The sequence below is a fragment of the Ranitomeya variabilis genome, chromosome 3 (assembly GCF_051348905.1).
Source record: "Ranitomeya variabilis isolate aRanVar5 chromosome 3, aRanVar5.hap1, whole genome shotgun sequence".
In the NCBI taxonomy this organism is placed as follows: Eukaryota; Metazoa; Chordata; class Amphibia; order Anura; family Dendrobatidae; genus Ranitomeya; species Ranitomeya variabilis.
This window is the reverse complement of record NC_135234.1, coordinates 8,247,060-8,319,148: the sequence shown is the minus strand read 5'-3', so window position 1 is coordinate 8,319,148 and position 72,089 is coordinate 8,247,060. Positions and strand designations below refer to the sequence as shown.

The 72,089-nt window shown below is 47.8% G+C and overlaps 1 protein-coding gene across 1 annotated transcript; it reads right to left on the bottom strand.

Moving 5' to 3' along the window:
* Window positions 1–26,639: 26,639 nt before the first annotated feature.
* On the bottom strand, window positions 26,640–54,712 carry MAN1A2 (mannosidase alpha class 1A member 2). The gene is made up of 13 exons (XM_077293603.1): window positions 54,260–54,712; window positions 45,708–45,963; window positions 45,283–45,379; window positions 44,444–44,562; window positions 44,222–44,302; window positions 43,489–43,583; window positions 43,280–43,403; window positions 41,937–42,030; window positions 41,729–41,844; window positions 40,335–40,554; window positions 40,088–40,260; window positions 39,775–39,890; window positions 26,640–27,407 (listed from the first exon to the last, which is right to left on the bottom strand). The coding sequence occupies exons 1-13, from the start codon at window positions 54,565–54,567 to the stop codon at window positions 27,275–27,277; spliced, it is 1,932 nt and encodes a 643-aa protein (XP_077149718.1). The 5' UTR covers window positions 54,568–54,712; the 3' UTR covers window positions 26,640–27,274.
* Between the last annotated feature and the right edge of the window lie 17,377 nt (window positions 54,713–72,089).

Sequence of the window (72,089 nt, the reverse complement as noted above, 5' to 3'; positions counted from 1 at the left end):
AAAAAGCCAAAGGATACAAGGAGATCCACTTTGATTTCATAGACTACAGCAAAGCCATGGCTATGTTGATCACCAGAATCTTTGGCTACCATGAAGAATATGGGTGTGCCGAACCATCTGATCAGTCTAATTAAGACTACGTTCACATTTGCGTTGCGTCGGGCGCAGGTTTGGCGACGCATGCGTCATGCACCCCTATATTTAACATGGGGGCGCATGGACATGTGTTTTGCATGCGTTGTGTGCTGCGTCGCCGACGCAACGCCCACCAACGCAAATGTCAACGTAGCCTGAGAACCTTTACATCAACCATGAAACAACAGTTCAAACCCAACACGGTATGGTTCAGAAGAGAGCGAAGCATCAGACAAGGCGATATTCTGGTACCATTGCTCTTCAATTTATATGTAGAAGCTATTTTCAGGAAGTCTGGACTTGCCGAAAAACAAGAAGGGATCAAAATTGCTGGACCATTCATTAACAATCTTAAATACGCAGATGATACAACATTGCTGGCAACAAGCATAGATAGAGTGAAGGACTCATTACAGAGTGTCAAGATGGAAAACATGAACATGGGACTGCTACGCAACACAAGGAAGACAAAGATATTTACTTCTGCCAGGTATGACTGGGACACATTTGAGATAGACAGCGACGAACTAGAAGTTGTTTAGGACTTCAACCTACTCAGACTAATGATCACTCAAGATGCAGTGACAATACTGGAAGTCAGTAGGAGAATAGCTATGGGCAAATCATAAGGTCTTCAAATTAAGAAACATTTCACTGGTGACGAAGACACGGCTCGTACATACTCTGGTCTTTTCTGTAGTATCTTATGGAAGCGAAGCCTGGATGCTAAAGAAACAAGACAGAAGAAGAATCAATGCCTTTGAAATGTGGTGCTGGAGAAGGATGTTATCAATACAATGGATGGCAAAAAAAGACAAATCAAGCCAAACATGTCCCTTGGAGCAAGGATAATTACGTCTTGTGAACACATCATACGAAGAAAACAATCACTGGTGAAGGACATCATGGTCGGAAGACTAGAAGGAAGAAGGCGAACAGGAAGACGGGCAACCCGATGGCTTGATACTATCAAGGCAAGAGCGAAGACCCTGGTTAGACCTATCTAGGCTTGCAAAAGATAAATCTTCCTACAGATCGTTCATCCGTCAATCCGCCATGGCTTGAGATTGAGACGAAGGCTCTTAAACAATAACATCGTAGCCTCCTCCGGAAGATCTGATGGGCAGCAATGCGAGAGTCTTGAGGGATATTCACAAGGGCAGTGGTCCGGACATTATGGCAATCAGTGGAGAAGGAGCAGAATGTTTCCCACCTGTTGATATATTCTGTGACTCCCTCACTTTAACCTTCTCCTAGGTATACGATGCAGGCAGCACACTCACAGCTCCCATTATCGCTGGTACCAGTTGGTGGTAAGCATGGACTCTTTCCTGGCTGCCAGCGATCCCTATAGGTTGTTCTGCTCGACTGTACTGATATCTACAGAATAGCGGTGGGTGAATGATGGGAAAAGTGTAAAGGGGCTGTGATGGTGTGATATGTTATGTGGGTATTATTTTGTGTATATTTATACCTTACTGATTTTCATAGTGTTCTCTTGTTGCCCTGTACTATTCCGTGTATTCCCCACATTGTCTAGTGTCAATTACCTTCCAAAAGGCTGATAATTGGATTAGCTCACTGTCTGCAGCCTGACTGTATCTATGCCTCTTGATGACCCCCTGTATTCCCTAATCACCGAGGCACCATTGTCAGGTCTGGGAGGCCTGAAAACCACCCCAACCTGTCTGACTACCCCTGGACATAAGGAGGGGGCAGGGGAGGACAGGGGCTGGGAAGTCAGTTCCTGTGTGGTGAGGATGTTGTGAACACAGCACGTTAGAGAGAAAGGGAAGCATATGGATCATTTTTATCCTCTGTCTGCTGGAGTATTGGACTCTCATCTCCTTGGACATTTTATCCTGTTACTAACTGCATTCGTGCTCTGGACTATTGTATCCTCAGTGTGGTGGATTGTTTATGGACCTTTTAGTTTTGCCTATAATAAAGGTCTTGGGATTGTTCACACTTCCCTCGCTCTGTTGATTGGTATCAGAGAAGGACCCAGTGACAGGGGCCCGGAATGGAGAGAGCATGTGCCGCGTCCGATGTAGCCCAACGTATAGGAATAACTCAGTACGGGGCACTGTACGCCCACATTAAACCCTTGTTACCTTTATGGTTTAGAGGTAAAACCAAAGCAATTCAGTAGGGGTCAAAAAGAGCCAAATGAGATATCAAGACGTGGACGTATAGAAATAAACTTTTATTAATATTGTGTGTGACGGTGGTTACAAAGTATATTAAAATTACATAAATCCACAAATATAAAACCGTATATAAACATTGATGATTAAAAACAAAAAATGCGCTGCACCAGGAAGATCAGGATGAAAGAGTGAAATATCACTCCTAACTACAGCCCCACTGTAATAACAGGATGTCTTAGATTATGCTGGCACCATGTAATTAAAAGTATCTCTGCCAAGTCCAACTCAAAGAGAACAACAATAATACAAAAAATATATAAAAATATAAAAGTGCCCCAATGCCAAGTCAAATTTTAAAGTGGCATTGCTAAGTTCAACTCAATAACATAATTAAAAGTGCATAAGTGCCAAATCAAACCACTCAGGATTATAAGTTGATACAAATCACTGCATAAAGTGACAGTGCAGAAAATGTGAATAGCACAAAAATATACCAACAAAAGTGCCTAATACGATGTTGGAGATAGCAAATTATAAAACAGTGGTGTCAGCAATTATATGTTAATTTATACCTGCGGGGGCTGAATCCTGGACCTGCGCTTCTCCCGACGCGCGTTTCGGATTCAATATATCCTTCTTCAGGGGGATAGTTAGGTGGTAATATGGGGGGCTTTTTATAGTGTCTTTATTCTGACCGCCGCGGCCCGATTATGTGCGGCGCATGCGCAGTCCGGAGGACCGGAAGTTCCGGCCCCTACGTCACATGATCGGTCGCATGGGGCCGGAGTACCCAGCGTTACCTAGATACATGGACGCAGGAAGCCGAAACCTCAGGACACAGACCGCGCAAGCGCACCAACAGGGGCGCGGTGTGAGAACAGCAATACAATGAAACAGAATCTCTACTCTATGGTAGTTGATGGCTAAATAACTAAAAAGTGTGTGAAAAATGTGGGAGGATTGTTCACTAAGTGCATATAGCAGTGAAACTTAAGTAGTAATTATAACAGGTACCAAATATATATAAATATACCCAAAAGTGATATAGTTATGTATCATGACTGTAACTAGAAAAGAAGACATAAGAAAAAAATAAAAAATAATAATAAATAGAAAAATAATACTTAATAAATAATAAGAGAAGAAATAATGTATAACATATCAAAAAATAAATAAATAAAAAAAATTATCAAAAAACAACAACACCTTAATTAATCATAACAGATATTTTATATCTACAGTAGCATTTAATATATAATAAATAATATAATACATTAATATTTTAAATTTTATATGTATCTATACGCGAACAATACTCTATAAGACTAATCATGACAATATCCATCTATCCATCTAAACTGAAACCGTAGTTATGGATAATTATAGATCATGTCCAATCGCATTAGATGATTTTGTCCTATATATACATATATATGGTTAGTTATAGATCTTTTCTTCTCATCTATAGGTATGAATTACTTCTTCCAGACTCTCCAATGCAGTATCCACATCAGGTAAGTTCATCATATAAGTGAATCATGGATCCATCCTCATAGTGTCATAGAGTAACGCTACTATACAAGAGAATATAATAAGAATTATTAATATTTAAAATTATTAATATAACAGCCAAAAACTAAAAGACCATACAAAGAGATATTAATTAAATTAAGGCCCCATAAAAATAGTATAAAATATTTAAAATTAATAAAATCAAATATTAAATACTTAAACTCCATTAAGAGCTAACTACAAGGAATTACTAATCACTAATATACTGATGGTTATTACAAGAATGGCACAAAGCTCAGATTTTCGTTAAGGCCCTTTGGTGATACAGTATCAAGAGTCCATATCCATTTAGTTTCTTTCTTAGCTAAAGCTGTGCTTATTTTACCCCCTCTCTCATTAGTCCTTATCATATCTATACCAGTTATCTTCAATAGAGACGCATCACATCCATGGTATAGTTTAAAGTGTTTTGGGATGGTTTTCAACACTGACAGGTCATCTATTTCTTTGGCAGCTATAATGCCCCGAACATGTTCCCTGGCACGCACCTTTAACTGTCTCGTTGTCATGCCCACATATACAAGGGAACAGGGACATGTAGCATGATAGATTACAGTTTTCGTTGTACATGTTATAACATGCTTAATTTTGTATTGGGTTGTCCCATTAAAATTACAAAATGAATCAGTCCTTATAATGTTGGGGCATGCAACGCATTGACCACACGGTTTGCAGCCCAGTGTCGCCTTAGCTGCCGTTAGAAAGGAGGGGATAACTAATAATAATAATAATCTTTATTTTTATATAGCGCTAACATATTCCGCAGCGCTTTACAATTTTAATAACTGAATTATAGCTATAATGGCTCTTAACTAATTCGTCCTTCAGGTTCCGTGACCTACGATAAGTGATATTGGGTCTCTCCCCAATGTATTGGGATAGAACCGGATCGGCCCTCAGAATGGCCCACGACTTCGTTAGATAGGTCCTCATTAATTCGGTATGCCCATGGTATTGTGTAATGTATCTAATTACTCGATCAGATTTTTCTGTTTTATTCCCATATAGGGCTTCATGTCTTGATATGTATCTCGCCCGATTATATCCTCTCTTGATCGAGCGTTTACTGTACCCGCGTTCCTCGAATCGTTTTTTCATATCCAGAGCTTGTTTTTCAAAATCTATTTCGTTTGTACAGATCCTACGCAGCCGCAAGAATTGGCCTATTGGTATGGATCTGATCATTGTTGGGGGGTGTGAGGAAGATGCATGGAGAAGAGCATTCACTGCCGTTGATTTGCGAAAGATGTCAGTGTATAGGCAACCACTGTCATCTTTATAAATACCCACATCCAAAAACTCCATGAATCTGGTGTCACACTTATATGTCAGATGAATATTTAGGGAATTTGAATTAAGCTGTTCCATAAATGTATGGAGAGATTCAACAGACCCCTGCCATATGAAAAATATGTCGTCAATGAACCGCACCCATAAAAGGATGCGGTCCACTGGCGACACTGACTCATTGTGAAAAAGGTCACTCTCCCACAGCCCCAGGAACAAATTAGCATAAGCGGGCGCGAATGATGCGCCCATTGCTGTGCCCTGGAGCTGCAGGTAGAGTGACCCCTTAAAAAGAAAAAAATTTTTGGTCAGAGAAAACTCAAGGAGTTGTAACACAAATTTCTTCATGGATGTGGGTATGGAAGATGCCCCTAAAAAATACTCTGCTGCTCGTAGGCCATCATGATGTCGGATCTTAGTATACAAGCTCTCAACATCGCAGGATACCAAAAGGGTCTCTCTATCCACATGTAGGCCATCGATTTTCTTTAAAAGATCATTCGTATCCTTTATGAAGGATGGCAAATTTTCGACCAGCGGTTGTAGCCTTGAATCAATGAATTTGTTGATGTTTTCAAGGTAATTACCACAACCGGATATGATAGGTCTACCCGGTGGGATCCTTTGGTTCTTGTGGACCTTTGGTAGTAAATAGAATGTTGACACTGTTGGCTCAGAAATTTGGAGGGCCAAAAATAAATCTTTATTAATGATATCAGCATCAAGGGCTTCCCTTAAAGTCACTAGGAGCTCGGTTCTAAATTTATCCAAGGGGTTAAATGTTAATTTTTTATAAGATGTACCATCCCTCAATTGACGAAATACCTCATGTTCGTACATTTGTTTCGGCCATATCACTATGTTTCCCCCCTTGTCAGCAGGTTTAATAACCACATCAGACATATTGCTCAGTTTCATAATGGCTATTCTTTCATCTTTGTTTAAGTTGTCATCAATAGGAAACCGTGGAATCTTATCGAATTCCTTGCTGACAGTTTTAACGAAAATGTCAATGATGGGACATGCTGACAAGGGGGGAAATTTGCGAGACTTAGGCCGAATGGAGACTGGGATCTTACCTCCCACCGGTTCGTTGTGTTCTTGTGCCAATTCGTCCAAGATCTCTAGTGCCTCCTGCTCCGCCTCTGTAGGGAACAATTGTGATACCTCTTCATTATGAAAATGTTTTTTAAACAGAAGCTTCCTAGCAAATAAATGTAGGTCTTTTATAGCACCAAATTTATCAAATTGAGCTGTAGGACAAAATGTCAGACCTTTCTTTAAAACATTAATCTCTACTTCAGATAGTGTATGGGTACTCAAATTAATCACCTTTAAGTTACTCCTGTGGTTTTCTGGTGAATATCTAAAATTACGTTTCATCGGTGCATAGCGTGGTTCCCGTTTTCTCTTTGGAGTAGAGTCAATGGAAGCCAAAGTAGATATAGAGGCGGAGGAGGAGGCACCAGAGACATCCACCAATGCTTGATTCGACGAGGCTGAGTTAGTGCGACCACGTGTAGTTTCATTAGAGTGTTGTTTACGCCACCTATAGATCCTGCCTTTAGCCAAATCTTCCTGATCCCTCGCCAATTTATTCTTCTGAGTATTCTGGATGTTCTTTATCCATTGATCCATATGTTTTTCCAATAAATTATCCATTGATGTGAGCTGTTCGGTGGTCAGACAGGACTTCGCCTTTATATATGCTTCATCCAGAGATCTATCAATGGTATCTATGTTATTCGAATTGTATTTTATCAATAGTTCCATAAGCTGTTTCGAAGCCATATTGCATGTCTCCTCCCAATTTTTTATGAAGATCTCATCATTAACGGGAAAGGTAGGGGTAACATTCATCCGCAGCCCCCTTGGAATTAATTGGAGCTGAATATAATTCTCTAGAAAAGCCTTGCTCCACCATGCTCTAGTCCTCTTGTACGTTAGATTTTTAATTAATTTTAATAATTCGTCATATTGACAACCATCACTAACCATATTCGTCACACTCCCATTTGAGAATACTGCATTTACTTGACCCTGCCAAGATATTTCCCTGGCCTTAAAGTCCATTCCTGAATGTAAGGAAATGACCTGTGCAGAACACAGTAATATATAGATGAATATAAGTCACACAGTAACATAGGATAAATTTCAAAAATAACTCACATTCCTATTCATATATCTATATATGTGAAGAGAGAAATTTCATATGCGTCACCCCCGTGCACTGTGTAACAATTCACTGTGGAAACCACAGCAGTAACCAAACTAAAACCAAAGCAATTCAGTAGGGGTCAAAAAGAGCCAAATGAGATATCAAGACGTGGACGTATAGAAATAAACTTTTATTAATATTGTGTGTGACGGTGGTTACAAAGTATATTAAAATTACATAAATCCACAAATATAAAACCGTATATAAACATTGATGATTAAAAACAAAAAATGCGCTGCACCAGGAAGATCAGGATGAAAGAGTGAAATATCACTCCTAACTACAGCCCCACTGTAATAACAGGATGTCTTAGATTATGCTGGCACCATGTAATTAAAAGTATCTCTGCCAAGTCCAACTCAAAGAGAACAACAATAATACAAAAAATATATAAAAATATAAAAGTGCCCCAATGCCAAGTCAAATTTTAAAGTGGCATTGCTAAGTTCAACTCAATAACATAATTAAAAGTGCATAAGTGCCAAATCAAACCACTCAGGATTATAAGTTGATACAAATCACTGCATAAAGTGACAGTGCAGAAAATGTGAATAGCACAAAAATATACCAACAAAAGTGCCTAATACGATGTTGGAGATAGCAAATTATAAAACAGTGGTGTCAGCAATTATATGTTAATTTATACCTGCGGGGGCTGAATCCTGGACCTGCGCTTCTCCCGACGCGCGTTTCGGATTCAATATATCCTTCTTCAGGGGGATAGTTAGGTGGTAATATGGGGGGCTTTTTATAGTGTCTTTATTCTGACCGCCGCGGCCCGATTATGTGCGGCGCATGCGCAGTCCGGAGGACCGGAAGTTCCGGCCCCTACGTCACATGATCGGTCGCATGGGGCCGGAGTACCCAGCGTTACCTAGATACATGGACGCAGGAAGCCGAAACCTCAGGACACAGACCGCGCAAGCGCACCAACAGGGGCGCGGTGTGAGAACAGCAATACAATGAAACAGAATCTCTACTCTATGGTAGTTGATGGCTAAATAACTAAAAAGTGTGTGAAAAATGTGGGAGGATTGTTCACTAAGTGCATATAGCAGTGAAACTTAAGTAGTAATTATAACAGGTACCAAATATATATAAATATACCCAAAAGTGATATAGTTATGTATCATGACTGTAACTAGAAAAGAAGACATAAGAAAAAAATAAAAAATAATAATAAATAGAAAAATAATACTTAATAAATAATAAGAGAAGAAATAATGTATAACATATCAAAAAATAAATAAATAAAAAAAATTATCAAAAAACAACAACACCTTAATTAATCATAACAGATATTTTATATCTACAGTAGCATTTAATATATAATAAATAATATAATACATTAATATTTTAAATTTTATATGTATCTATACGCGAACAATACTCTATAAGACTAATCATGACAATATCCATCTATCCATCTAAACTGAAACCGTAGTTATGGATAATTATAGATCATGTCCAATCGCATTAGATGATTTTGTCCTATATATACATATATATGGTTAGTTATAGATCTTTTCTTCTCATCTATAGGTATGAATTACTTCTTCCAGACTCTCCAATGCAGTATCCACATCAGGTAAGTTCATCATATAAGTGAATCATGGATCCATCCTCATAGTGTCATAGAGTAACGCTACTATACAAGAGAATATAATAAGAATTATTAATATTTAAAATTATTAATATAACAGCCAAAAACTAAAAGACCATACAAAGAGATATTAATTAAATTAAGGCCCCATAAAAATAGTATAAAATATTTAAAATTAATAAAATCAAATATTAAATACTTAAACTCCATTAAGAGCTAACTACAAGGAATTACTAATCACTAATATACTGATGGTTATTACAAGAATGGCACAAAGCTCAGATTTTCGTTAAGGCCCTTTGGTGATACAGTATCAAGAGTCCATATCCATTTAGTTTCTTTCTTAGCTAAAGCTGTGCTTATTTTACCCCCTCTCTCATTAGTCCTTATCATATCTATACCAGTTATCTTCAATAGAGACGCATCACATCCATGGTATAGTTTAAAGTGTTTTGGGATGGTTTTCAACACTGACAGGTCATCTATTTCTTTGGCAGCTATAATGCCCCGAACATGTTCCCTGGCACGCACCTTTAACTGTCTCGTTGTCATGCCCACATATACAAGGGAACAGGGACATGTAGCATGATAGATTACAGTTTTCGTTGTACATGTTATAACATGCTTAATTTTGTATTGGGTTGTCCCATTAAAATTACAAAATGAATCAGTCCTTATAATGTTGGGGCATGCAACGCATTGACCACACGGTTTGCAGCCCAGTGTCGCCTTAGCTGCCGTTAGAAAGGAGGGGATAACTGAATTATAGCTATAATGGCTCTTAACTAATTCGTCCTTCAGGTTCCGTGACCTACGATAAGTGATATTGGGTCTCTCCCCAATGTATTGGGATAGAACCGGATCGGCCCTCAGAATGGCCCATGACTTCGTTAGATAGGATCTCATTAGTTCGGTATGCCCATGGTATTGTGTAATGTATCTAATTACTCGATCAGATTTTTCTGTTTTATTCCCATATAGGGCTTCATGTCTTGATATGTATCTCGCCCGATTATATCCTCTCTTGATCGAGCGTTTTACTGTACCCGCGTTCCTCGAATCGTTTTTTCATATCCAGAGCTTGTTTTTCAAAATCTATTTCGTTTGTACAGATCCTACGCAGCCGCAAGAATTGGCCTATTGGTATGGATCTGATCATTGTTGGGGGGTGTGAGGAAGATGCATGGAGAAGAGCATTCACTGCCGTTGATTTGCGAAAGATGTCAGTGTATAGGCAACCACTGTCATCTTTATAAATACCCACATCCAAAAACTCCATGAATCTGGTGTCACACTTATATGTCAGATGAATATTTAGGGAATTTGAATTAAGCTGTTCCATAAATGTATGGAGAGATTCAACAGACCCCTGCCATATGAAAAATATGTCGTCAATGAACCGCACCCATAAAAGGATGCGGTCCACTGGCGACACTGACTCATTGTGAAAAAGGTCACTCTCCCACAGCCCCAGGAACAAATTAGCAAATTTTGTATTATTGTTGTTCTCTTTGAGTTGGACTTGGCAGAGATACTTTTAATTACATGGTGCCAGCATAATCTAAGACATCCTGTTATTACAGTGGGGCTGTAGTTAGGAGTGATATTTCACTCTTTCATCCTGATCTTCCTGGTGCAGCGCATTTTTTGTTTTTAATCATCAATGTTTATATACGGTTTTATATTTGTGGATTTATGTAATTTTAATATACTTTGTAACCACCGTCACACACAATATTAATAAAAGTTTATTTCTATACGTCCACGTCTTGATATCTCATTTGGCTCTTTTTGACCCCTACTGAATTGCTTTGGTTTTAGTTTGGTTACTGCTGTGGTTTCCACAGTGAATTGTTACACAGTGCACGGGGGTGACGCATATGAAATTTCTCTCTTCACATATATAGATATATGAATAGGAATGTGAGTTATTTTTGAAATTTATCCTATGTTACTGTGTGACTTATATTCATGGTTTAGAGGTGCAGATTGCCCAGGTACCGAAACACCAAACCCACGTGGGGACATCAACGATTTTGTCCTCCGCGCAATACAAACTCATGGGGAAAGAAATGCTTATTTTCCTTCTGCACCGGTGCGGCCATGTTTGCATGTCTTTGTGGGATGGGTTGATTGGTGCCATTCTGGGGTACACACAAGTCATACATTTTTTTCTTTAGGCAAAGAAGGCAGCATTTTGCACCATATCCTGGAAATATCTGTGTGCAGTGCGTTACTCCTCAGGCAAAACACGGACTCGGCCACACAAGTCCATGAGGATCTGTGGCTGTAGCTCAGTGATGACCTGGAATACAGATGTGACCTCCAGGGGTCTTCTGACGGGCTGGTTCCTAAACCAACCACTTCAGTGAAAAAAAACAGATGCATCACGAGTACACGAGAAAAAAAAATGTTTCTTAGTGATGGCAATATCTGTATGGATTTCTGGCCTTATGGAGATAGCATGTCGCAGCCTTTATGGCAGCCTCCAGAGCTCCTCACTTCTGTGCCCGGCGAACCACCAGAGATATTCATAGCTGAGATTGGACAATTTTGTGCCAAATATGGAATTTATATGGCAAGATAAAAACTAACTTTTTTTTCTGAAGTAATGTTGGACTGAGTCTTTTTTGGGTCCCCACCTATATTGGTCCCAATTACTTGCTGAAGGGGGGTTCTGCTGGACTTTCCCACTACTTGCCAGGGACATAACGTTACCCATTTCTCATGAGTGGACTGTGACGTACGGCTGAGCGGCGTCCTCTGGGGTGGCAGCTGAGGAGGTTCTCCGCTCTCATCGTGTCCTAGAATTGCAGCAAATGGCAGAAAAGCACAAAAAGGAATAACGCCGGGCACAGGTCATGTGACTACTGGGTTCACATACATGATGCGCCAACGTGTTATGCCACATGCGTGCACTTTCCCTCTGTCATTGTTTCCGGGATATAATGTTGTCAAGGTGAAAATGTATTTTCTTATATACCTTTGTACTTTTATATAAATCTTTATGCTCTCTTTGTACTGCTATACTTTTATACTGTGAAACAATAAGTTTTTCCTATCTGTTAGTTAATGCAAATGTAATTGTATTTAAAATGGCTGCCAGGCAGTTTCGTTTCTGGTTTGTGTCTGGAGGGATGAATCATTTCTTTGGAATCGAAACTAAAGGAATGAGAAGAAGAGGAGGAATTCACCAGGAGACGTTCGACGAATCAGAGAGAGAGAGACTGAGCACTAGATGTATGCTGCTTAAACCCCACCCATTGCATTCCCTTTTTAGTACTATGTATTGAAAAATAAAACACAGTTGCTGCTCGGCTACTCACTGAGCTGAACGCCAGAGCATCAGCAAAGATTGAATCAGCTACGTGTCTGAATCATTTCTTTTTCGGTACCAGAAGCTCTGCGCTCACATTACAATTTGGAATGACTGGTGAATGAGGATTAATTGTCGTATTACGACCCCGACAATTTTGGCGCGACCAACGGGGGGCGTGGCCAGCGATCCGAGACCCTCTGGACCCATGCCTGGATGTCTGTGGATGATACCCGTAGTGGCTGACCTCGAGGACTGATCACCCTCCGTACACGGTAAGTGGCGATCATGTACACTGTATATGTCACACTTGCTAGTGTCTCAGCCGTTATTGGTTTGTCTGTAGTCTCCTTGGGTCCGGGAGGTGAATGATCGAGTGGTGAGATCAAACGTGATCCTGTGCCACGCTCTGAACCAGCAACTGAGAGACGTTGCATCCTGTGCGACCTCTGTACACCACACCTCCTCCATCGGTCATTGTACTCCATTCAACCATCCTACCCGTGACTATTGTCTAGTAGTGAAGTGGACTGAAAAATTGAGCTAGTTGTAGATTGTGGGGCGGCTTAGAGGAAGGGATAGGAGACGCAGCCTCTGTGATATTGTACCAGCTAGGTAATTAAGACGTCCCGAGCAGGGACCACCTGTATTTCTGTGGAGGGCTCTCACTAGGAGACCGCCTCCCGACTGTTTGGGATATCGTGGCAGGATAGTCTGTTAATCACTGTGTTCAGGTTAGGGATGGAAATATTGAGCGCGAGGCTCTTCTTTTTCTAATACGTTGAGCGAGATTCCGTATTGTGGAACCCAGTGTTGAAGATCGCTGCCAGTGGCCTACTGCAGGAGGCCATAGTATCCTGGGAGCCAAGCTGCGTATCTTAAAGTAGAAGTCCGTGCCCCACAAGTTAGATGAGGATTCTGTGGAAGTCAAGACAATGGTCACGGGAGGGCAAGAGACAGTCAAGAAGCTTATCTGCGAGTTGCGCGAGGCTTAAAGAACAAAGGATGAGAATAGGTTGATGGAGGGGAGGATCAGATAATGTAGAGCCCGTGTTTGGTTATAAAATGCCTGTGAACTGTGATCTTACAGATTGTAAAATGGCCGCCGTGCCACTGATGATGAAAATGCAGTCCCAGCCACCGCCCTGTAATGGCGGCGGAAAGAGCTCTCCAAAAGCGTAGGTGTGTCCTGTTTGTGTTGTGCAGAATCCAACCTGGGCGGAGACCTGCCTTGTGTGTGCGTACGGACCGTCCTTGGGGCTCCGCCCAGACCACGGAGGATTATAGGAAAGTTTTGTAGAAATTAGGTCTGAAAACTGCTGTAATTTGTGACTGTAGAAGATACGGAGCTTTGTATCAGTGCTGTGTACTGTAGGGGAGGGGCTGAGCAAACCGCTGCAAGATTTCTTTGTCAGTTTTTTTCTTCTTTCTCCTTATCTACGCTATGTGCCGGAGAAGAAAGGGGGGCATACATCTGGGCTTTTGTATTCTCCCTTCAGGGCTGTGGAATGCAGTGATTTTTTATCTCCGCGTTACTAGATGGGAGGGGCTGAGTGAGCCCCTGCGCTATTTGCTTGCAATTTTTCCCCTCGGCGCTGTGGGCTACGGGGGAGGGGGGGGCCATGTATTGCATTCTAAGTTTTCTCTGTCCTTGGTACAATATACACTGAGAGATTTATGTTTACAGCAATAAGTACTGTATGAAATTGAAAGTGAAATAGACCTGCCTAGTCCTAGATGAAAACTTGTAAGTAATTGAAAGATTGGTAAAAGGCACCAATATATCCTGGATTGCCGAGAAGTTCTATGGGCGTCTTATGGTAGTGTTTGAAGATCTGGGATTCTCACTGTAACAAAAAGCCCATTCATACTTTTTTGTAGTAGACCCGATATTGGGATTTCCACTCCGGATGATGCATTGCAAATAGTAAAAGGTTTTCAAAAGAATTTAGTCCAGCAGGAAAGGAAGGGTTAAATCAGCAGCGCTTCTTACTGTCTATGTAACAGACTCTAGTTTCTGCCTCCTCCCTTCGTACACGTGAGTCCAGCTTCACATTCCAATACGCCTTTAACCCCGTATGGGAATTTCATTATCTCCCCAGCCCCGTCATGCAAATTCTCAGATCAAGAGCTTGTTTTAATTAGAGTAGATGACAGACCTAATGAATATACTCTTATAAAACCTATCCCTGTGGGACCTTTCCCTGAAGTTACTGCTCAGTTCGTAATCTTTTCTATATGTTCGGTAAATTTACTGGGGGCAGATTTATTATTACAGTTCTGCTCCAGGATATAATTCCAAGATGATGGTCAGATGGTCCTTGCGTTATATAACTCCTATGCAGATGAATATAAAGAGATGTGTATCCTACTTGCCCTTCCCACAGTTATGATGGTCCTGATAGACCCAGATTCTCCCCCAATAATGCCTGTAGAACCAGTAAAAGTGTTTCTCAAACCTGGTGCCCTTTTTCTAAAGTCCATCAATACCCTTTGAAACATGATCAGGAGCAGTGTCTCAAGGGGCAAATACAAATGTTATTCGATAATGGTGCCCTGATACCCTGTGTTTCCCCATGTAACACACCCGTGTTTCCCGTTAAGAAAAAAAGGGGGGCCCATCCATAGCCCAAGAGTGCCAGGCCTACCTTGCCACTTATGGCCCCTTGCATCCAGGAGATGCTATGACCACCCAGGGAGGGAATTTGCCCTGTGATATAGTGCTACACACTGCAGGCCCTAGATACTGATTACAAGACACCCGAGCACTGCCGTACAGTATTGCAGACTGCCTTGCAGACAGAGATCACCTATGCAGGACATGCTACAGGTGTGCTGACTCAGCTTCATGGAGACAAACAGAGACCTGTTGCTTATTACAGCGGCCGCCTGGGTACGGTGGCAAGAGGAAGTCCCTTCTGTGTTCGGGCCGTGTTGTCTGTCCAGCTGTTGCTACACAAGTCTTCAGAGATTGTTTTGGATCACCCACTGATGGTCCACACCCCACACAATGTATATAGTATCCCTAACCAAGTACAATCTAGCCACATATCCATGGCTGGACAGCTGCGACTTCGGTGTGCTATTCTCATGCCTACTAATGTGACTTTGAAAAGGTGCACTGTCCTAAACCCCGTTACTCTTCTTCTAGTTACCCTGGATCCAAAGGGGGGAGGAGTAGGTGATATGAGCAAGGACACTCTGAGCAAGGACACTCTTTTTCTTTCTAGAATGGATCCAGAGGAACAAGATTAGGTTTCCAAACCACATGATTGTCTAGAATTGATGTCTCAGGAAACGGCTGGTCTCTAGTGTGCCCATTCTAATGCTGATTTTGAGCTTTTTGTAGATGGATCCCGTCACCAAGATGACCGAGGATGCTACTGTACCAGATATGCTGTGGTCTCAGAACATGAGGTAATCAAGGCAGAGTCAATGCCAGCTCATATGTCTGCACAAGAAGCATGCAAACTAGCAGAAGGTAAGACTGTAAACATCTACACTGATTCCAGGTATGCTTTTGGCATTACACACGGTTATGGGCCTATCTGGAGAGCCAGGGCTTTCCTGACAACAAATGGCCACCCCTTTAAATATGCTGAGGCAGTCCAGCAACTTATGAATGCACTACAGCTTCCCACCCAAGCAGGCATCATAAAGGTAAAGGCACATACCAAAAGCACTGATGGACGGACAAAGGGTAAGCACTGGCAGACCAGGCTGCGAAGAAAGCAGCAAGCACTCCTGTGGCCTCTCGAGTACATCACCTAGACACCCCACCATCTCCACTTGTGTTGAAAGACATCTTAGCCCGGTTACAAGAACAGGCAAGTAAGGAGGAGAAAAATAGGTGGCAAAAGATACGGGCTTGCTCTGATACCGTTACCGGACTATGGGGGAGGGGTGAAAAGGTCTGCCTACCACAGGTACTGTACCCAATGATGGCACAGGTTCTGCACGGGAATGTGCACCACTCGAAGACGGCCATGTGTGACACCCTACAGAAACAATGGATTGCCCCCGGAGTTTTCCACCTGCGCAGAAAGGCAGGTACAGAGCTGCATGATATGTGTCACACATAATCAGGGTAGGACAGTGAAAACCCCATCCAAACACACTCCCCGGCCCCTTTAACCAATTCCAGAGACTGCAGATTGATTAAATTCAGTTACCCAGGGTAGGGACGTATGAGTATGTGTTGGTCTGCATTGATTTATTTTCAGGTTGGCCAGAAGCCTACCCAGTTGCCAAAGCTACGGCTAAGACAACGGTGAAGAAACTGATGGCTGAGATCATATGCAGGTATGGAGTTCCTGAAGTCATTGAAAGCGATCAGAGTTCCCATTTTACTGGAGAGATCATGTCAGAGGTAATGGCAGCACTGGGGGTAAGTCAAGCATTGCATACTCCATACCATCCGCAGAGTAGTGGAAGAGTGGAGAGACTAAATGGAACTCTTAAGCTTAAAATCCAGAAGGCAATGGCAGAGACTGGTAAACCATGGACAGAATGCCTTCCTCTGGCTTTGTTTTCAGTAAGATATACCCCAAACAGGAAGACAGGACAGTCACCGTATGAGATTCTGTTTGGCAGGAGCCCCAATCTTGAATGTTTCTTTCCACAACAGTTGCAGCTCAAGTACCAGGACTTGACTAGCTATGTGCAGGCCTTACATGGACACCTTGCCAAAGTGCATTTAACTGTCTTCAGTTCTCTTCCAGACCCAGACAAGGTTCCTGGACACCATCCCTTTGTGCCAGGAGACCTGGTGTATGTGAAAAAGTTTGTGCGCAGAGATTGTCTCCAGCTGAGATTTGAAGGACTTCACACGGTGATCCTGGTCACCCCCACTGCAGTAAAACTTGAAGGAAAGAGCACCTGGATCCACGCCTCATATTGTAAAAGAGACCGAACCAGTGTTTAGTCACAGTAGTGACTGAAGGGAAATGTTGTTGTTTTTGATCCTGGAAATGGGGGCCATCCTCGCCCCTACCTTCTCGGCTCCTAATGTAAATGAAAATACTAAGGTCCCACTATTCTCTGGGTAAACCTGACAGCCCCGGTGAATATCTGGCGATTTGATTTCTGTGATGTAGTCAAGTGCCTTGAGACTGAACGGGTGGTAGAGGGAACTATCCAGTTTTATATGTGTGTTACCAGACAATACAATGATAATTGTCATTATTGGACAGATGCTGCCTGGAGTACAGGGAAAGATTGGGGATATAAACCTAGCGAAGCCATGTTCCCTAAGGATAGGACGGGTAGGAGTCTTCGTGAGAGAATGCATCTAACAGCCCTTCTGCAACCACTTAGGGCTGTAAATGGGGTAAAAGTTGTCACCCCCTCCTCCTGAATCTTGAAAACGCCCAATCTGCTGATCTGCAGACATTTGTATTGGGAAGAAATTATAATTATGTATTTAGTGCCGGACCCCATGCGTATTTAGGCCATATACAGCTCCGGGATATTAGCTTCAGACCAACCATGGCCCCTGTTACCAGTACACCTAAAACAGGCCCAGGTGAGCGTTTGCAAAATGTAGTTAATGAAGTGATCCCCCTTCCAGGTCTCAGTTGGCGAGAGGTTTTCTCCATAGAAACACAAACAGCCCCAAGGAAAAATCTATGGTTAGAATGGGTGAGATACAATGTAAGAGTCCAGAATATCTCTGTAGGATGTATTGCTTGTGCTGCTGCGAATACACATCTCTACACATATGCATTGCTTTTTCCTGATGACAACACCACTGCCTGTGTCATGAATCGTTTGAAAGGTCTGAAGTCCACTGATTGCCCAGATTATGTCCCACTATTTCATAAGGAACCCAAACTAAAGGTTCCAGGAGGAGTAACCGTATTAGCTGACAATTACACCTGCTACAATTCCCACGACACTACAGGTACACCAGTAGGGATCTTCGAGACAAGTTTCTGCGAAGAGAACAGTTCTCTAGATACTGATTTGCTAATTAAACATACACAATATATGTACACCAAAGATACCTGATGAACCTACCAGAAAGAGGAGAAGTTTTGATCAGCTCCATATGAGTTATGAAGAAGATCCACTAGTATATATTGATGCCATTGGAGTGCCAAGGGGGGTGCCTGACCAGTTTAAAGCCCAGAACCAGATTTATGCCGGCATTGCTTCTATAATCCCAAAGGTGCAGATTAATAAAAATGTTGAATGGATCAAATATATATATGTATATATATTACAGTGAACAAAGATTTGTCAATTATAGCTGTGATGCCTTTCAGGATATAGTTGAGGGTTTGGGCGCTAACACTTGTATGACCCGTGCTGCAACCCGACCTAAGAGAATTACACTGAATCCTGTCCAGACAAGATCACATGTAGTGATATAAGAAGCTGACGCAGGATTGTGGTTGGTGGATACTGGAGACATTAACTTTTAGGAGTAGGCTGACAGTAATCCTTTTGGGAAGGAGCTGTAGATCAGCATGTCATGTCGCCCCCACCACCAGAGAACCAACCACATCAGGTAGGGTAAGACAGATACAGGAGTATTATCCCTGGAGGCCCTCTGACTAGCTAGCTACGCAAAAAACATTTGGCTGACCCTGAGAACCAACCTTTCTCATTTTACAGACAAATAATGACAATATGATGGACGTATTAAGTGCACCTAGGCAGGCCTAGGTAGTTAGTGAGCACAAAAACAGGTGACGTGCTAGGACACAAATTAAGATCTTTTTGCAGATGTGACAAAAGGAGAGAGTGTAGAGCTATACTTTGGACGGTTATAGCTGAAATGGGAAGACATGGAGTACAGTCCCATAAACCCACTTGATGTTAAAGTATTGGTAAATACATTCATTGACGGTATGACCAAAGACTTACGAGACGAAATATAGACAGCCAGACCTGAATGGCGAAATGTAGATCCGAAAGACCTGAAGGTTTCTAAAGAAGTTGAACAAATTAGGACAATAAGACGACGTGTCATGTATGCTGGAGCAGACACATCTTTCTTCTCCAGTTGGTTAGGTGGGATCAAGAGATTCCTTCAATAAGTTTGTTTGGTACTAATTGCCCTCCTTATAGTTGAATCGATAATTCTCTGTTGTGTTATTCCCTTGTATAAAAAGGTTATTGTCAAAGCAACTCCGACTGGTACCTTCCTCAATCAAAAAATAGACCCACCAGAGTACAATGGTACTGATCCAGGGGAGATCCCTAAGTATATTCCTCTCAAGAGAGTAGACAAGACCCCCCATTCTCAGATGATGCTAAGAGATTTAGTTTAGGGACAGTGGGAGAACTCCATGTGAGGTTAGTGAAGGGTTCAGCTGCCTGGAGGCCTCTCGCTAGGGGAGAGTTTCTGAGGTGTCTGGATGAAGAAATCCACCTCCCCTTTTCCCATCACATGGACAGTCTCGAAGGATCCTTCTTTAAGGGAAAAACTTAGTGTTTAGGGGGGATTGTCAAGGTGAAAATGTATTTTCTTATATACCTTTGTACTTTTATATAAATCTTTATGCTCTCTTTGTACTGCTATACTTTTATACTGTGAAACAATAAGTTTTTCCTATCTGTTAGTTAATGCAAATGTAATTGTATTTAAAATGGCCGCCAGGGTTCAGTTTCGTTTCTGGTTTGTGTCTGGAGGGATGAATCATTTCTTTGGAATCGAAACTAAAGGAATGAGAAGAAGAGGAGGAATTCACCAGGAGACGTTCGACGAATCAGAGAGAGAGAGACTGAGCACTAGATGTATGCTGCTTAAACCCCACCCATTGCATTCCCTTTTTAGTACTATGTATTGAAAAATAAAACACAGTTGCTGCTCAGCTACTCACTGAGCTGAACGCCAGAGCATCAGCAAAGATTGAATCAGCTACGTGTCTGAATCATTTCTTTTTCGGTACCAGAAGCTCTGCGCTCACATTACAATTTGGAATGACTGGTGAATGAGGATTAATTGTCGTATTACGACCCCGACAATGTAACATAAGTCTATATACAGTGGGGAAAACAAGTATTTGATACTCTGCAATGCAGTATTCCCACTGACAAAGAATGGAGGGTCTGTAATTGTTATCGTAGATACACTTCACCTGTGAGACAGAATCTAAAAACCAAACAAAAAAAAGACAGCAAATCACATTGTATGATTATTACATAATTAATTTGCATTTTATTGCATGAAATAAGTATCTGATCACCGACCAACCAGCGAGAATTCTGCCTCTCACAGACCTGTTAGATTTTCTGTTAGGCTATGTGTGCACGCTGCGGATCCACAGCAGTTTTCCATGAGGTGCACAGTACCATGTAAACTTATGGAAAACAAAATCCGCAGTGCACATGCTGCAGTAAAAAACCCCAGAAACGCAGCGGTTTATTTTCCACAGCATGTCAATTCTTTGTGCGGATTCCGCAGCGGTTTACACCTGCTCCATAAGAGGAATCTGCAGGCGTAAAACCACAGGTGGAATCCGCACAAAAACTGCGGAAAAAACGCTGTAAATCCGCAGTGCGGTTTACCTGGAGATTTACCAAAAACAGTGCAGAAATATGGGCACACCATTCCGCAGCGTGTGCACATAGCCTAAGAAGCCTCCTACTCTGCACTCATTAACTGTATTAATTGCATCTGTTTGACCTCGTTACCTGTAGACACCTGTTCACACACTCAATCACACTCCCTCTCCACCATGGCCAAAGAGCTGTCTAAAGGCCCAGTCTCACATAGCGAGATCGCTAGCGAGATCGCTGCTGAGTCACAAGTTTTGTGACGCAACAGCGACCTCAGTAGCGATCTCGCTATGTGTGACACGTACCAGCGATCAGGCCCCTGCTGTGAGATCGCTGGTCATGTCGGAATGGCCTGGACCTTTTTTTGGTCGTTGAGGTCCCGCTGACATCGCTGAATCGGTGTGTGTGACACCGATCCAGCGATGTCTTCACTGGTAACCAGGGTAAACATCGGGTTACTAAGCGCAGGGCCGCGCTTAGTAACCCGATGTTTACCCTGGTTACCAGCGTAAATGTAAAAAAAAACAGTACATACTCACCATCTGATGTCCGTCAGGTCCCTTGCCGTCTGCTTCCTGCTCTGACTGAGATCCGGCCGTACAGCGAGAGCACAGCAGTGACGTCACCGCTGCGCTCTGCTCTCACTGTACGGCGGCTCAGTCAGAGCAGGAAGCAGACAGCAAGGGACCTGACGGACACCGAAAGGCGAGTATGTACTGTTTGTTTTTTTTGGTAACCAGGGTAAACATCGGGTTACTAAGCGCGGCCCTGCGCTTAGTAACCCGATGTTTACCCTGGTTACCCGGGTGCTGCAGGGGGACTTCGGCATCGTTGAAGACAGTTTCAACGATGCCGAAGTCGTTCCCCTGATCGTTGGTCGCTGGAGAGAGCTGTCTGTGTGACAGCTCCCCAGCGACCACACAGCGACTTACTAACGATCACGGCCAGGTCGTATCGCTGGTCGTGATCGTTGGTAAATCGCTATGTGAGACGGGGCCTTTAGGACACTAGGGACAAAAGTGTTGACCTGCACAAGGCTGGGATGGGCTACAGAACAATAGGCAAGCAGCTTGGTGAAAAGGGAACTGTTGGCACAATTATTAGAGAATAGAAGAAACAAGATGGCTGTCAATCTTCCTCGCTCTGGGGCTCCATGGGAGGTCTCGCCTCATGGGGTAAGGATGATTCTGAGAAAGATCAAGAATCAGCCCAGAACTACACGCAGGACCTGGTTAATGACCTGAAGAGAGCTGGGACCAGTCTCAAATATTACCGTTAGTAACACACCACGCCATCATGGATTACAATCCTGCAGGACATACAAGGTCCCCCTGCTCACACCAGCACATGTCCAGGCCCATCTGAAGTTGACCAATGGCCATCTGGATGATCCAGAGGAGGCACGGGAGAAGGTCATGTGGTCAGATGAGAAAAAAATAGAACTTTTTGGTATCATCTCCACTCGCCGTGTTTGGAGGATAAAGAAGGATGAGTACAACCCCAAAAACACCATCCAAACTGTGAAGCATGGTGGGGGAAACATTGTACGTTTGGGGTGATTTTCTGTAAAGGGGACAGGATGATTGCACCGCATTGAAGGGAGGATGGATGGGGTTTTGTATCACGAGATTTTGGTCAACAACCTCCTTCCCTCAGTAAGAGCATTGAACATGGGTTTTGGCTAGGTCTTCCAGCATGACAATGACCCGAAACACAAAGCCAGGGCAACTAAAGAGCGGATCTGTAAGAATCATTTCAAGCTCCTGGAGTGGCCTAGCCAATCTCCAGACCTGAACCCATTAGAAAATCTTTGGAGGAGCTGAAACTCAATGTTCCCAGCAACAACACCGAAACCTGAAAGATCTGGAGAAGATCTGTATGGAGGAGGGGGCCTGCTGCAGTATGCAGAAACCTGGTCAAGAACTACAGGAAACGACTGACCACTGTAATTACAAAGGATTCTGCACCAAATATTAAGTTCTGATTTTCTATTGTACCAAATACTAATTTCATGTAATAAAATGCAAATTAACTATCAATCCTACAATGTGATTTTCTGGATTTTAGTGTTAGATTCTGTCTCTCACAGGTGAAGTGTACCTACGATAATTACAGACCTGTGCATTCTCTGTAGGTGGATAAACCTGCAAAATTGGCAGTGTATCAAATACGTGTAACGATGCGACTTCTGGTCGTGACTCCACTCACTTTGCCATCAGGCCCCATAAATAAAGGGGATTAAAAGCCACCAACCAAACCTGACAAAGCCGCTGGCGAAACGCCTCAGTGTGTATTGGGGCATGAATCTTCATACACTCTTAGGTTTTTGAGACTTGCATTAATGTGCTGCTGACTCTTGATGCTTTAGGCTTTTTGCCTTTGTAAGTCATTTTTTTCTCCCTCTTATTTGGGTTAATTTCACGGTCTTTGATTATTTTTTTTTCTAAGTCATTTTTCCTTTCAAAAGATGTTTTTTTATCCCCAATTTATGAAATTAAAGGAGGTATTCCCATCTCCAAGATCCTATCCCAAAATGCAGTAGGTATAATAATATTAAATACTTCTAATTAGAAATGTAGTATAGTTTTTTTTTATTCGCTATGTCCCTTTACTCATGTGCAGGCATTGCAGGACCTTCGGTATCAATAATTATGATCACTAGCAACTAGCAATCTGTCACTATATCAGTAGACGTAACCATGGATTCCTAAGGTCCTGCAATGCTTGCACATGAGTAAAGAGACAAAAGCAAATCAGAAAAACTATACCACATTTCTAATTGGAGTGTGCTAATACAACCCCTGGCAAAAATTATGGACTCACCAGCCTTGGAGGATGTTCATTCAGTTGCTTAATTTTGTAGAAAAAAGCAGATCACAGACATAGCACAAAACTAACGTCATTTCAAATGGCAACTCTCTGGCTTTAAGAAACACTAAAAGAAATCAAGAACAAATAATGTGGGAGTCAGTAAAGGTTACTTTTTTAGAACAAGCATAGGGAAAAATTATTGAATCACTCAATTCTGAGGAAAATTATGGAATCATGAACAAACAAAAAAACCCTCCAACACATCACTAGTATTTTGTCGCACCACCTCTGGCTTTTCTAACAGCTTGCAGTCTCTGAGGCCTGGACTTAGTGAGTGTCACACAGGACTCTTCATCAATCTGGCTCCTACTTTCTCTGATTGCTGTGGCCAGATCAGCTTTGCAGGTTGGAGCCTTGTCATGGACCATTTTCTTCAACTTCCACCAAAGATTTTCAATTGGATTGAGATCCGGACTATTTGCAGGCCATGACATTGTCTTTTTGCAGTTTTTGCTCTAGGGCAGGATGCATTATCATCTTGAAAATGATTTCATCATCCCCAAACATCCTTTCAATCAATGGGATAAGAAAAGTGTCCAAAATATCAACATAAACTTGTGCATTTATTGAAGATGTAATGACAGCCGTCTCCCCAGTGCCTTTACCTGACATGCAGGCCCATATCATCAATGACTGGGGAAATTTGCACGTTCTCTTCAGGCAGTCATCTTTATAAATCTCATTGGAACGGCACCAAACAAAAGTTCCAGCATCATCACCTTGCCCAATGCAGATTCGCGATTCATCACTGAATACGACTTTCATCCAGTCATCCACAGTCCACGATTGCTTTTCCTTAGCCCAGTGTAACCTTGTTTTTTCCTGTTTAGGTGTTAATGATGGCTTTCGTTTAGCTTTTCTGTATGTAAATCCCATTTCCTTTAGGCGGTTTCTTACAGTTTGGTCACAGACGTTGACTCCAGTTTCCACCCATTCGTTCATTTGTTGTGTTGTGCATTTCCTGTTTTGGAGACATATTGCTTTAAGTTTCTGGTCTTGATGCTTTGATGTCTTCCTTGGTGTACCAGTATGTTTGCCTTTAACAACCTTCCCATGTTGTTTGTATTTGGTCCAGATTTTAGTCACAGCCGACTGTGAACAACCAACATCTTTTGCAACATTTCGTGATGATTTACCCTCTTAAGAGTTTGATAATCCTCTCCTTTGTTTCAATTGACATCTCTCGTGTTGGAGCCATGATTCTTGTCAGTCCACTTGGTGCAACAGCTCTCCAAGGTGTGATCACTGCTTTTTAGATGCAGAATAATGAGCAGATCTAATTTGATGCAGGTGTTATTTTTGGGCACAAAAATTTACAGGGTGATTCCAGAATTTTTTCCTCAGAATTGAGTGATTCCATAATTTTTCCCCTATGCTTGGTAAAAAAAAGGAACCATTACTGACTGCCACATTGTTTGATCTAGATTTCTTTTAGTGCTTCTTAAAGCCAGAAAGTTGCCATTTGAAATTACTTTAGTTTTGTGCCATGTCTGTGATCTGCTTTATTTCTACAAAATTAAACAAATGAATGAACATCCTCCAAGGCCGGTGATTCCATCATATTTGCCAGGGGTTGTATTATGCCTACTACATATGATCTTGGAGATGGGAATACCCCTTTAATTTTGCACAAAATAATAAATAAATAAATTATATATATATATATATATATATATATATATATATATATATATATATATATATATATATATATATATATATATATATATATATATATATATATATTTTTTTTTTTTTCTTTCACAACCTTTCAGAGCAAAAAGTGTCAAGTTCTGTTCCAATGTCACACCAAAATGTCAGGTGCGCATAAAATTGCTCCAGTGGGAGGGGGAGGAAGGGACAGAAAGACATTTATGACAAGATCTGCAACTTTTCAAACGCAAATATCTGGAAACCTTAAACCCCGGGAATAGCAGCGAATAATTAAAAAAAATTTATATTATATATATATATATATATATATATATATATATATATATATATATATATATATATATATATATATATATATATATATATATATATATATACGAATACACAAAAAAAAGGGATAAAAAAAGGCAAAATCAGAAAGATGGATGAGGTCCAAACATAGAAGAAAAGCACAAATTAAAAAATACTCAACAGAAAAAGTTTCAAAACAACATTGAATGTAGCCCGTCTTGCCATGCACGCCTCTCCGGCCTCAATCTTCCATGCGCACACCGGTCCAACTGACGCGCCTACCCATTATCACGCCTGGTTCCCAGCCTGCACAATTGTGGCGTTTTCTTGTTTCATAGGTCAGATCTTTACATGAAGGAGCGTCGGTACCTGGACAGTGACGAGCCGCGCACCTGATCATCCATCACATGACCAGGACTGTAATGAATAGCACAAGGCCGTGGAGGAGGGGAACTTGTATCATCTGGTATGTATACTGTTACAGTAAATATTAATGCTCCAAAAAAAAATAAAAAATGTTAGAAATAGTATTTAAATAAAAAAGCCGGTGTTGCATCTCCATGGCAACAGACTACAAACAAACCCTGCGTAGTCTGATCCTGCAGTCATCCCTGCATCTACGAACAGCAGAAGCGGCACACGACTGCAGACCCCTCCAAGTTTATTGTTAGTCTCTAACCAGAGACACAGAGGCTGGTGGAGGAGCTGCAAACATAAAACGGGACTTTTTTTTTTTTTTTAAGCATTGGAGCAGAAAAAGAATGCTGGAAAAGTACACACCCAACACTGCTGGTCAGGCCTGGGGCGCTCCAGTCGGGTCCCCACATTGATGCCGACGCCGCGGTTATGACATTTGCCCTTTTTCTTGCACGGTGATGGTGCGGGGGATAGTTCTGCCTACACAACTACAATCGGCACAAGAGCATCTATTCCACCTCCTTTTTGCAGTGAGGTACGCAGTTGCCCCACCTCCCCCCGGTACCAATGACCCCGGTGTCAGGAAGGACCCCGATGCAGTGTATGTACAATGTCTTTAATCTCCTGCTTGTTGTGTTGCTCATGCCGCTAAAACCCCAAAAAAGTGAAATTAAAAGTGGAGGTGGGAAAGTCCCAGGGTGCGGTGTCAGAGGTGAGGACCGCTTTACACAGACCCCCTACTAAAATTCCTGACGACTGGCGCTTACATGAAGACCCTTCCTTGGTTTTCAGAAGTCGTTCTAGTCCCCTCCAGCGGGGGGCGCTGCGGCCTGTTCTCCTCCACAGTCACTGGGATAGAAGTAAACTTTGGCAATGGCGCAGGATAGAAACCAGACAGTGCAAATCTGCTGCAAAGTGCAGGTAATCTTCTTGTCCTGAAACTCTCTCCGGACCCCCTATTTACCCTCATAAAAGCCCCAGCCCTGGATTTTGGCCCCGTATTAATCCCCTGCAGTAGCAGCCTGGTCAAGCAGAGCAGTTTGGTCAGTGATCGCCTCCTTTCAATGCGCTGTTCTGCCGCTGGCAGTCAACGGAGGCAACAGAGAAAGAAATATGACAGAAAATGGAATTGTGCCGGGAACGACTTGTCGCCCCAGTCCTGTAAGAGGGGGTCTCTGGGAATAGCACCCATATGCCTGCAAGTCTGAAGAAGTGGTCCCAGGATAATGGTCCTATCGCGCCACATGGTTTCCCGGCAGCGTGCTGTTGGCCGTGCGGATGACCGGTAACGGGTGTGCCTCCGTGTTAAACACCCAATTGTCTAATGGTAGAAGGTCGTCACTGGAGAAGAGTAGATAAAGGTACCTGGGGAGGAGAGGGTTAATAAGACATGTGATCAGTGAAAGGGTTATTAAGATGACTGATCAATACCGATGAGGACAATTGTTGGTCCCTTCTAGTAAAGTAAGAAAACCCCAACACTGGTCAATGAGATAATCAGACACCGGCAGCAGTAATCTGTGAGCCCCCCTGGACATCAGCGATGAATGAGGAGCAGACTGTGCTTTATTGCTAGGGACTATTATCCCGGCCCATACCGACTTTCCTGCCCCAACCCGGACCCTACTGCTCCTCCGGACAATACTGACCTTACTGCCCAGACCGGAACACTACGGACGTGACCTGAACACTACTGACCTTACTGCCTTGACACAGACCCTACTGCTCCACCCCAGACAATACGGACCTTACTGCCCAGACCGGAACACTACGGACGTGACCTGGACACTACTGACTTTACTGCCTTGACACAGACCCTACTGCTCCACCCCAGACAATACAGACCTTACTGCCCTGGAAACTACTGACTATACGGCCTTGACCTGCAGACGTGACCTGTACAATACTGACCTTACTGCCCCTACTGCTCCACCCCGAACACTACAGACCTTATTGCCCTCGACCTTATTGACGAGTACACTCGCTCGTCACTAGTCTTCAGTTGAGTCCAATTCTTTACTCTCTGCCGTTCTTGGATATTCTGCATGATTAGGTCATTATCCTGTTGGATGAACCATGACCAGCAATCAAACAGTTTTCTGACACTCAGCAGCACATTTCTTTCCAGAATGCTGGATAGTCTTGAGATTTCATTGTACCCTGAACAAATTCAGAACCCTTGTGTCAAATGCAGCAGAGTCACCCCAGAACATCCCCAAGCTTCTCCATGTGTCACATGCAGCAGTCACCCTAGAACATCCCCAAGCTCCTCCATGTGTCACATGCAGCAGTCACCCTAGAACATCCCCAAGCTCCTCCATGTGTCAGATGCAGTCGCCCCAGAACATCCCCGAGCTCCTCCATGTGTCACATGCAGCAGTCACCCCAGAACATCCCCGAGCTCCTCCACGTGTCACATGCAGCAGTCGCCCCAGAACATCCCCGAGCTCCTCCACGTGTCACATGCAGCAGTCGCCCTAGAACATCCCCAAGCTCCTCCATGTGTCAGATGCAGTCGCCCCAGAACATCCCCGAGCTCCTCCATGTGTCACATGCAGCAGTCACCCCAGAACATCCCCGAGCTCCTCCACGTGTCACATGCAGCAGTCGCCCTAGAACATCCCCAAGCTCCTCCATGTGTCAGATGCAGTCGCCCCAGAACATCCCCGAGCTCCTCCATGTGTCACATGCAGCAGTCACCCCAGAACATCCCCGAGCTCCTCCATGTGTCACATGCAGCAGTCACCCCAGAACATCCCCGAGCTCCTCCATGTGTCACATGCAGCAGTCACCCCAGAACATCCCCGAGCTCCTCCATGTGTCAGATGCAGCAGTCACCACAGAACATCCCCGAGCTCCTCCATGTGTCAGATGCAGTCACCCCAGAACATCCCCAAGCTCCTCCATGTGTCACATGCAGCAGTCGCCCCAGAACATCCCCGAGCTCCTCCATGTGTCACATGCAGCAGTCGCCCTAGAACATCCCCAAGCTCCTCCATGTGTCAGATGCAGTCACCCCAGAACATCCCCGAGCTCCTCCATGTGTCACATGCAGCAGTCACCCCAGAACATCCCCGAGCTCCTCCATGTGTCAGATGCAGCAGTCACCCTAGAACATCCCCGAGCTCCTCCATGTGTCAGATGCAGCAGTCACCCCAGAACATCCCCGAGCTCCTCCATGTGTCACATGCAGCAGTCACCCTAGAACATCCCCGAGCTCCTCCATGTGTCACATGCAGCAGTCACCCTAGAACATCCCCGAGCTCCTCCATGTGTCAGATGCAGCAGTCACCCCAGAACATCCCCGAGCTCCTCCATGTGTCACATGCAGCAGTCACCCCAGAACATCCCCGAGCTCCTCCATGTGTCACATGCAGCAGTCACCCCAGAACATCCCCGAGCTCCTCCATGTGTCACATGCAGCAGTCACCCCAGAACATCCCCGAGCTCCTCCATGTGTCAGATGCAGCAGTCGCCCCAGAACATCCCCGAGCTCCTCCATGTGTCACATGCAGCAGTCGCCCTAGAACATCCCCAAGCTCCTCCATGTGTCAGATGCAGTCGCCCCAGAACATCCCCGAGCTCCTCCATGTGTCACATGCAGCAGTCGCCCCAGAACATCCCCGAGCTCCTCCATGTGTCACATGCAGCAGTCACCCTAGAACATCCCCAAGCTCCTCCATGTGTCAGATGCAGTCACCCCAGAACATCCCCGAGCTCCTCCATGTGTCACATGCAGCAGTCGCCCTAGAACATCCCCGAGCTCCTCCATGTGTCACATGCAGCAGTCACCCTAGAACATCCCCGAGCTCCTCCATGTGTCACATGCAGCAGTCACCCCAGAACATCCCCGAGCTCCTCCATGTGTCACATGCAGCAGTCACCCCAGAACATCCCCGAGCTCCTCCATGTGTCAGATGCAGCAGTCACCACAGAACATCCCCGAGCTCCTCCATGTGTCAGATGCAGTCACCCCAGAACATCCCCAAGCTCCTCCATGTGTCACATGCAGCAGTCGCCCCAGAACATCCCCGAGCTCCTCCATGTGTCACATGCAGCAGTCGCCCTAGAACATCCCCAAGCTCCTCCATGTGTCAGATGCAGTCACCCCAGAACATCCCCGAGCTCCTCCATGTGTCACATGCAGCAGTCACCCCAGAACATCCCCGAGCTCCTCCATGTGTCACATGCAGCAGTCACCCCAGAACATCCCCAAGCTCCTCCATGTGTCACATGCAGCAGTCGCCCCAGAACATCCCCGAGCTCCTCCACGTGTCACATGCAGCAGTCGCCCCAGAACATCCCCGAGCTCCTCCATGTGTCAGATGCAGTCGCCCTAGAACATCCCCAAGCTCCTCCATGTGTCAGATGCAGTCGCCCTAGAACATCCCCGAGCTCCTCCATGTGTCAGATGCAGTCGCCCCAGAACATCCCCGAGCTCCTCCATGTGTCACATGCAGCAGTCACCCTAGAACATCCCCAAGCTCCTCCATGTGTCAGATGCAGTCGCCCCAGAACATCCCCGAGCTCCTCCATGTGTCAGATGCAGCAGTCACCACAGAACATCCCCGAGCTCCTCCATGTGTCACATGCAGCAGTCGTCCCAGAACATCCCCGAGCTCCTCCATGTGTCAGATGCAGAAGTCACCACAGAACATCCCCGAGCTCCTCCATGTGTCACATGCAGAAGTCGCCACAGAACATCCCCGAGCTCCTCCATGTGTCAGATGCAGAAGTCACCACAGAACATCCCCGAGCTCCTCCATGTGTCACATGCAGCAGTCACCCCAGAACATCCCCGAGCTCCTCCATGTGTCAGATGCAGAAGTCGCCACAGAACATCCCCGAGCTCCTCCATGTGTCAGATGCAGAAGTCACCACAGAACATCCCCGAGCTCCTCCATGTGTCAGATGCAGAAGTCACCACAGAACATCCCCGAGCTCCTCCATGTGTCAGATGCAGAAGTCACCACAGAACATCCCCGAGCTCCTCCATGTGTCAGATGCAGAAGTCACCACAGAACATCCCCGAGCTCCTCCATGTGTCAGATGCAGAAGTCGCCACAGAACATCCCCGAGCTCCTCCATGTGTCAGATGCAGAAGTCGCCACAGAACATCCCCGAGCTCCTCCATGTGTCACATGCAGCAGTCACCACAGAACTTCCCCGAGCTCCTCCATGTGTCAGATGCAGAAGTCGCCACAGAACATCCCTGAGCTCCACCATGTGTCAGATGCAGAAGTCGCCACAGAACTTCCCTGAGCTCCTCCATGTGTCACAGCTGGTGCAACATTCTTTTCTTCTTGTTTCCATCTATGAACATAGTGAACATAGAGCTGATCTAACACCACCAAGCTCCATCTCTGTCTGCTCTGTCCACAGGATGTTCTCTAGAAGCTTTGTGACAAATTTCAGTCTGGCTTTTTTACGATTTGCTTTCAGTCGTCTTCCATGAACTCCACTTTGGCCCTAGCAGCGGCAGATGGTGCAACCAAATACTGATGGACCTCGGAGTTCACCTGTAATCTATCTGGAAGTTGTACTGGGCTCTGTGGTTCCCATTCGTATCATCAGTCTCTTGTGGCCACATCCAAGCCGCTCAGCAACAGCCCCATAGACCTTACACTTATATGTGCAGCTGTAGTGACAGGGACATCCGGCTGTAGGAGACATCTTATAGCCTTTATTTCTAACATGTTGTCTATAACGTGCTTTCTCCTCAGCTTCTTGTGCACCATGTTCAGTGCAGACACCATGATCACAAACAGCACAATAACTACTTTTCACAATGTAAATAGGCGACGGATTACCAGGCTGCAGCCACCGCTGATGATAATTACAGGACGCACCGTAGTGGCACATGTCCCTATGGTCACATCACTGTTAATCTTTTCTAGGGATCCATCTTTTGTGTTCAGGGTCATTAGTCATTTACATTGTTTGGTTGAAGCAAAATTCAAGAGCAAAAAAATGAAATCTAATCCTGCTTATCAATATTCAGAAAATTTACAGTGAAAATTACTAGTCAGTCTCTGGTTATCTCAGGGATTTTTTTGGGGTTTTCTTACCTTATCAGAAGAGACCAACAATTGTGTCCATGAGTGTATGATGACGGATCACGATCCGGGGAGCAGAGTTAATAGGATGGTGGATCAATCCTGTATTTTAGGAAGAACCTTACATATGTGAGGGGACTGATCAGATCCTCTGAGGGGTGGTAAGATCCCCCCAAAATAGGCAGATACAAGGGAAAGCCAACTGATCAGCTCCATCTATAGAAAAACCTGGCAGGTGTTCAGCTCCCTGCAGCGCTGCCACAGGTAACGTGAAGCATTACACGGTCCATCCACACCTATGGGAGACGTGAGTAATGCAGGACAAGGCGGCTCCTCCAAGCAGATCTGCTCTTTACTGCATCTCCCACCGCAGGTCACTGGTGAACAGCCCTGGTAAAAGTGCTCATTTTAAAATGCAAAAGATGACTATATATATTTATATATCTGTGACTTTAGCATCTATTACAACTTATAGTCACCCTGTGATCAGGATTGTGCTCCGTGCTCAGTGACTACAGACAGTGTCAGGTCGGTGCCGTTATACTGATTACACTGATACCTGTGATCAGGATTGTGCTCAGTGACTACAGACAGTGTCAGGTCAGCGCTGTTATACTGATTACACTGATACCTGTGATCAGGATTGTGCTCAGTGACTACAGACAGTGTCAGGTCGGTGCCGTTATACTGATTACACTGATACCTGTGATCAGGATTGTACTCAGTGACTACAGACAGTGTCAGGTCGGTGCCGTTATACTGATTACACTGATACCTGTGATCAGGATTGTACTCAGTAACTACAGACGGTGTCAGGTCGGAGCCGTTATACTGATTACACTGATACCTGTGATCAGGATTGTACTCAGTGACTACAGACAGTGTCAGGTCGGTGCCGTTATACTGATTACACTGATACCTGTAATCAGGATTGTGCTCAGTGACTACAGGCAGTGTCAGGTCGGTGCTGTTATACTGATTACACCGATACCTGTGATCAGGATTGTGCTCAGTGACTACAGACAGTGTCAGGTCAGTGCCGTTATACTGATTACACTGATACCTGTGATCAGGATTGTGCTCAGTGACTACAGACAGTGTCAGGTCGGTGCCGTTATACTGATTACACCGATACCTGTGATCAGGATTGTGCTCAGTGACTACAGACAGTGTCAGGTCAGTGCCGTTATACTGATTACACTGATACCTGTGATCAGGATTGTGCTCAGTGACTACAGAAAGTGTCAGGTCGGTGCCGTTATACTGATTACACTGATACCTGTGATCAGGATTGTGCTCAGTAACTACAGACAGTGTCAGGTCGGTGCCGTTATACTGATTACACTGATACCTGTGATCAGGATTGTGCTCAGTAACTACAGACAGTGTCAGGTCGGTGCCGTTATACTGATTACACTGATACCTGTGATCAGGATTGTGCTCAGTGACTACAGAAAGTGTCAGGTCGGTGCCGTTATACTGATTACACTGATACCTGTGATCAGGATTGTGCTCAGTGACTACAGACAGTGTCAGGTCGGTGCCGTTATACTGATTACACTGATACCTGTGATCAGGATTGTGCTCAGTGACTACAGACAGTGTCAGGTCGGTGCTGTTATACTGATTACACTGATACCTGTGATCAGGATTGTGCTCAGTGACTACAGACAGTGTCAGGTCGGTGCAGTTATACTGATTACACTGATACCTGTGATCAGGATTGTGCTCAGTGACTACAGACAGTGTCAGGTCGGTGCTGTTATACTGATTACACTGATACCTGTGATCAGGATTGTGCTCAGTGACTACAGACAGTGTCAGGTCGGAGCCGTTATACTGATTACACTGATACCTGTGATCAGGATTGTGGTCAGTGACTACAGACAGTGTCAGGTCGGTGCCGTTATACTGATTACACTGATACCTGTGATCAGGATTGTGCTCAGTGACTACAGACAGTGTCAGGTCGGTGCCGTTATACTGATTACACTGATACCTGTGATCAGGATTGTGCTCAGTGACTACAGTGTCAGGTCGGTGCAGTTATACTGATTACACTGATACCTGTGATCAGGATTGTGCTCAGTGACTACAGACAGTGTCAGGTCGGTGCCGTTATACTGATTACACTGATACCTGTGATCAGGATTGTGCTCAGTGACTACAGTGTCAGGTCGGTGCAGTTATACTGATTACACTGATACCTGTGATCAGGATTGTACTCAGTGACTACAGACAGTGTCAGGTCGGTGCCGTTATACTGATTACACTGATACCTGTGATCAGGATTGTGCTCAGTGACTACAGACAGTGTCAGGTCAGTGCCGTTATACTGATTACACTGATACCTGTGATCAGGATTGTGCTCCGTGCTCAGTGACTACAGACAGTGTCAGGTCGGTGCAGTTATACTGATTACACTGATACCTGTGATCAGGATTGTGCTCAGTGACTACAGGCAGTGTCAGGTCGGTGCCGTTATACTGATTACACTGATACCTGTGATCAGGATTGTGCTCAGTGACTACAGACAGTGTCAGGTCGGTGCCGTTATACTGATTACACTGATACCTGTGATCAGGATTGTGCTCAGTGACTACAGACAGTGTCAGGTCGGTGCCGTTATACTGATTACACTGATACCTGTGATCAGGATTGTGCTCAGTGACTACAGACAGTGTCAGGTCGGTGCCGTTATACTGATTACACTGATACCTGAGATCAGGATTGTGCTCAGTGACTACAGACAGTGTCAGGTCGGTGCCGTTATACTGATTACACTGATACCTGTGATCAGGATTGTGCTCAGTGACTACAGGCAGTGTCAGGTCGGTGCCGTTATACTGATTACACTGATACTTGTGATCAGGAATGTGCTCAGTGACTACAGACAGTGTCAGGTCGGTGCTGTTATACTGATTACACTGATACCTGTGATCAGGATTGTGCTCAGTGACTACAGACAGTGTCAGGTCGGTGCCGTTATACTGATTACACTGATACTTGTGATCAGGATTGTGCTCAGTGACTACAGACAGTGTCAGGTCGGTGCCGTTATACTGATTACACTGATACCTGTGATCAGGATTGTGCTCAGTGACTACAGACAGTGTCAGGTTGGTGCCGTTATACTGATTACACTGATACCTGTGATCAGGATTGTGCTCAGTGACTACAGGCAGTGTCAGGTCGGTGCCGTTATACTGATTACACTGATACCTGTGATCAGGATTGTGCTCAGTGACTACAGACAGTGTCAGGTCGGTGCCGTTATACTGATTACACCGATACCTGTGATCAGGATTGTGCTCAGTGACTACAGACAGTGTCAGGTCGGTGCAGTTATACTGATTACACTGATACCTGTGATCAGGATTGTGCTCAGTGACTACAGTGTCAGGTCGGTGCCGTTATACTGGTTACACTGATACCTGTGATCAGGATTGTGCTCAGTGACTACAGACTGTCAGGTCGGAGCCGTTATACTGATTACACTGATACCTGTGATCAGGATTGTGCTCAGTGACTACAGTGTCAGGTCGGTGCAGTTATACTGATTACACTGATACCTGTGATCAGGATTGTGCTCAGTGACTACAGACAGTGTCAGGTCGGTGCCGTTATACTGATTACACTGATACCTGTGATCAGGATTGTGCTCCGTGCTCACTGACTACAGACAGTGTCAGGTCGGAGCCGTTATACTGATTACACTGATACCTGTGATCAGGATTGTGCTCAGTGACTACAGACAGTGTCAGGTCGGTGCCGTTATACTGATTACACTGATACCTGAGATCAGGATTGTGCTCAGTGACTACAGACAGTGTCAGGTCGGTGCTGTTATACTGATTATACTGATACCTGTGATCAGGATTGTGCTCACTGACTACTAACAGTGTCAGGTTGGTGCCGTTATACTGATTACACTGATACCTGAGATCAGGATTGTGCTCAGTGACTACAGACAGTGTCAGGTCGGTGCTGTTATACTGATTACACTGATACCTGTGATCAGGATTGTGCTCAGTGACTACTGACAGTGTCAGGTCGGTGCCGTTATACTGATTACACTGATACCTGTGATCAGGATTGTACTCAGTGACTACAGACAGTGTCAGGTCGGTGCCGTTATACTGATTACACTGATACCTGTGATCAGGATTGTGCTCAGTGACTACAGACAGTGTCAGGTCAGTGCCGTTATACTGATTACACTGATACCTGTGATCAGGATTGTGCTCAGTGACTACAGTGTCAGGTCGGTGCCATTATACTGATTACACTGATACCTGTGATCAGGATTGTGCTCAGTGACTACAGACAGTGTCAGGTCGGTGCCGTTATACTGATTACACTGATACCTGTGATCAGGATTGTGCTCAGTGACTACAGACAGTGTCAGGTCGGTGCCGTTATACTGATTACACTGATACCTGTGATCAGGATTGTGCTCAGTGACTACAGTGTCAGGTCGGTGCCGTTATACTGATTACACTGATACCTGTGATCAGGATTGTGCTCAGTGACTACAGACAGTGTCAGGTCGGTGCTGTTATACTGATACCTGTGATCAGGATTGTGCTCACTGACTACTAACAGTGTCAGGTTGGTGCCGTTATACTGATTACACTGATACCTGAGATCAGGATTGTGCTCAGTGACTACAGACAGTGTCAGGTCGGTGCTGTTATACTGATTACACTGATACCTGTGATCAGGATTGTGCTCAGTGACTACTGACAGTGTCAGGTCGGTGCCGTTATACTGATTACACTGATACCTGTGATCAGGATTGTACTCAGTGACTACAGACAGTGTCAGGTCGGTGCCGTTATACTGATTACACTGATACCTGTGATCAGGATTGTGCTCAGTGACTACAGACAGTGTCAGGTCGGTGCCGTTATACTGATTACACTGATACCTGAGATCAGGATTGTGCTCAGTGACTACAGACAGTGTCAGGTCGGTGCTGTTATACTGATTATACTGATACCTGTGATCAGGATTGTGCTCACTGACTACTAACAGTGTCAGGTTGGTGCCGTTATACTGATTACACTGATACCTGAGATCAGGATTGTGCTCAGTGACTACAGACAGTGTCAGGTCGGTGCTGTTATACTGATTACACTGATACCTGTGATCAGGATTGTGCTCAGTGACTACAGACAGTGTCAGGTCGGTGCCGTTATACTGATTCCTGTGATCAGGATTGTGCTCAGTGACTACAGACAGTGTCAGGTCAGTGCCGTTATACTGATTACACTGATACCTGTGATCAGGATTGTGCTCAGTGACTACAGTGTCAGGTCGGTGCCATTATACTGATTACACTGATACCTGTGATCAGGATTGTGCTCAGTGACTACAGACAGTGTCAGGTCGGTGCCGTTATACTGATTACACTGATACCTGTGATCAGGATTGTGCTCAGTGACTACAGACAGTGTCAGGTCGGTGCCGTTATACTGATTACACTGATACCTGTGATCAGGATTGTGCTCAGTGACTACAGTGTCAGGTCGGTGCCGTTATACTGATTACACTGATACCTGTGATCAGGATTGTGCTCAGTGACTACAGACAGTGTCAGGTCGGTGCCGTTATACTGATTACACTGATACCTGTGATCAGGATTGTGCTCAGTGACTACAGACAGTGTCAGGTCGGTGCCGTTATACTGATTACACTGATACCTGTGATCAGGATTGTGCTCAGTGACTACAGTGTCAGGTCGGTGCCGTTATACTGATTACACTGATACCTGTGATCAGGATTGTGCTCAGTGACTACAGACAGTGTCAGGTCGGTGCCGTTATACTGATTACACTGATACCTGTGATCAGGATTGTGCTCAGTGACTACAGACAGTGTCAGGTCGGTGCCGTTATACTGATTACACTGATACCTGTGATCAGGATTGTGCTCAGTGACTACAGTGTCAGGTCGGTGCCGTTATACTGATTACACTGATACCTGTGATCAGGATTGTGCTCAGTGACTACAGACAGTGTCAGGTCGGTGCCGTTATACTGATTACACTGATACCTGTGATCAGGATTGTGCTCAGTGACTACAGTGTCAGGTCGGTGCCGTTATACTGATTACACTGATACCTGTGATCAGGATTGTGCTCAGTGACTACAGACAGTGTCAGGTCAGTGCCGTTATACTGATTACACTGATACCTGTGATCAGGATTGTGCTCAGTGACTATAGACAGTGTCAGGTCAGTGCCGTTATACTGATTACACTGATACCTGTGATCAGGATTGTGCTCAGTGACTACAGGCAGTGTCAGGTCGGTGCCGTTATACTGATTACAGTGATACCTGTGATCAGGATTGTGCTCAGTGACTACAGGCAGTGTCAGGTCAGTGCCGTTATACTGATTACACTGATACCTGTGATCAGGATTGTGCTCAGTGACTACAGGCAGTGTCAGGTCAGTGCCGTTATACTGATTACACTGATACCTGTGATCAGGATTGTGCTCAGTGACTACAGTGTCAGGTCGGTGCCGTTATACTGGTTACACTGATACCTGTGATCAGGATTGTGCTCAGTGATTACAGACAGTGTCAGGTCGGTGCTGTTATACTGATTACACTGATACCTGTGATCAGGATTGTGCTCAGCGACTACAGTGTCAGGTCGGTGCCGTTATACTGATTACACTGATACCTGTGATCAGGATTGTGCTCAGTGACTACAGACAGTGTCAGGTCGGTGCCGTTATACTGATTACACTGATACCTGGTGATGAAATCTGTCTTGTAGTTGTTGTGGAATCTTTATTTTCAGTTAATGATATGCTTGTGCTCCGGGTCGGGGCTGTGTGCAGCATGTTGGCAGGGATTTATGTGGTGCTCAACTTACATATTCACCTGAATGGGTTTCTGACCGGTAACTGATCCCTCACTGACCCGCCCCCTATTATACATATAACATATACTAGTGTGGGCTTACGGAAAAATTTTTTACATTAAGCAAAATGGCGCCTGTGCAATAGCGTGTATAGCTTTATGCCTATAATATTCCCGGGTTAAAAAGTAACTTCATCAAAATGGCGACACATGCACCGTAACGTCTATTGTATTCTGATAGATGCTACTGTGCATGCGTCGCCATTTTTATGAAGTTACTTTTATTTACCCGGCAATATTATAGGCATAATGCTATACATGCTATTGCACAGGCGCCATTTTGCTTAATGTAAATTTTTTTTTTTTTTTGTAACCCGACAATAGTACGGTATATGGAGTATTAGAAGGGCGGATCCCTGGATGTTCGGGTTCGGCCGAACACCTGTCCGATGTTCTGTCCCACGCCATAATCCACTGAGGAATGACCTGCTGCGAGGGCAGCATCAATGAGCAGCGGTGTAGTCATCGAGGTTACCGCTGCTCAGTGAGGCTACGTTCCCAGCCGTGCCTATTCATCGGGTGACTGGATTGTTATGGAGGAACAGAGATCATTGTTCTCGGCAGCACATCGCCGATGTAAACAGCAGACCTCCCAATCATTCTGCCTCAGCCGCTGTAACGTGACGGGGCAGCATGTGATGCGGCAGCACGTGACAGGGCAATAGGTCAGCATTTAGGCCCCACTTTGTCTAAAACTGTCCTTGGCTTATGGGGAAGTTGTAGACCACCGCAAATACTCACTTCAGAGTCTCGGCCAGGAAGAAGCTCTGCTGGACGTCATCGTACGCGGGGCCCGATGAGTACACGTCCTTCAGACCTGAGAAGCCGCCACTTACTCTGCAGTACTTATCAATAGCCTGTAGGGGGAGACAAAGCCACAGTGAATCAGCATGGAGCAGAGAGAGGGAGGGGCATGCCAGAGGAGGAGGAGCATCACAGGGGGTGGGGCATGAGCACTGGGAGAGAGGGGGGGGGGCGGCGTGCAGCAGGAGCATAGTTGGAGAGAGGGGGCAGGAGCACAGGCTGAGGTGGAGGATGCACACCGGGGGCCTACCTGAGCAGCTTCCCAGCCCCAGTTCCGGTATTTGGGGTCGTGGGTGAAGCGCCACATGTACCAGTACGTCTCGATCACCTCCGGTCTCAGGATGTAATACTTCTCGTTCTGGCGGACGGCCACGGCTTCTGCGCCACCATCAAACTTAAAAGCTTCAGGACCCAACTTCAACACTGTGAGAAGGACAGAAATGAGCACCCGCTGCAGGACTGGCACCTACATGACGCCCCTGGATGCCGGCACTGACCCGTCCGGTCGTAGGACTCGTGACACGTGTGAGCGATCTCCGCGCCCAGCTGAAGGTAGTGGCCAGCTTTGTCCCCCGGGGACCCGTCTGCTCCCAGTGCCAGCATGCCTCCTGCAAAGCAGGTCAGGTGCCCCATCTTCCTCTCCAGGTGCCCGTTCTTCCACTCGCCTATAAAGGTCAGACCGCCGTTTGACTTGCGGATGAGATGCTTCTCAATGGCCTGGAACAGAGAAAAGATGGTGAGAGGACAGAAGGACTACAACTCATAGCACCTCAGGATGACAGGACGTGGCGCCAGAGGACAATGTGATACCAGACCCCACAGTAGCCTGCAAAAATATTCACCCCCTTGACATTGTGTTTCGCTACCTCACAACCTGAAATTTAACTGTTTTTTATTTTTTAGGGTCTGCACCAGTTCATGTAGAGAACATGCCGACAACTGTGAACATTTGGTTTTCTTTTTATTGTGACACAACAAATAGGACAAAATAACTGAAAACTTCAGTGTGCAAAACTGTTCATCCCCCTAAAGTCAGTACTTTGTAGAGCCTCGTTTTGCGGCAATTACAGCTGCAGTCACTTTGGATGAGTCTCTAACTTTTCCTCATCTGGCCACTGGGATTTTTCAGTCCTCAAGGCAAAACTGCTCCAGCTCCTTCAGGTTAGATGTTTCTAACCGCTTGTGCAGACACATGCACATTTGTGGCCTGCTGGAGGTCATTTTGCAGGGCTCTGGCAGTGCTCCTCCTTGCACAAAGGCTGAGGTAGCGGTCCTGCTGCTGGGTTGTTGCCCTCCCACGGCCCCCTCCACGTCTCCTGGTGTACTGGCCTGTCTCCTGGTAGCTACTCCAGCCTCTGGACACTACGCTGACAGACACAGCAACCCTTCTTGCCACAGCTCGCATTGATGTGCCATCCTGGATGAGCTGCACTACCTGAGCCACTTGTGTGGGTTGTAGAGTCCGTCTCATGCTACCACGAGTGTGAAAGCACAACCAACATTCAAAGTGACCAAAACATCAGCCAGAAAGCATTGGTACTGAGATGTGGTCTGTGGTCACCTGCAGAACCTCTCCTTTATTTAGGGGGTCTTGATAATTGCAAATAATTTCCATCTGTTGTCTATTCCATTTGCACAACAGCATGTGATATTGATTGTCAGTCAGTGTTGGTTCCTAAGTGGACAGTCTGATTTCACAGAAGTTTGATTTACTTGGAGTTAGATTCTGTTTAAGTGTTCACTTTGTTTTGAGCAGTGTGTATATCTATATATCTCCTGCAGTATATATGGCCCCCTGTGTGTATAATGTATATATATCTCCTGTAGTATATACAGCCCCCTGTATACACACACACACACACACACCCCTCCTGTAGTATACGGTACTCACTTCTATCGCGTTGTCGTAGATGCTCCTTGCCTCGGTGTCCGTCCGGTCCGACACCAGCCAGGCCTTCAGGAGGTACTCGTAAAAACTGTCTCCTAGTCCCCCCACTGACGTGTGGTCTGCAAGAACATGAAGGGTTAATTGTGCACGGCTCCGCCTCACACGTCCCTCTGTATGAGCGGGTATTAGGAGTTGTTCTTCTACCACTTACGTTGCCCCCAGCGCCCCGTCCTGGGATTCAGGTAGTTCGGGTAGAGCCCGTTGGGACGATCCATTTTCTGCAGGAGTTTTCTGATGTGCATCACCTAAAATCAGAGGATGTGAGTCTACAACGTGTGGGGGTCTGGACCCCTAATAACTTCAAAATGGAAATGACTGCCATTCCGTATGGAAGGAGGACAGAGTGGGAGAGAAGAACAATGGTCCCAGAAGACCCCGACAACCAATGACAAGAGTAAAGGAGACCCAGACAACACCCTGAGTAGGTCTAGGAGTCCCCAACACCCCCAGTAAACTGCAGGGGCCCAGACACCCCCTGGGTAGGCTGCGGGGGGCCCAGCAGACCCAGACACCCCCTGGGTAGGCTGCGGGGGGTCCAGCAGACCCAGACACCCCCTGGGTAGGCCGCGGGGGGCCCAGCAGACCCAGACACCCCCTGGGTAGGCCGCGGGGGGCCCAGCAGACCCAGACACCCCCTGGGTAGGCCGCGGGGGGCCCAGCAGACCCAGACACCCCCTGGGTAGGCCGCGGGGGGCCCAGCAGACCCAGACACCCCCTGGGTAGGCCGCGGGGGGCCCAGCAGACCCAGACACCCCCTGGGTAGGCCGCGGGGGGCCCAGCAGACCCAAACACAACCTGGGTAGGCCGCGGGGGGCCCAGGAGACCCAGACACCCCCTGGGTAGGCCGCGGGGGAGCCAGGAGACCCAGACACCCCCTGGGTAGGCCGCGGGGGAGCCAGGAGACCCAGACACCCCCTGGGTAGGCCGCGGGGGAGCCAGGAGACCCAGACACCCCCTGGGTAGGCCGCGGGGGAGCCAGGAGACCCAGACACCCCCTGGGTAGGCCGCGGGGGAGCCAGGAGACCCAAACACCCCCTGGGTAGGCCGCGGGGGAGCCAGGAGACCCAAACACCCCCTGGGTAGGCCGCGGGGGAGCCAGCAGACCCAGACACCCCCTGGGTAGGCCGCGGGGGAGCCAGGAGACCCAGACACCCCCTGGGTAGGCCGCGGGGGAGCCAGGAGACCCAGACACCCCCTGGGTAGGCTGCGGGGGAGCCAGGAGACCCAGACACCCCCTGGGTAGGCTGCGGGGGAGCCAGGAGACCCAGACACCCCCTGGGTAGGCTGCGGGGGAGCCAGGAGACCCAGACACCCCCTGGGTAGGCTGCGGGGGAGCCAGGAGACCCAGACACCCCCTGGGTAGGCTGCGGGGGAGCCAGGAGACCCAGACACCCCCTGGGTAGGCTGCGGGGGAGCCAGGAGACCCAGACACCCCCTGGGTAGGCTGCGGGGGAGCCAGGAGACCCTCTCCATCCGGCACACTGAAGCTCTCACCTTGTTGTAGTACACGGGGTTCCCGGTCAGGTACGTCAGGTGCACAAACTCCAGGTGGAGGGTCCCAAATTCTGCCAGGATACTGCTGCCCGCAGATGCCCAACCCCAGTTCCTGCCAACGCCACTAGAAAGAGAGAGAAGAGCGGGTGTCCGGTGCCGAGGGGCAAGGAGCGGGGCCCCTGATCCCGGACACCACCCCTGGCACTCACCTCTTGAGATTCACCATGGCCCAGGGGATGCCGGTCGGGGTGTTAAATGCGGGGAGCAGCTTCTCCGCCAGCAGCACGGCCTTATTCTTAAACACCTGGAGAGAGGACAAAGGGTTAATCATGTGAAGGTGGGGGAGGCCGGGGAATAAAGTACTACAACTCCCAGGAGGGGATGTGAAGGGTTAATCAGCGGTGGACGCTTCGCCTCTTAGTGAGTTAATCGACCACTTAGAGAGGTGGTCTGCGGCCGCCTCCTGAGCCGCGAGGTGCTAAAAGCCTCTTAATATCCACGTGCGGCTGGACCGCCATCACTGACACAGAAGGAGGGGGCAACGTCAGACCGACGGCCGAGAATTAACCCCGTCCTACCTCACAGCGGCCCTGAGGGGTGGGGGGGTACTGTCACCTGTTCACACCAAGTGCCAGGACGCAGGTAAGGACGTTCATGGGTGGGGACTACCAGCGATTGTCCTCTGTTATCTGCCATTTCAGGGCGTGGTGTGGCAGGAACTATAGGGTTAAAGCCATATACACCATACCCATTCCTGACGAGCACTAGTAGATGATTAGTGTACATACTGACCGCAGAGACCCCGGGAAAACCCCACTCAGCGGCAGCTCCGCTCTGATTTACAGGAAGTGGCTGAGGTCGGAGAGACGCCAGACACTACATCAGCGCGCGTTGCAGAGCGGCGCACCACCCAGAGCCCACCAGAGGGGCCGGGGGGCTCACCTCTTGTCCGGACAGGTAGTATGCCGCCAGCAGACCCCCGATGAAGCGGATATTCACCTCAAACACAGACACCTCTGAATTCTGGAAGATCATGAAACACATGGGAAAATGAGGAGGCACCAGGGCCACACACTCCCGCCCGGGGCCCAACCACACACTCACCGCCCCTCCCCCGTGGGCCCAGACACCCCTCCCCCCTGAGGCCCGCTCCAAGGCACTCACCACTCCGAAGTCCAGGTTATTCGTCACCCACTCCTGCCCATCGCGGAACTCGTCCAGGAGCCCCATGATGTAGAGCGTGTCCAGAGCGTCCACGATGGTGGCGCCCATCTGTGAGTTCCCTATGACAAGCAGAGCAAGGGGTTAACAGATGCCCGATGGTGCCAGAACCCCCGTTGTGATCACGACGGTGACCCCAAGCCACCTGTCAGCATAGGGGGCAGCGTAGCCCCCACATATACTGCCACTCTTAAAGGGATGGTCCACTCTTCTGTAACGACGACTCTCTGATAAGCTGTGTGCGCCCTCACCTTTTATAAGATCTCCGCTTGCTGTCAGGGGGACACTACTCACCGTGTCGGGGGACACTACTCACCGTGTCGGGGGACACTACTCACCGTGTCGGGGGACACTACTCACCGTGTCGGGGGACACTACTCACCGTGTCGGGGGACACTACTCACCGTGTCGGGGGACACTACTCACCGTGTCGGGGGACACTACTCACCGTGTCGGGGGACACTACTCACCGTGTCGGGGGACACTACTCACCGTGTCGGGGGACACTACTCACCGTGTCGGGGGACACTACTCACCGTGTCGGGGGACACTACTCACCGTGTCGGGGGACACTACTCACCGTGTCGGGGGACACTACTCACCGTGTCGGGGGACACTACTCACCGTGTCGGGGGACACTACTCACCGTGTCGGGGGACACTACTCACCGTGTCGGGGGACACTACTCACCGTGTCGGGGGACACTACTCACCGTGTCGGGGGACACTGATGCAATAGTCACAAGCCCTCAGCAGTGTGAGCAGAGCACGGTCAGGACTCACCGAATATATTGGTGGAGTGCCCCTTCCGGGCGATGGGCTTCAGCTCGTTGTGTCCCCAGCCGTACTGTCTGTAGTTGTCCCAGGCGTGCTTCATCATCTGCGGAGGACACGGGTCAGCGGAATATAACAATCCCCCCAGCATCAAATAATGCAGTGTGACGGCACAGACGCTGGTAATGGGGGGTAAGGCACTGATGCCATCGACCGGGTGGATAAGACGGCACAGATGCCAGCGACATTTTGGGTACGGCGGCGCAGACTCCCGCGACCAGGGAATTGGGGGGGGGGGTAGAGCATGAGAGCTGGTGCAGAGCAGAAGTGGTGCTGACCGGCTGCCATCACCCGCCCTCCGGTGCCCAGTTGTGATAAGGCTGTAGAACTTGCCCCATCCAGGGCTCTGTCTGCTCGGCGCCCCCTGATCTCACCTCCTTGATCTTGTCCCGCTTCTCTCGGATGTCGGGGTCCCCGGGGTCTCCATTCTTCAACTCAGGCAGGTTGGGCACAGGGGCGAGGGGCACGGGAGGGTTCTCCTTCTTCTTCAGCTCCTCCAGCAGTTTGCTCTTCTCGGTCTGGATCTCGGCCCGGATCTCGTCCCGGGATTTCTTCAGCTTCTCCTTGGCCTCCTCCAGGGCCCGCTCGTGGTCCGCCCGGATCTTATTCCTCAGCTGCTCCTCATCCTCCCTGCAGAAAGATGGAGAACGTCAGAACGAGGAATGTGGAAACGAGGGGCAGCAGGAAACGAGGGGCAGCGGCAGGGTGACATTTCACCAGCTAAGGTCCCGTCTGTACCCAGGTAGGATTCCTATTCACTGACAGCAGCACAAGAATCAACTGCATCATCGCACAATGTGTACGACCAGCAGCAGATTCCAGAGCCCACATGTATGCTGCACACCGTCACCAGTGTACAGGCGGAGGCCACACACACACACAGATACACCGTCACCAGTGTACAGGCGGAGGCCACACACACACACACACAGATACACCATAACCAGTGTACGGGAGGAGGCCTCACACACACACAATGTCACCAGTGTACAGGCGGAGGCCTCACACACACAGATACACCGTCACCAGTGTACGGGAGGAGGCCTCACACACACACCGTCACCAGTGTACAGGCGGAGGCCTCACACACACACAGATACACAGTCACCAGTGTACGGGAGGAGGCCACACACACAGATACACCGTAACCAGTGTACAGGAGGAGGCCTCACACACACCGTCACCAGTGTACAGGCGGAGGCCACACACACACAGATACACCGTCACCAGTGTACGGGAGGAGGCCTCACACACACACACCGTCACCAGTGTACAGGCGGAGGCCTCACACACACACACACCGTCACCAGTGTACAGGCGGAGGCCTCACACACACACCGTCACCAGTGTACAGGCGGAGGCCTCACACACACACCGTCACCAGTGTACAGGCGGAGGCCTCACACACACAGATACACAGTCACCAGTGTACGGGAGGAGGCCTCACACACACACACACACCGTCACCAGTGTACAGGCGGAGGCCTCACACACACACCGTCACCAGTGTACAGGCGGAGGCCTCACACACACACCGTCACCAGTGTACAGGCGGAGGCCTCACACACACACCGTCACCAGTGTACAGGCGGAGGCCTCACACACACAGATACACAGTCACCAGTGTACGGGAGGAGGCCACACATGCACAATGTCACCAGTGTACAGGCGGAGGCCTCACACACACACAGATACACCGTCACCAGTGTACAGGCGGAGGCCACACACACAGATACACCGTAATCAGTGTATGGGAGAAGGCCTCACACACAAGCAGAGTTACACAGTCACCAGTGTACAAGCGGAGGCCTCACACACATAGATATACACAGTCACCAGTGTACGGGCGGAGACCACACACACACACACACACACAGATACACAGTCACCAGTGTGAACTAGCCAGAGGGGCTCATGTCCAGCGACCGGTCCGACCAGCCAGAGGGGCTCACGTCCAGCGACCGGTCCGACCAGCCAGAGGGGCTCACGTCCAGCGACCGGTCCGACCAGCCAGAGGGGCTCACGTCCAGCGACCGGTCCGACCAGCCAGAGGGGCTCACGTCCAGCGACCGGTCCGACCAGCCAGAGGGGCTCACGTCCAGCGACCGGTCCGACCAGCCAGAGGGGCTCACGTCCAGCGACCGGTCCGACCAGCCAGAGGGGCTCACGTCCAGCGACCGGTCCGACCAGCCAGAGGGGCTCACGTCCAGCGACCGGTCCGACCAGCCAGAGGGGCTCACGTCCAGCGACCGGTCCGACCAGCCAGAGGGGCTCACGTCCAGCGACCGGTCCGACCAGCCAGAGGGGCTCACGTCCAGCGACCGGTCCGACCAGCCAGAGGGGCTCACGTCCAGCGTCCATCCTGAACTAGCCAGAGAGGCTCACGTACAGCGTCCATCCTGAACTAGCCAGAGGGGCTCACATACAGCGACCCGCCCGACCAGCCAGAGGGGCTCACGTCCAGCATCCATCCTGAACTAGCCAGAGGGGCTCACGTCCAGCATCCATCCTGAACTAGCCAGAGGGGCTCACTCCAGCGTCCCATCCGACCAGCCAGAGGGGCTCACGTCCAGCGACCCGTCTGACCAGCCAGAGGGGCTCACGTCCAGCGACCATCCTGAACTAGCCAGAGGGGCTCACTCCAGCGTCCCATCCGACCAGCCAGAGGGGCTCACGTCCAGCGACCCGTCTGACCAGCCAGAGGGGCTCACGTCCAGCGACCATCCTGAACTAGCCAGAGGGGCTCACGTCCAGCGTCCGACCAGCCAGGGGGGCTCACATCCAGCGACCCGACCAGCCAGAGGGGCTCACGTCCAGCATCCATCCTGAACTAGCCAGAGGGGCTCACGTCCAGTGTCCATCCTGAACTAGCCAGAGAGGCTCACTCCAGCGTCCTATCCGACCAGCCAGAGGGGCTCACGTCCAGCGACCCGTCTGACCAGCCAGAGGGGCTCACGTCCAGCAACCATCCTGAACTAGCCAGAGGGGCTCACGTCCAGCGTCCGACCAGCCAGAGGGGTTCAGGTTTAGTGTCCTCTGTGATGATCGGAGGCTGTGGCCCCACTCCCCTCTGGCAGACCCCATTACATGCTCACACTGTGGTCACGCCTGTTACATACATGACTCCAGTGTTATTATTATTTATTGTTATAGCGCCATTTATTCCATGGCGCTTTACAAGTGAGGAGGGGTGTACATAATAAAAACAAGTACAATAATCTTGAACAATACAAGTCATAATAGGTACAGTAGGAGAGAGGACCCTGCCCGCGAAGGCTCACAATCTACAAGGGATGGGTGAGGATACAGTAGGCGAGGATAGAGCTGGTCGTGCAGCGGTTTGGTCGATCGGTGGTTACTGCAGGTTGTAGGCTTGTCGGAAGAGGTGGGTCTTCAGATTCTTTTTGAAGGTTTCGATGGTGGGCGAGAGTCTGATGTGTTGTGGTAGAGGGTTCCAGAGTAGGGGTGATACGCGAGAGAAATCTTGTATACGATTGTGGGAAGAGGAGATAAGAGGGGAGTAGAGAAGGAGATCTTGTGAGGATCGGAGGTTGCGTGTAGGAAAGTACCGGGAGACGAGGTCACAGATGTAAGGAGGAGACAGGTTGTGGATGGCTTTGTACGTCATGGTTAGGGTTTTGTACTGGAGTCTCTGGGCAATGGGGAGCCAGTGAAGGGATTGACAGAGGGGAGAGGCCGGGGAATAGCGGGGGGACAGGTGGATTAGTCGGGCAGCAGAGTTTAGAATAGATTGGAGGGATGCGAGAGTGTTTGAGGGGAGGCCACAGAGCAGGAGGTTGCAGTAGTCAAGGCGAGAGATGATGAGGGCATGGACTAGGGTTTTTGCAGATTCTTGGTTGAGGAATGAACGGATTCGTGCAATATTTTTGAGTTGAAGTCGGCAGGAAGTGGAAAGGGCTTGGATATGTGGTTTGAAGGAGAGATCAGCGTCAAGGATAACCCCGAGGCAGCGAGCTTGTGGGACTGGGGAGAGTGAGCAGCCATTTACTGTAATGGATAGGTTCGTTGGGGGGTCACATGAGATGGGGAAAGATGATGAATTCTGTTTTGTCCATGTTAAGTTTCAGAAATTTAGCGGAGAAGAAGGATGAAATAGTGGACAGAGATTGAGGGATTCTGGTTAGTAGGGAGGTGATATCTGGTCCAGAGATGTAGATCTGTGTGTCATCAGCATAGAGGTGATACTGAAAACCATGAGATTCTATGAGCTGTCCCAGGCCTAAGGTGTAAATGGAGAAGAGCAGGGGCCCTAGGACTGAACCTTGCGGGACTCCGACAGATAGGGGGCGAGGTGAGGAGGTGGTGAGTGAGTGGGAGACGCTGAATGTCCGGTCTGTTAGGTATGATGAGATCCAGGATAGGGCCAAGTCTGTGATGCCAAGGGATGAGAGGGTCTGTAATAATAGGGAATGGTGATGAACATTCCCATCTCCCCCACCTGTGTATCGTCTCCATTACTCTCCTTCCCCGCACAGCACAGATGGATCATTAATGGACTCTGATTAGGCAGATAATTGCAGTTATGGCACAATGCAGGGTGGGCAGCGATCCAGGACCCCTATATGCTGACTGCATCCAGCCCTAATTATATGTGACATGTCAGTCAGACGCTCACCTGAGCACTCTGCTGCTCCCAGCATGGACTGTGCTCATCGTCACACTCCCACAATGGATACTACGGAGGGTTTGGAGGGTCTGTGGAAGGGCAGCGCAGTCACCCAACTCCAGCAGGGAATCTGCCTCATGTGAATGGGGCGTACGCAGCACCCATGACTACAGGGGTGCGGGGGAGATCACAAGGCCTGACCGGTATAGAGGACAGGTGTATACAGTGGAATGTAAAAGTTTGTGCACCCCTGGTCAAAATTATGTGAACAGGTAAGCAAACTCAAAAAATAATCCCTAAAAAGCCAAAAGTTACAGATGACATTTCTTATGTACTTTAGGCAAAAAATAAATAAAATTATATATTTATGAAATAGGTTACGACAGTCAAAAAAGAAAGCGCAGATTTGCTGCTCAGATCCTGGACAGACTGGTTAGAGCAGTCCTCCCTGCACATTACACACTGGGCGTCTCCTGTTCAGCACCCGGATTATTTACTGTTCTGGGTCATCGGAGGCCGCGGTCACACAAGATCCCCCACTACCAGGACCAAGACCGGACGACGGACAGCGGAGGACCACAGGATCGGGGCAGAGCATCAAATACCAAATATTACACCAAAACACACAAAGGAAGAGAAAAGCCTCCAGCCCTAGAGATAATTATATCCATACAGTACCCCAGAGCTGCACTCACTATTCTGCTGGTGCAGTCACTGTGCACATACATTACATTACTGATCCTGAGTTACATCCTGTATTATACCCCAGAGCTGCACTCACTATTCTGCTGGTGCAGTTACTGTGTACATACATTACTGATCCTGAGTTACATCCTGTATTATGCTCCAGAGCTGCACTCACTATTCTGCTGGTGCAGTCACTGTGTACATACATTACATTACTGATCCTGAGTTACATCCTGTATTATACTCCAGAGCTGCACTCACTATTCTGCTGGTGCAGTCACTGTGTACATACATTACTGATCCGGAGTTACATCCTGTATTATACCCCAGAGCTGCACTCACTATTCTGCTGGTGCAGTCACTGTGTACATACATTACATTACTGATCCTGAGTTACATCCTGTATTATACCCCAGAGCTGCACTCACTATTCTGCTGGTGCAGTCACTGTGTACATACATTACTGATCCTGAGTTACCTCCTGTATTATACCCCAGAGCTGCACTCACTATTCTGCTGGTGCAGTCACTGTGTACATACATTACTGATCCTGAGTTACCTCCTGTATTATACCCCAGAGCTGCACTCACTATTCTGCTGGTGCAGTCACTGTGTACATACATTACATTACTGATCCTGAGTTACATCCTGTATTATACCCCAGAGCTGCACTCACTATTCTGCTGGTGCAGTTACTGTGTACATACATTACTGATCCTGAGTTACATCCTGTATTATGCTCCAGAGCTGCACTCACTATTCTGCTGGTGCTGTCACTGTGTACATACAATACATTACTGATCCCGAGTTACCTCGTGTATTATACCCCAGAGCTGCACTCACTATTCTGCTGGTGCAGTCACTGTGTACATACATTACATTACTGATTCTGAGTTACATCCTGTATTATACCCCAGAGCTGCACTCACTATTCTGCTGGTGCAGTCACTGTGTACATACATTACATTACTGATCCTGAGTTACATCCTGTATTATACTCCAGAGCTGCATTCACTATTCTGCTGGTGCAGTCACTGTGTACATACATTACTGATCCTGAGTTACATCCTGTATTACACTCCAGAGCTGCACTCACTATTCTGCTGTACAGTCACTGTGTACATACATTACTGATCCTGAGTTACATCCTGTATTATACCCCAGAGCTGCACTCACTATTCTGCTGGTGCAGTTACTGTGTGCATACATTACATTACTGATCCTGAGTTACATCCTGTATTATACTCCAGAGCTGCACTCACTATTCTGCTGGTGCAGTCACTGTGTACATACATTACATTACTGATCCTGAGTTACATCCCGTATTATACTCCAGAGCTGCACTCACTATTCTGCTGGTGGAGTCACTGTGTACATACATTACATTACTGATCCTGAGTTACATCCTGTATTATACTCCAGAGCTGCACTCACTATTCTGCTGTACAGTCACTGTGTACATACATTACATTACTGATCCTGAGTTACCTCCTGGTTTATACCCCAGAGCTGCGCTCACTATTCTGCTGGTGCAGTCACTGTGTACATACATTACATAACTGATCCTGAGTTACCTCCTGTATTATACCCCAGAGCTGCACTCACTATTCTGCTGTACAGTCACTGTGTACTTACATTACACACTTATCGGCCCCAGACCCTACAACGCTTTGTCATGTGACTTACTTGGTGCACCTGATTGGCTGATTATCCAGTGGCGACCACCCACAGACTTGTGACCACACAGATGTAGCGGACCCCTCTATTACATGTCACAGCCTTGTTGTGGGGTCCCAGCAGGATGGGGGGTCCTCTGATCTGTTCCCCCATGCAGCATATCTGGGGCAGTTTGGCTTTGAAGGTTTCAGCATCGATCTGCTTAGAGTTATCATCTGAGGAGATGTGATGGGAAGTGATTAGTGCTGGTTGAGGACCCCCGGGACCCCAACTACATTAACCTCTTCACTGCTAACATGCAACAAGTGATTCCTGGGGCTTCCCACAATACAGAGACCGTCAGATCTACACCTGGGTGTACAGTCAAGGAAAGGGGACATAGGGCGAGAACAGGAGCGCAGGGCGAGAACAGGAGCGCGGGCGAGGAGATCCGGAGACGTGTCAGGACAAAGAGCTAAAATATCCGAGGAGGCCTCGCCGGCCACCCCAGGGCGAGAGGAGGAGGCCTCGCCGGCCACCCCAAGGCGAGAGGAGGAGGCCTCGCCGGCCACCCCAGGGCGAGAGGAGGAGGCCTCGCCGGCCACCCCAAGGCGAGAGGAGGAGGCCTCGCCGGCCACCCCAAGGCGAGAGGAGGAGGCCTCGCCGGCCACCCCAAGGCGAGAGGAGGAGGCCTCGCCGGCCACCCCAAGGCGAGAGGAGGAGGCCTCGCCGGCCACCCCAAGGCGAGAGGAGGAGGCCTCGCCGGCCACCCCAAGGCGAGAGGAGGAGGCCTCGCCGGCCACCCCAAGGCGAGAGGAGGAGGCCTCGCCGGCCACCCCAAGGCGAGAGGAGGAGGCCTCGCCGGCCACCCCAAGGCGAGAGGAGGAGGCCTCGCCGGCCACCCCAAGGCGAGAGGAGGAGGCCTCGCCGGCCACCCCAAGGCGAGAGGAGGAGGCCTCGCCGGCCACCCCAAGGCGAGAGGAGGAGGCCTCGCCGGCCACCCCAAGGCGAGAGGAGGAGGCCTCGCCGGCCACCCCAAGGCGAGAGGAGGAGGCCTCGCCGGCCACCCCAAGGCGAGAGGAGGAGGCCTCGCCGGCCACCCCAAAGCGAGAGGAGGAGGCCTCGCCGGCCACCCCAAAGCGAGAGGAGGAGGCCTCGCCGGCCACCCCAAAGCGAGAGGAGGAGGCCTCGCCGGCCACCCCAAAGCGAGAGGAGGAGGCCTCGCCGGCCACCCCAGAACGAGGAGGAGGCCTCGCCGGCCACCCCAGAACGAGGAGGAGGCCTCGCCGGCCACCCCAGAACGAGGAGGAGGCCTCACCGGCCACCCCAGAGCGAGGAGACCCAGAGAGGAGGCTGCCGGCCACCCCAGAGCGAGGAGGCGGCCTCACCGGCCACCCCAGAGCGAGGAGGAGGCCTCGCCGGCCACCCCAGAGTGAGAGCAGACATCGCCGGCCACCCCAGAGCGAGGAGACCAAGAGATGAGACCTCCAGAAACTGTGGCGTGGGTTGAGAAGACCCGGAGAGGACATCCTTGCTGTGGGCATTCTGTGGCCCCTGACCAGCGTTACCTGCAGTGTTTCTGCCTCCTCTGGATCTTAGATGGTAGAGGCTCTGGATTAGACGCTGACGGTTGGTTCTCCATCAGCCATGACTACTGCTCAGTTTCTGCTAGCTGCGGACCACCGCGTCTCTAGCTGCGGACCTCCGCGTCTCTAGCTGCGGACCTCCGCGTCTCTAGCTGCGGACCTCCGCGTCTCTAGCTGCGGACCTCCGCGTCTCTAGCTGCGGACCTCCGCGTCTCTAGCTGCGGACCTCCGCGTCTCTAGCTGCGGACCTCCGCGTCTCTAGCTGCGGACCTCCGCGTCTCTAGCTGCGGACCCCCGCGTCTCTAGCTGCGGACCCCCGCGTCTCTAGCTGCGGACCCCCGCGTCTCTAGCTGCAGTGCCATGCCCTCACCTGTGGCGGTGGTCGTCGTGGCCCAGGCTGTGGATCAGGAAGCCGCCCGTGTTCTTGTCCCCCTTGTTGGCCTCGATGTGGGGGATGAGCACGTCCTCCAGCCCCAGGTCGAAGCGCTTGTGCTTGGTGGAGTCCGGCAGGAAGAAGAACGCTCCGAAGCACAGGGTGATGAAGGCGCTGAGGATGAGGAGCAGGATGAACTTCTCGGAGAGCCGCAGGGTGGCGCGGTGGTGCGGGATGGCCGCCGTGCCCAGGCTGAGGGGGGGGATCCGGCGCCCGGACACCGGCAGCAGCGCGGGGGTGGTCATGGCGACAGCGGGATCAGGTGATGCCAAACGTGCCCTGCATGGAGGGGGCACCACAGGGCGAGGCCAGCAGGGGGAGCGCGGCCCCAGGGGGAGCGCGGCCCCAGGGGCCCCTCACTGCCAGGAGCCCCTCACCCCCTCAGCCCGGGGCCCCTCACTGCCAGCGGGGCCGGTATCCGCGGGGCCTCCTCACTGTCAGGTGTGACAGCCCCCCAGGTACCGGTGCCGTCGGTCCCCCTGACTGTCAGCAGCGCCGCCCGTGCCACCTCACTCCTGGCTGCGCCCCGGCCTGTGCAGTCCCCGCTGAGGTGACGCGGTTTGGCCCCGGGCTCCTCGGTGCACACTGTGACCAGGCCGCTCCCTGACCGAGGACAGAAGGTGCCGCTCCGCGCTCACTCCTCAGCCGCCGCTGCTCCCGGCAATCTCCCCGCAGCTCCTCCTCCGTCTCATGCGCTAATCGGTCGCTTCGCCATCTTGGCCGGGTAGGCGGAGCGAGGAGGGGCTGCCATGGAGACGCCAAGTCCACAGCAGCCAATCACAGCGCCGCATACAACCAAATGATCCAGAGCGGGAAAGACGTCATATCCGGCGGGACAGTCACGTGATCTGCTACGTGTTCTACTGCCGCCATCTTTATCCAGGGCACAGGCGGTATCACACCACAGGGTTAGATACACAGTATCACACAGGAGAGGATTAGATACACGGCTCAGCAGTCAGTATCACACAGGAGAGGATTAGATACACGGCTCAGCAGTCAGTATCACACAGGATAGGATTAGATACACGGCTCAGCAGTCAGTATCACACAGGATAGGATTAGATACACAGCTCAGCAGTCAGTATCACACAGGATAGGATTAGATACACAGCTCAGCAGTCAGTATCACACAGGATAGGATTAGATACACGGCTCAGCAGACAGTATCACACAGGAGAGGATTAGATACACGGCTCAGCAGTCAGTATCACACAGGATAGGATTAGATACACGGCTCAGCAGTCAGTATCACACAGGAGATGATTAGATGCACGGCTCAGCAGTCAGTATCACACAGGAGAGGATTAGATACACGGCTCAGCAGTCAGTATCACACAGGATAGGATTAGATACACGGCTCAGCAGTCAGTATCACACAGGAGAGGATTAGATACACGGCTCAGCAGTCAGTATCACACAGGAGAGGATTAGATACACGGCTCAGCAGTCAGTATCACACAGGATAGGATTAGATACACGGCTCAGCAGTCAGTATCACACAGGAGAGGATTAGATACACGGCTCAGCAGTCAGTATCACACAGGATAGGATTAGATACACGGCTCAGCAGTCAGTATCACACAGGATAGGATTAGATACACAGCTCAGCAGTCAGTATCACACAGGATAGGATTAGATACACGGCTCAGCAGTCAGTATCACACAGGAGAGGATTAGATACACAGCTCAGCAGACAGTATCACACAGGAGAGGATTAGATACACAGCTCAGCAGTCAGTATCACACAGGATAGGATTAGATACACAGCTCAGCAGTCAGTATCACACAGGATAGGATTAGATACACGGCTCAGCAGACAGTATCACACAGGAGAGGATTAGATACACGGCTCAGCAGTCAGTATCACACAGGATAGGATTAGATACACGGCTCAGCAGTCAGTATCACACAGGATAGGATTAGATACACGGCTCAGCAGTCAGTATCACACAGGAGAGGATTAGATACACAGCTCAGCAGTCAGTATCACACAGGAGAGGATTAGATACACAGCTCAGCAGTCAGTATCACACAGGAGAGGATTAGATACACAGCTCAGCAGTCAGTATCACACAGGAGAGGATTAGATACACGGCTCAGCAGTCAGTATCACACAGGATAGGATTAGATACACAGCTCAGCAGTCAGTATCACACAGGATAGGATTAGATACACGGCTCAGCAGACAGTATCACACAGGATAGGATTAGATACACGGCTCAGCAGTCAGTATCACACAGGAGAGGATTAGATACACGGCTCAGCAGAGAGTATCACAGGAGAGGATTAGATACACGGCTCAGCAGTCAGTATCACACAGGAGAGGATTAGATACACGGCTCAGCAGTCAGTATCACACAGGATAGGATTAGATACACGGCTCAGCAGTCAGTATCACACAGGAGAGGATTAGATACACAGCTCAGCAGTCAGTATCACACAGGAGAGGATTAGATACACGGCTCAGCAGTCAGTATCACACAGGATAGGATTAGATACACGGCTCAGCAGTCAGTATCACACAGGAGAGGATTAGATACACAGCTCAGCAGTCAGTATCACACAGGAGAGGATCAGATACACGGCTCAGCAGTCAGTATCACACAGGAGAGGATTAGATACTTTGCTCAGCAGTCAGTATCACACAGGAGAGGATTAGATACACGGCTCAGCAGTCAGTATCACACAGGATAGGATTAGATACACGGCTCAGCAGTCAGTATCACACAGGAGAGGATTAGATACACAGCTCAGCAGTCAGTATCACACAGGATAGGATTAGATACACGGCTCAGCAGTCAGTATCACACAGGAGAGGATTAGATACACGGCTCAGCAGTCAGTATCACACAGGAGAGGATTAGATACACGGCTCAGCAGTCAGTATCACACAGGATAGGATTAGATACACGGCTCAGCAGTCAGTATCACACAGGAGAGGATTAGATACACCGCTCAGCAGTCAGTATCACACAGGAGAGGATTAGATACACGGCTCAGCAGTCAGTATCACACAGGATAGGATTAGATACACTGCTCAGCAGTCAGTATCACACAGGAGAGGATTAGATACACAGCTCAGCAGTCAGTATCACACAGGATAGGATTAGATACACGGCTCAGCAGTCAGTATCACACAGGAGAGGATTAGATACACTGCTCAGCAGTCAGTATCACACAGGAGAGGATTAGATACACAGCTCAGCAGTCAGTATCACACAGGATAGGATTAGATATACAGCTCAGCAGTCAGTATCACACAGGATAGGATTAGATACACGGCTCAGCAGTCAGTATCACACAGGAGAGGATTAGATACACAGCTCAGCAGTCAGTATCACACAGGATAGGATTAGATACGCGGCTCAGCAGTCAGTATCACACAGGATAGGATTAGATACACGGCTCAGCAGACAGTATCACACAGGAGAGGATTAGATACACGGCTCAGCAGTCAGTATCACACAGGAGAGGATTAGATACACGGCTCAGCAGTCAGTATCACACAGGAGAGGATTAGATACACGGCTCAGCAGTCAGTATCACACAGGATAGGATTAGATACGCGGCTCAGCAGTCAGTATCACACAGGAGAGGATTAGATACACGGCTCAGCAGACAGTATCACACAGGAGAGGATTAGATACACAGCTCAGCAGTCAGTATCACACAGGATAGGATTAGATACACAGCTCAGCAGACAGTATCACACAGGAGAGGATTAGATACACGGCTCAGCAGACAGTATCACACAGGATAGGATTAGATACACGGCTCAGCAGTCAGTATCACACAGGAGAGGATTAGATACACAGCTCAGCAGACAGTATCACACAGGACAGGATTAGATACACAGCTCAGCAGTCAGTATCACACAGGAGAGGATTAGATACACAGCTCAGCAGTCAGTATCACACAAGATAGGATTAGATACACGGCTCAGCAGTCAGTATCACACAGGAGAGGATTAGATACACGGCTCAGCAGTCAGTATCACACAGGAGAGGATTAGATACACAGCTCAGCAGTCAGTATCACACAGGAGAGGATTAGATACACAGCTCAGCAGTCAGTATCACACAGGAGAGGATTAGATACACAGCTCAGCAGTCAGTATCACACAGGAGAGGATTAGATACACAGCTCAGCAGTCAGTATCACACAGGATGGGATTAGATACACGGCTCAGCAGTCAGTATCACACAGGATAGGATTAGATACACAGCTCAGCAGACAGTATCACACAGGATAGGATTAGATACACGGCTCAGCAGTCAGTATCACACAGGATAGGATTAGATACACGGCTCAGCAGTCAGTATCACACAGGATAGGATTAGATACACGGCTCAGCAGACAGTATCACACAGGATAGGATTAGATACACGGCTCAGCAGTCAGTATCACAGGATAGGATTAGATACACGGCTCAGCAGTATCACACAGGAGAGGATTAGATACACGGCTCAGCAGTCAGTATCACACAGGAGAGGATTAGATACACGGCTCAGCAGACAGTATCACACAGGATAGGATTAGATACACAGCTCAGCAGACAGTATCACACAGGAGAGGATTAGATACACGGCTCAGCAGACAGTATCACACAGGAAAGGATTAGATACACAGCTCAGCAGTCAGTATCACACAGGAGAGGATTAGATACACAGCTCAGCAGTCAGTATCACACAGGATAGGATTAGATACACGGCTCAGCAGTCAGTATCACACAGGATAGGATTAGATACACGGCTCAGCAGTCAGTATCACACAGGAGAGGATTAGATACACAGCTCAGCAGTCAGTATCACACAGGAGAGGATTAGATACACGGCTCAGCAGACAGTATCACACAGGATAGGATTAGATACACGGCTCAGCAGTATCACACAGGAGAGGATTAGATACACGGCTCAGCAGACAGTATCACACAGGAGAGGATTAGATACACAGCTCAGCAGACAGTATCACACAGGAGAGGATTAGATACACGGCTCAGCAGTATCACACAGGATAGGATTAGATACACGGCTCAGCAGTCAGTATCACACAGGATAGGATTAGATACACGGCTCAGCAGACAGTATCACACAGGAGAGGATTAGATACACGGCTCAGCAGTCAGTATCACACAGGAGAGGATTAGATACACGGCTCAGCAGTCAGTATCACACAGGAGAGGATTAGATACACGACTCAGCAGTCAGTATTACACAGGATAGGATTAGATACACGGCTCAGCAGAGAGTATCACAGGAGAGGATTAGATACACGGCTCAGCAGTCAGTATCACACAGGATAGGATTAGATACACGGCTCAGCAGAGAGTATCACAGGATAGGATTAGATACACGGCTCAGCAGACAGTATCACACAGAAGAGGAATAGATACACGGTCAGCAGTCAGTATCACAGGAGAGGATTAGATACACAGCTCAGTCAGTATCACAGGAGAGGATTAGATACACGGCTCAGCAGTCAGTATCACACAGGAGAGGATTAGATACACGGCTCAGCAGTCAGTATCACACAGGATAGGATTAGATACACGGCTCAGCAGTCAGTATCACACAGGAGAGGATTAGATACACGGCTCAGCAGTCAGTATCACACAGGATAGGATTAGATACACAGCTCAGCAGACAGTATCACACAGGACAGGATTAGATACACAGCTCAGCAGACAGTATCACACAGGAGAGGATTAGATACACGGCTCAGCAGACAGTATCACACAGGAGAGGATTAGATACACGGCTCAGCAGACAGTATCACACAGGAGAGGATTAGATACACGGCTCAGCAGACAGTATCACACAGGAGAGGATTAGATACACGGCTCAGCAGACAGTATCACACAGGAGAGGATTAGATACACGGCTCAGCAGTATCACACAGGATAGGATTAGATACACGGCTCAGCAGTCAGTATCACACAGGATAGGATTAGATACACAGCTCAGCAGTCAGTATCACACAGGATAGGATTAGATACACGGCTCAGCAGTCAGTATCACATAGGATAGGATTAGATACACGGCTCAGCAGACAGTATCACACAGGAGAGGATTAGATACACGGCTCAGCAGTCAGTATCACACAGGAGAGGATTAGATACACGGCTCAGCAGACAGTATCACACAGGAGAGGATTAGATACACGGCTCAGCAGACAGTATCACACAGGATAGGATTAGATACACGGCTCAGCAGTCAGTATCACACAGGATAGGATTAGATACACGGCTCAGCAGACAGTAACACAGGAGAGGATTAGATACACAGCTCAGCAGTCAGTATCACACAGGATAGGATTAGATACACGGCTCAGCAGTCAGTATCACACAGGATAGGATTAGATACACAGCTCAGCAGTCAGTATCACACAGGATAGGATTAGATACACGGCTCAGCAGTCAGTATCACACAGGATAGGATTAGATACACGGCTCAGCAGACAGTATCACACAGGATAGGATTAGATACACGGCTCAGCAGACAGTATCACACAGGATAGGATTAGATACACGGCTCAGCAGTCAGTATCACACAGGAGAGGATTAGATACACGGCTCAGCAGACAGTATCACACAGGAGAGGATTAGATACACGGCTCAGCAGACAGTATCACACAGGAGAGGATTAGATACACAGCTCAGCAGTCAGTATCACACAGGATAGGATTAGATACACGGCTCAGCAGTCAGTATCACACAGGAGAGGATTAGATACACAGCTCAGCAGACAGTATCACACAGGAGAGGATTAGATACACAGCTCAGCAGACAGTATCACACAGGAGAGGATTAGATACACGGCTTAGCAGACAGTATCACACAGGAGAGGATTAGATACACGGCTCAGCAGTCAGTATCACACAGGATAGGATTAGATACACGGCTCAGCAGTCAGTATCACACAGGAGAGGATTAGATACACGGCTCAGCAGACAGTATCACACAGGATAGGATTAGATACACGGCTCAGCAGTCAGTATCACACAGGAGAGGATTAGATACACAGCTCAGCAGACAGTATCACACAGGAGAGGATTAGATACACGGCTCAGCAGACAGTATCACACAGGAGAGGATTAGATACACGGCTCAGCAGACAGTATCACACAGGAGAGGATTAGATACACGGCTCAGCAGTCAGTATCACACAGGATAGGATTAGATACACGGCTCAGCAGACAGTATAACACAGGAGAGGATTAGATACACGGCTCAGCAGACATTATCACACAGGAGAGGATTAGATACACGGCTCAGCAGTCAGTATCACACAGGAGAGGATTAGATACACGGCTCAGCAGTCAGTATCACACAGGAGAGGATTAGATACACGGCTCAGCAGACAGTATCACACAGGATAGGATTAGATACACGGCTCAGCAGTATCACACAGGAGAGGATTAGATACACGGCTCAGCAGACAGTATCACACAGGAGAGGATTAGATACACGGCTCAGCAGACATTATCACACAGGAGAGGATTAGATACACGGCTCAGCAGTCAGTATCACACAGGAGAGGATTAGATACACGGCTCAGCAGTCAGTATCACACAGGAGAGGATTAGATACACGGCTCAGCAGACAGTATCACACAGGATAGGATTAGATACACGGCTCAGCAGTATCACACAGGAGAGGATTAGATACACGGCTCAGCAGACAGTATCACACAGGAGAGGATTAGATACACGGCTCAGCAGACAGTATCACACAGGAGAGGATTAGATACACGGCTCAGCAGACAGTATCACACAGGAGAGGATTAGATACACGGCTCAGCAGACAGTATCACACAGGAGAGGATTAGATACACGGCTCAGCAGACAGTATCACACAGGAGAGGATTAGATACACGGCTCAGCAGTATCACACAGGATAGGATTAGATACACGGCTCAGCAGTCAGTATCACACAGGATAGGATTAGATACACAGCTCAGCAGTCAGTATCACACAGGAGAGGATTAGATACACAGCTCAGCAGACAGTATCACACAGGAGAGGATTAGATACACGGCTCAGCAGACAGTATCACACAGGAGAGGATTAGATACACAGCTCAGCAGTCAGTATCACACAGGATAGGATTAGATACACGGCTCAGCAGTCAGTATCACACAGGAGAGGATTAGATACACAGCTCAGCAGACAGTATCACACAGGAGAGGATTAGATACACAGCTCAGCAGACAGTATCACACAGGAGAGGATTAGATACACGGCTCAGCAGACAGTATCACACAGGAGAGGATTAGATACACGGCTCAGCAGTCAGTATCACACAGGATAGGATTAGATACACGGCTCAGCAGTCAGTATCACACAGGAGATGATTAGATACACGGCTCAGCAGACAGTATCACACAGGATAGGATTAGATACACGGCTCAGCAGTCAGTATCACACAGGAGAGGATTAGATACACAGCTCAGCAGACAGTATCACACAGGAGAGGATAAGATACACGGCTCAGCAGTCAGTATCACACAGGAGAGGATTAGATACACAGCTCAGCAGACAGTATCACACAGGAGAGGATTAGATACACGGCTCAGCAGACAGTATCACACAGGAGAGGATTAGATACACGGCTCAGCAGTCAGTATCACAAAGGAGAGGATTAGATACACGGCTCAGCAGTCAGTATCACACAGGATAGGATTAGATACACGGCTCAGCAGTCAGTATCACACCACAGGATTAGATACACGGCTCAGCAGTCAGTATCACACAGGATAGGATTAGATACACGGTCAGCAGTCAGTATCGCAGGAGAGGATTAGATACACAGCTCAGTCAGTATCACAGGAGAGGATTAGATACACGGCTCAGCAGACAGTATCACACAGGATAGGATTAGATACACGGCTTAGCAGACAGTATCACACAGGAGAGGATTAGATACACGGCTCAGCAGACAGTATCACACAGGAGAGGATTAGATACACGGCTCAGCAGTCAGTATCACACAGGAGAGGATTAGATACACGGCTCAGCAGTCAGTATCACACAGGAGAGTATTAGATACACAGCTCAGCAGACAGTATCACACAGGAGAGGATTAGATACACGGCTCAGCAGACAGTATCACACAGGAGAGGATTAGATACATGGCTCAGCAGTCAGTATCACACAGGAGAGGATTAGATACACGGCTCAGCAGTCAGTATCACACAGGATAGGATTAGATACACGGCTCAGCAGTCAGTATCACACCACAGGATTAGATACACGGCTCAGCAGTCAGTATCACACAGGATAGGATTAGGTACACGGCTCAGCAGTCAGTATCACACAGGATAGGATTAGATACACGGCTCAGCAGTCAGTATCACACAGGAGAGGATTAGATACACGGCTCAGCAGACAGTATCACACAGGAGAGGATTAGATACACGGCTCAGCAGTCAGTATCACACAGGATAGGATTAGATACACGGCTCAGCAGTCAGTATCACACAGGAGAGGATTAGATACACGGCTCAGCAGACAGTATCACACAGGATAGGATTAGATACACAGCTCAGCAGTCAGTATCACACAGGATAGGATTAGATACATGGCTCAGCAGACAGTATCACACAGGAGAGGATTAGATACACAGCTCAGCAGTCAGTATCACACAGGATAGGATTAGATACACGGCTCAGCAGACAGTATCACACAGGATAGGATTAGATACACTGCTCAGCAGTCAGTATCACACAGGATAGGATTAGATACATGGCTCAGCAGACAGTATCACACAGGAGAGGATTAGATACACAGCTCAGCAGTCAGTATCACACAGGATAGGATTAGATACACGGCTCAGCAGTCAGTATCACACAGGAGAGGATTAGATACACAGCTCAGCAGACAGTATCACACAGGATAGGATTAGATACACTGCTCAGCAGTCAGTATCACACAGGATAGGATTAGATACATGGCTCAGCAGACAGTATCACACAGGAGAGGATTAGATACACGGCTCAGCAGTCAGTATCACACAGGAGAGGATTAGATACACGGTCAGCAGTCAGTATCACACAGGAGAGGATTAGATACACGGCTCAGCAGTCAGTATCACACAGGATAGGATTAGATACACGGCTCAGCAGTCAGTATCACACAGGAGAGGATTAGATACACGGCTCAACAGACAGTATCACACAGGATAGGATTAGATACACAGATCTGCAGACAGTATCACACAGGATAGGATTAGATACACGGCTCAGCAGACAGTAACACATAGGAGAGGATTAGATACACGGCCCAGCAGTCAGTATCACACAGGAGAGGATTAGATACACGGCTCAGCAGACAGTATCACACAGGATAGGATTAGATACACTGCTCAGCAGTCAGTATCACACAGGATAGGATTAGATACATGGCTCAGCAGACAGTATCACACAGGAGAGGATTAGATACACAGCTCAGCAGTCAGTATCACACAGGATAGGATTAGATACACGGCTCAGCAGTCAGTATCACACAGGAGAGGATTAGATACACAGCTCAGCAGACAGTATCACACAGGATAGGATTAGATACACTGCTCAGCAGTCAGTATCACACAGGATAGGATTAGATACATGGCTCAGCAGACAGTATCACACAGGAGAGGATTAGATACACGGCTCAGCAGTCAGTATCACACAGGAGAGGATTAGATACACGGTCAGCAGTCAGTATCACACAGGAGAGGATTAGATACACGGCTCAGCAGTCAGTATCACACAGGATAGGATTAGATACACGGCTCAGCAGTCAGTATCACACAGGAGAGGATTAGATACACGGCTCAACAGACAGTATCACACAGGATAGGATTAGATACACAGATCTGCAGACAGTATCACACAGGATAGGATTAGATACACGGCTCAGCAGACAGTAACACATAGGAGAGGATTAGATACACGGCCCAGCAGTCAGTATCACACAGGAGAGGATTAGATACACGGCTCAGCAGTCAGTATCACAGGATAGGATTAGATACACGGCTCAGCAGTCAGTATCACACAGGAGAGGATTAGATACACAGCTCAGCAGACAGTATCACACAGGATAGGATTAGATACACTGCTCAGCAGTCAGTATCACACAGGATAGGATTAGATACATGGCTCAGCAGACAGTATCACACAGGAGAGGATTAGATACACTGCTCAGCAGTCAGTATCACACAGGATAGGATTAGATACATGGCTCAGCAGACAGTATCACACAGGAGAGGATTAGATACACAGCTCAGCAGTCAGTATCACACAGGATAGGATTAGATACACGGCTCAGCAGTCAGTATCACACAGGAGAGGATTAGATACACAGCTCAGCAGACAGTATCACACAGGATAGGATTAGATACACGGCTCAGCAGTCAGTATCACACAGGATAGGATTAGATACATGGCTCAGCAGACAGTATCACACAGGAGAGGATTAGATACACGGCTCAGCAGTCAGTATCACACAGGAGAGGATTAGATACACGGTCAGCAGTCAGTATCACACAGGAGAGGATTAGATACACGGCTCAGCAGTCAGTATCACACAGGATAGGATTAGATACACGGCTCAGCAGTCAGTATCACACAGGAGAGGATTAGATACACGGCTCAGCAGTCAGTATCACACAGGTGAGGATTAGATACACGGTCAGCAGTCAGTATCACACAGGAGAGGATTAGATACACGGCTCAGCAGTCAGTATCACACAGGATAGGATTAGATACACGGCTCAGCAGTCAGTATCACACAGGAGAGGATTAGATACACGGCTCAACAGACAGTATCACACAGGATAGGATTAGATACACAGATCTGCAGACAGTATCACACAGGATAGGATTAGATACACGGCTCAGCAGACAGTAACACATAGGAGAGGATTAGATACACGGCCCAGCAGTCAGTATCACACAGGAGAGGATTAGATACACGGCTCAGCAGTCAGTATCACAGGATAGGATTAGATACACGGCTCAGCAGTCAGTATCACACAGGAGAGGATTAGATACACAGCTCAGCAGACAGTATCACACAGGATAGGATTAGATACACTGCCCAGCAGTCAGTATCACACAGGATAGGGTTAGATACATGGCTCAGCAGACAGTATCACACAGGAGAGGATTAGATACACAGCTCAGCAGTCAGTATCACACAGGATAGGATTAGATACACGGCTCAGCAGTCAGTATCACACAGGATAGGATTAGATACACGGCTCAGCAGACAGTATCACACAGGATAGGATTAGATACACGGCTCAGCAGTCAGTATCACACAGGATGGGATTAGATACACGGCTCAGCAGTCAGTATCACACAGGAGAGGATTAGATACACAGCTCAGCAGACAGTATCACACAGGATAGGATTAGATACACTGCTCAGCAGTCAGTATCACACAGGATAGGATTAGATACACAGCTCAGCAGACAGTATCACACAGGAGAGGATTAGATACACAGCTCAGCAGTCAGTATCACACAGGATAGGATTAGATACACGGCTCAGCAGTCAGTATCACACAGGAGAGGATTAGATACACGGTCAGCAGTCAGTATCACACAGGAGAGGATTAGATACACGGCTCAGCAGTCAGTATCACACAGGATAGGATTAGATACACGGCTCAGCAGTCAGTATCACACAGGAGAGGATTAGATACACAGCTTAGCAGACAGTATCACACAGGATAGGATTAGATACACGGCTCAGCAGACAGTATCACATAGGAGAGGATTAGATACACGGCTCAGCAGTCAGTATCACACAGGAGAGGATTAGATACATGGCTCAGCAGACAGTATCACACAGGAGAGGATGAGATACACGGCTCAGCAGTCAGTATCACACAGGAGAGGATTAGATACACGGTCAGCAGTCAGTATCACACAGGAGAGGATTAGATACACGGCTCAGCAGTCAGTATCACACAGGATAGGATTAGATACACGGCTCAGCAGTCAGTATCACACAGGAGAGGATTAGATACACAGCTCAGCAGTCAGTATCACACAGGAGAGGATTAGATACACGGCTCAGCAGTCAGTATCACACAGGAGAGGATTAGATACACGGCTCAGCAGACAGTATCACACAGGATAGGATTAGATACACAGATCTGCAGACAGTATCACACAGGATAGGATTAGATACACGGCTCAGCAGACAGTAACACATAGGAGAGGATTAGATACACGGCCCAGCAGTCAGTATCACACATGAGAGGATTAGATACACGGCTCAGCAGACAGTATTACACAGGAGAGGATTAGATACACAGCTCAGCAGTCAGTATCACACAGGATAGGATTAGATACACGGCTCAGCAGTCAGTATCACACAGGAGAGGATTAGATACACAGCTCAGCAGACAGTATCACACAGGATAGGATTAGATACACGGCTCAGCAGTCAGTATCACACAGGAGAGGATTAGATACACGGCTCAGCAGTCAGTATCACACAGGATAGGATTAGATACACGGCTCAGCAGACAGTATCACACAGGAGAGGATTAGATACACGGCTCAGCAGTCAGTATCACACAGGAGAGGATTAGATACACAGCTCAGCAGTCAGTATCACACAGGAGAGGATTAGATACACGGCTCAGCAGTCAGTATCACACAGGAGAGGATTAGATACACGGCTCAGCAGTCAGTATCACACAGGATAGGATTAGATACACGGCTCAGCAGACAGTATTACACAGGAGAGGATTAGATACACAGCTCAGCAGACAGTATCACACAGGAGAGGATTAGATACACGGCTCAGCAGTCAGTATCACACAGGATAGGATTAGATACACGGCTCAGCAGTCAGTATCACACAGGATAGGATTAGATACACTGTTCAGCAGTCAGTATCACACAGGATAGGATTAGATACACGGCTCAGCAGTCAGTATCACACAGGATAGGATTAGATACACAGCTCAGCAGACAGTATCACACAGGAGAGGATTAGATACACAGCTCAGCAGTCAGTATCACACAGGAGAGGATTAGATACACAGCTCAGCAGACAGTATCACACAGGAGAGGATTAGATACACGGCTCAGCAGACAGTATCACACAGGATAGGATTAGATACACAGCTCAGCAGTCAGTATCACACAGGAGAGGATTGGATACACGGCTCAGCAGTCAGTATCACACAGGAGAGGATTAGATACACGGTCAGCAGTCAGTATCACACAGGAGAGGATTAGATACACGGCTCAGCAGTCAGTATCACACAGGATAGGATTAGATACACGGCTCAGCAGTCAGTATCACACAGGAGAGGATTAGATACACGGCTCAGCAGACAGTATCACACAGGATAGGATTAGATACACAGATCTGCAGACAGTATCACACAGGATAGGATTAGATACACGGCTCAGCAGACAGTAACACATAGGAGAGGATTAGATACACGGCCCAGCAGTCAGTATCACACAGGAGAGGATTAGATACACGGCTCAGCAGACAGTATTACACAGGAGAGGATTAGATACACAGCTCAGCAGTCAGTATCACACAGGATAGGATTAGATACACGGCTCAGCAGTCAGTATCACACAGGAGAGGATTAGATACACAGCTCAGCAGACAGTATCACACAGGATAGGATTAGATACACGGCTCAGCAGTCAGTATCACACAGGAGAGGATTAGATACACGGCTCAGCAGTCAGTATCACACAGGATAGGATTAGATACACGGCTCAGCAGACAGTATCACACAGGAGAGGATTAGATACACGGCTCAGCAGTCAGTATCACACAGGAGAGGATTAGATACACAGCTCAGCAGTCAGTATCACACAGGAGAGGATTAGATACACGGCTCAACAGTCAGTATCACACAGGAGAGGATTAGATACACGGCTCAGCAGTCAGTATCACACAGGATAGGATTAGATACACGGCTCAGCAGACAGTATTACACAGGAGAGGATTAGATACACAGCTCAGCAGACAGTATCACACAGGAGAGGATTAGATACACGGCTCAGCAGTCAGTATCACACAGGATAGGATTAGATACACGGCTCAGCAGTCAGTATCACACAGGATAGGATTAGATACACTGTTCAGCAGTCAGTATCACACAGGATAGGATTAGATACACGGCTCAGCAGTCAGTATCACACAGGATAAGATTAGATACACAGCTCAGCAGACAGTATCACACAGGAGAGGATTAGATACACAGCTCAGCAGTCAGTATCACACAGGAGAGGATTAGATACACAGCTCAGCAGACAGTATCACACAGGAGAGGATTAGATACACGGCTCAGCAGACAGTATCACACAGGATAGGATTAGATACACAGCTCAGCAGTCAGTATCACACAGGAGAGGATTAGATACACGGCTCAGCAGTCAGTATCACACAGGAGAGGATTAGATACACAGCTCAGCAGTCAGTATCACACAGGATAGGATTAGATACACGGCTCAGCAGTCAGTATCACACAGGAGAGGATTAGATACACGGCTCAGCAGTCAGTATCACACAGGAGAGGATTAGATACACGGCTCAGCAGTCAGTATCACTCAGGAGAGGATTAGATACACGGCTCAGCAGTCAGTATCACAGGAGAGGATTAGATACACGGCTCAGCAGTCAGTATCACACAGGAGAGGATTAGATACAACTCAGCAGACAGTATCACACAGGAGAGGATTAGATACACAGCTCAGCAGACAGTATCACATAGGATAGGATTAGATACACGGCTCAGCAGTCAGTATCACACAGGAGAGGATTAGATACACGGCTCAGCAGTCAGTATCACACAGGAGAGGATTAGATACACAGCTCAGCAGTCAGTATCACACAGGATAGGATTAGATACACGGCTCAGCAGTCAGTATCACACAGGAGAGGATTAGATACACGGCTCAGCAGACAGTATCACACAGGAGAGGATTAGATACACAGCTCAGCAGACAGTATCACACAGGAGAGGATTAGATACACGGCTCAGCAGTCAGTATCACACAGGAGAGGATTAGATACACGGCTCAGCAGTCAGTATCACACAGGAGAGGATTAGATACACGGCTCAGCAGTCAGTATCACACAGGATAGGATTAGATACACGGCTCAGCAGACAGTGTCACACAGGATAGGATTAGATACACGGCTCAGCAGTCAGTATCACACAGGATAGGATTAGATACACGGCTCAGCAGACAGTATTACACAGGAGAGGATTAGATACACGGCTCAGCAGTCAGTATCACACAGGATAGGATTAGATACACGGCTCAGCAGACAGTATTACACAGGAGAGGATTAGATACACTGCTCAGCAGTCAGTATCACAGGATAGGATTAGATACACGGCTCAGCAGTCAGTATCACACAGGATAGGATTAGATACACGGCTCAGCAGACAGTATTACACAGGAGAGGATTAGATACACTGCTCAGCAGTCAGTATCACAGGATAGGATTAGATACACGGCTCAGCAGTCAGTATCACACAGGATAGGATTAGATACACGGCTCAGCAGACAGTATTACACAGGAGAGGATTAGATACACTGCTCAGCAGTCAGTATCACAGGATAGGATTAGATACACGGCTCAGCAGTCAGTATCACACAGGAGAGGATTAGATACACGGCTCAGCAGTCAGTATCACACAGGAGAGGATTAGATACACGGCTCAGCAGACAGTATCACACAGGAGAGGATTAGATACACGGCTCAGCAGTCAGTATCACACAGGAGAGGATTAGATACACTGCTCAGCAGTCAGTATCACAGGATAGGATTAGATACACGGCTCAGCAGTCAGTATCACACAGGAGAGGATTAGATACACGGCTCAGCAGTCAGTATCACACAGGAGAGGATTAGATACACGGCTCAGCAGTCAGTATCACACAGGAGAGGATTAGATACACAGCTCAGCAGATAGTATCACACAGGAGAGGATTAGATACACGGCTCAGCAGACAGTATCACACAGGATAGGATTAGATACACAGCTCAGCAGACAGTATCACACAGGAGAGGATTAGATACACGGCTCAGCAGTCAGTATCACACAGGATAGGATTAGATACACAGCTCAGCAGACTGTATCACACAGGAGAGGATTAGATACACAGCTCAGCAGTCAGTATCACACAGGATAGGATTAGATACACGGCTCAGCAGACAGTATCACACAGGAGGGGATTAGATACACTGCTCAGCAGTCAGTATCACACAGGATAGGATTAGATACACAGCTCAGCAGTCAGTATCACACAGGAGAGGATTAGATACACAGCTCAGCAGACAGTATCACACAGGATAGGACTAGATACACGGCTCAGCAGTCAGTATCACACAGGATAAGATTAGATACACGGCTCAGCAGACAGTATCACACAGGAGAGGATTAGATACACGGCTCAGCAGACAGTATCACACAGGAGAGGATTAGATACACAGCTCAGCAGTCAGTATCACACAGGATAGGATTAGATACACTGCTCAGCAGTCAGTATCACACAGGAGAGGATTAGATACACGGCTCAGCAGTCAGTATCACACAGGAGAGGATTAGATACACAGCTCAGCAGTCAGTATCACACAGGAGAGGATTAGATACACTGCTCAGCAGTCAGTATCACACAGGAGAGGATTAGATACACGGCTCAGCAGTCAGTATCACACAGGAGAGGATTAGATACACAGCTCAGCAGTCAGTATCACACAGGAGAGGATTAGATACACAGCTCAGC

What these genes read in the sequence shown, in the direction of transcription:
- MAN1A2 (XM_077293603.1), bottom strand. Translation starts at nt 54,567, where the DNA reads ATGACCACCCCCGCGCTGCTGCCGGTGTCCGGGCGCCGGATCCCCCCC. An exon ending in TCTACGACAACGCGATAGAA is followed by an intron (nt 40,555 to 41,728) that starts GTGAGTACCGTA and finishes TCTCTGTTCCAG; the next exon opens with GCCATTGAGAAGCATCTCAT. An exon ending in GGGGCTGGGAAGCTGCTCAG is followed by an intron (nt 39,891 to 40,087) that starts GTAGGCCCCCGG and finishes CTCCCCCTACAG; the next exon opens with GCTATTGATAAGTACTGCAG.